General features: G+C 38.0%; 1 protein-coding gene, 1 long non-coding RNA gene and 1 other non-coding gene across 3 annotated transcripts; all 3 read left to right on the top strand.

Annotated features, from left to right (window-relative positions):
• Positions 1-5454: 5454 nt before the first annotated feature.
• LOC141614465 (uncharacterized) lies at positions 5455-6564 on the top strand. Its single transcript, XM_074433209.1, has 2 exons — positions 5455-5837; positions 5958-6564. The coding sequence occupies exons 1-2, from the start codon at positions 5455-5457 to the stop codon at positions 6562-6564; spliced, it is 990 nt and encodes a 329-aa protein (XP_074289310.1).
• A 32114-nt stretch (positions 6565-38678) lies between these two features.
• On the top strand, positions 38679-38785 carry LOC141616470 (small nucleolar RNA R71). The gene has a single exon (XR_012530817.1). It is a non-coding gene; the product is annotated as a small nucleolar RNA R71 (small nucleolar RNA).
• A 13243-nt stretch (positions 38786-52028) lies between these two features.
• LOC141615229 (uncharacterized) lies at positions 52029-54133 on the top strand. Its single transcript, XR_012529730.1, has 2 exons — positions 52029-52105; positions 53697-54133. It is a non-coding gene; the product is annotated as an uncharacterized LOC141615229 (long non-coding RNA).
• Positions 54134-72089: the final 17956 nt, after the last annotated feature.

The following is a 72089-nucleotide window of genomic DNA, read 5'->3' as shown; positions in this document are numbered from 1 at the left end:
TACTGCAAGCATTGGCTAAACTCAATATAGCACATGACTCTACTCCTGACGATGTGGTCAACCTAGTCCTCCAGGACTCAATCAAACTAAGTAACCCAGTTACTTTCTCAGATGAAGATTTGACACTTTTTGGCGTCGCTCACAATCTAGCCTTATAGTCACATGTCTTAAGAAGAATATTGTAACACCCCCTTCTTACCTGGCCAAGGTAATTGAGAGATGTTACCATCTCGGTTTCCCGAGGCGGTAAATCGGAGATACAATAATGAAACATTTATTATAAATAACAAGTTTAGTGATTACAAAACATGAATGAATAAATAAAAGAATACAACTCATGACTACTATCTATGACTATGTCATCCATGCTACACTACTCGACTCCGAGTCCAAGGCGCGGCCCAAATCCCGATCATGTTAACAAGAAAAACCTGTACTCAACCTGCTCCGCATATGATCAAAAATATCATATGGATCGACACAGGCCACCCCGGAAGTAGGTGACAATTACACAGACAGACAAACGTCAGTTTCAATAAAGAAAGTGTGATACAACTCAAAGTGTGTGAGTATGCAACATGACTATGATATGAATGAGACGCTACCAAACAACCACCACACCTGGACTGGGACACGCCCAGGCGTACCCACAACCACCATGGTACCGGGACACGCCCATACATACCGACAACCACACTGGTACCGGGACACGCCCAGACATACCAACAACCACAAACAGGTACCGGGACACGCCCAGACGTACCGGGTCCGGAAGCCAACCGGATCCCCTACCAGACGTCGTGCCTCAACCACACGAGTCCCTCCGTAATTCAAGCCATTAATGTGCACATCCCTCTTGGAGTAGGAAGCTCCAAGAGGCGACTTAAGAGTAAGACGGTCTCCCAACCGTCTTACCTCTCCATGACAACAAGTAATCCACTAAACAATCACAACCATCATATTTTCCAATATACATGACAAATACAATAATGCAAGATACCACACAATATGCTAATTACCGACTCATCAAGTCCTCTTAACCAATATCATGTTATAGTTCAATCCAACCAACATACTTATCTCCTTAATGATACTATTAACCACTAAACATGTTATAATGTAATTACTCTAATTATATGACACTAATTACAACATTAACCACAACATATGCAATGACCACATTAATGAAACCGAGTAGGATTAACCTACCTTTTAGCATTCTTCATAAGAAATCTGAAATCACCAAGCATCCATATCATAAAACCGTCTCATCCCACATAATTCCATAACAACTATCACAAAGCATCCTATAACAACTAATACTACTAATTAACCCTTCATTATTACCCATTAATTACTCCTAATACTAATTAAAACACTTTAGACATCTCGTTTTTACACCTCCCGCCAACCACCCAGTGATGATTGGGCCGCATGTTTGATACACGGAACGATTTATGACAGTCCATAAGTTCATCGTCAAGTGATAGCTCAAACACTCAAGTCAACCCCTGAGTCAACATCTATGCACCGATATAGTCGTTTTGACAGTAATTAGAGTTCATTTGGAGTCCGGGTCAAAAACCGCTTCATTTTCTAAAAACCGTTTAAATGCCGAGTTGGATTATTCCGGAGTGTTCTAGAATTCTATGGATATTTATTCCTAATTAAAATTAATATTTTAAGTAAATATCTACCGTAATATTGTGTTTCATTGAATAAGGAAGTGTAAATCTACCGAAATTCCATAATAAAACGCGGAAATCTTTCTTGCTGAGGAGGAAACCTCTGGGGAAATGACGCAGCAGGTGTTGCGCCTCTTCCAAGGGTCGCAGTAGTTGTTGCGCCTCTTCTACAACTCTCTTTTAGCCTTTTTCAGAATATTTCAGTGATTAGTTTCCAAATCCGTGTCATTCCTAAACTCTTCCATATGTTTATTATAAATAGAGGCCTTCGGCCTCCATATTTGGCACACGAGTGTTCCGCCCCTTATCTCTCTCTCTCTCTCTCTCTCTCTCTCTCTCTCTCTCTCTCTCTCTCTCTCTCTCTATCTCTCTCTCTCTCTCTCTCTTTGTGCATTCTAGAATACGCTATTGCTTTCGAAGCCTACGTGGTTGATCAATCGACAACGCAAGCTCTGATTATTCTGAGTCCCAGTCACGTTGCATAGACCGACCAACTTGACCAACTCCACTTTTAATTAACCTAATTAATCTGCTAAATCCTCTAACGAGGGCACTTTCCACGCATATTCGAGTCGAGCAATCACTAAACGATAACTTTAGTCAATCTCGTTTCGTCAAACATGTAAGTCTGAGGGTGTAAATCCCATTTTATTATCCGTACTTTTATTTTGTATAAATTAATGTAGATCTATATCAAATGCACGTTCGAAAATCGATTTAAAATACATCTTTTAAAATCGTTTTTTTACGAAACAGCAGAGGTCAGACGTCGATAAGAAACGCAACAGCAGTCGCGCCTCTTCGAAGGATCGCAGCCTTGCTGCGCCTCTTCCAGAGGCTGCTTGCTGCTCCTACTCTTCTTCTTCTTCCTCGACTTCCTGCAAATTTTCTCCTTTCTTATTCTTTCTTTTTCCTTCGTTCTTTTCGTTATTTCAGTACATAAATCATGTTTTAACAATTCCTTTTTAAATTACAATGTTTAATTCGTCCTTAATCCCGAGTAATTCAATACTTGCGGGTTTTTGCCGTTTTAATTCAAATCGATTCTTCGGGTTTCGACTTGTTCGTGTCGAGGTTCTGGAATCCTAAGTCGATACATAAGTTTTCTTCCAAGTCTTATTTTGTCCAGCTTCGTCTTCATCTAACCTCAAGTTTCGCTTCTTTTTGTATCTCCGACACGAGTTCATCGTATAATCATAATCATCTAAGCTGCTGTAATTTCTCGTTTTAGTTCGTTTTATGACTTGTCCGGATATATATAATCAGTTAAAACACTTCAATTCGAGTCTAATATCGATAATTAATCTTAAATCTACCAACGAACAATAACAGTGTTGCGGTTCTGACTTCACAGCCAGAACCTAGCTCTAAAACAGACGCATAAGGTGTTGCGCCTCTTCCAGAGGACGCAGCAGATGTTGCGCCTGTTCTGGTTTGGTTTCTGCCTCTGAACTCTTTCTCGCCTTGACGTAGCTCCTAATTACGGTTTAAATCAACTATTATTTGTATTATCACCTCTAATCTGACGTATTTTCATATTTTTAATTCATATTTTGTTCTTTTATTTTTTTTCTTCGAAATCCCATCTTTGAGCGCGCTTTTGACCTAGATCAAATAAACCTTGTAATGTTTGTAATTTTAATTATTGCAATTAATTTATCATTGTTATTATGTTTGATTTAATTGTATGGCATTCACGTGTATTGAATCTAACATTCACTTCGACCAAATTGTTTGCTAAAACACGTGTTAACCGACATAGTCTAATTTCACATGCTAGGATTAATCTATGTTTGTTGCATTGCATGCATTATATCGATGCCATATCGAGTATAAACAATTTCCCTAATCATTAGTAGAAGCCGCTATCAAGACGTGCGGGATTAGGTGTTCGAATTAAAGAACTTCCTAATACGTACCCTTATCCCTTACTCCAGTTATCTCTGGACATCCGTGTCCATTGGCATTATGAGAGTCATTCTAGACATAGAATGCTAAGGGTAACGAATTTCTTTGTGTTCATGTCACTACTTTGTGTCTTGACATGACGCGAAGTATTCGAACGGTTCCAATTTTCCATAAAAATTGGTGGTGACTCCACAAATGCATGCTTGTCAAACCTTTCACCGGCTTCAATGCCTTTCAAATCGGTAACGGCCCATGACGTGCCTCGGCCTTGCGCCGGAGTTCCGTGGGAGAAGTGTCGCCGCCTGGGAACCAACGCGCGGGTGGCCCATGTCCACAGTTTGGCGACTCCGCTGGGGATGATACACTTACGTGTTACCCAGAGTGAAACTTGAACAAGGTTAGGAAATAGTTTATACGAGACAGTTGTCGGTTTTCATTACTCGACCTTCTTAGGTCGTTTAATTTGGTCTTCCTAGGCCCTAAACCAACCCATTCGACCAATCGTCCCGTCCGGACGGTCCAAATTCCTATCTAGGCCTAAAGATGGATAGCGATTCACGTCAACCATACTGTGGTACATACTCATGTTTGTATAGACAGCTTTCACTACTCGAGGAAATGGACTAGGAACCGACCTTACTCATGTTTGGCATAGACCTCTCCACATACCAGGTTTTGATTTCTTGGTATGGCAAGCTACTGTGAGATCCCTGAAAAAATCTCCTTTTTTGAAATAAATAATTAGTATGGAGTTGCCGGTAGGTTTTATAAAAAAAACATACAAAAATAAGTTAACGGAAAAATGCCCCTTTTGATCCCTGATATGGAGACTGATCCGTCACTTCGGTCTGAACCAAAGATTGCGGATTCGGGGGTAAAGGTACGGCCAGGGAAGGTGTTAGGCACCCGGACCGCCCATCAAACTGACGGCCTCTACTATTTACTTGTAATATTATATATTTGACGAAAGTAAGACATAGAAAAGAAAGTTAGTAACAAACTTTATACAATTATTTACAAGGCAAATTAATAGGTTAGTTAATACAATAAAATTGAGAAAATAAATAAAAGAATTAAATAAATGGAGAAAGTAAAGGAAACTTATTTGATATTGGTACCCTCAGGTCTATGTGAATGTTGACTATTAATGAATTTCGACTTTGTCGTAAATTAACGGCTCTTATGCGCTTATATGAAATTGGGATGATTTATTTGTATGTGAGTGATTTGAAGCTGGGATAATATATTTGAGACAGATGATTTATGGGTATAGGATTTATGGCTCGGATCTTGTCTGTCGCTGGTTTTTGTGTGTTTTTGGCTCGTCCGTTTTTCTGTCTTTCGTTAATTGCCACGGACCTGGGTATATATAGCTACATGTTGGAATTTGTGGGGAAATAGAAGTTTGGCAAAGAGAGAATTTTGCTTGTGAAAATCAAACTGCCAGAACACGTGTTGTATTACAAATGATAAAGTGTTGATGGAATTTGCCTATAGTTGTAGCCAGCTAATGGATTAATGTTAGGATTCTTATTTCTCTTCTTATATATTCCAAATTACTAACGCCATTTTGCTAATAATTTCATTATTAGACTCCGCGTACCTATGCGATTCCTAATACATGTTTAGTGCATGCATTATTAACTATGTTATACTTAGTTCTATTAGTATTCACCCTCATTTTATTTTGTGTAAATTATGTTTAGATGTAAATAATGGATGTACGAAACATGATATGTATGTTATGTTTATCTATGGTGAACCGTGTATCGACCTTCGTCAATCTTTATGGAATAATATTTCAGCTTTAATTTCGGGTCTGTCCCCCTTTCTAATTCTTGGCGATTTTAATCAGGTTGAAATGCATTCGGATAAATTAGGTGGTTCACATGCCATTCGCGGTCAACAGGATTTCACCAACTGGCGATTTGACAATTCTTTGCTTGATGTTCCTTTCTTTGGTCCCCTTTTTACTTGGATGAATAATAGATCCGATGATCAACTAATTATGGAACGCCTTGATCGCGCTTATGCTAACACTGAATGGCTACATCTTTTCCCGGAGGCATCTCTCATGTATCTTCCAATTCTTGTTTCGGATCACGCTCCAATTATACTCAAGTTTTTCCATCCTTCAAGGACCTGCAAACGCCCGTATCGTCTTGATAACTGGTGTTTCAGTTCACCAGAGATTGCCCATATCGTTGATTGTGCGTGGGAGCTACCTGTTACTGGTTCTCCTATGTACGTTTTATCTCGCCGCCTTGCGTCTGTTCGCTTTTCTATAATGCAATGGGTGATTCATCATCGCCTGTCCCATGGTATTAACTAGTCGGAGATTCAACGTAAAACACACTGCTCTAGTACGGAGATCGTGGATGTTCATTCAGCAACAAATTTTCAACAAGTTCGTTCTGCACAACTTCACCTTCTGAAAATACAGCATGATTACTGGTTGCAATGGGCTAAGTTGAAGAATGAAGTTCTAGATGGTCTCCCGTCGCGGTTCTTATATTCCTGTGCCAAACAACGCGCTTCTCATCAGCGTATCCTTGCGTTGCTTTCTAGCTCTGGAGAATGGCTTTTTACTCCAACTCAGATTTCGTTGGAAATTACTTCTTTTTTTCAATCTCTTTTGGGGGCAACCCCTCCTCAAGATCCTAGCTCGCCCCGAGGTTTTATTGCCCTTTTGCTTGACTCACTTGATCTTCCAGTGCTCAGCTCAAGCGACTGTTTACTGCTATCTGCTCCTTTCATGGAACATGATATTTTATGTGCTCTCAATGGTATGGATGGTTCCAAATCACCTGGCCCTGATGGCATTACCCCAAAGTTTTTCCAGATGTTTTGGCCCCAGATTGGTCAGTTGGTTACTTTGGCTCTTCTTCGTTTCCTTAACTCTGGTGTTATGTTGAAAGAATGGAACAACACTCATATTATTCTTATCCCTAAAGTTGAGAAAACGGAATAGATCTCTCAGTACCGTCCTATCAGTCTCTGTAATGTTATTTACCGGCTTGCTTTCAAGTGTCTTGTTAATCGCCTCAAGCTTGTTATTTCATCAATTGTTTCGGAATCTTAGCAGGCTTTTGTCCCTTCTCGACTTATGTCAGACAGCTGTGTTATTACTCACGAGATTATGCATTATCTTAATAAGATGAAGAAAGGCTATGTTTCTTATGCTGCTTTGAAGCTTGATATGCATAAGGCTTTCGACCGTGTTTCATGGACTTTCCTTATTGCGGTTTTGAAGAAATTCGGCTTCCCAGTCTTCTGGCAAGATATTATTTGGGAATGTATTTCAACTGTCACATATAATATCATTATTAACGGAGAGCCTTCTAGTACCTTTAAACCTTCTTGTGGCCTGCGGCAAGGTGATCCACTTTCACCTTATTTGTTTATCATGTGTATGGAGATTCTCTCTTGCCAGCTGCGTACAGCAGAGAAGTCTAATGCGTTAAATGGACTTAAGATTTCTCGGTACGCTCCCCCCTATCACACATCTGTTTTATGCTGATGATGCTTTTGTTTGCTGTAAGGCAACTCCATCTGCTTTTGAGAATCTAAGGGATTTGCTTCGGTGCTTTGAGCTTGCGTCTGGTCAAATGATAAATTTGGATAAGTCTTTTATTAAATTCAATCCAAATGCACCTCCTGATTTTAGGTCTCACATGGCGTCCATTCTGAAGATGCGAACATCTGATTGTTTTGGGAATTATTTGGGTGTCCCTGTCGATATTCCTTCTAAGAAGTCTTTGCTGTTTCAACCTTTGGTGGATAGACTTACAAGTCGCATCCTAGCCTGGTCTTCTCTACACCTCAGCCAGCCATGTAAGCTGCTTATTATCAACACTATTATTTTGGGATCAATCCGGTTTCTGATGGCTTCTATTCCTTTTCCCATTGGAATTTGTAAGAAGATTGACTCTTTGATTGCGGCTTTTTGGTGGCGTAAAGATGTTCGTCACAGATCTATTCACTGGCTTTCTAGGGATTGTTTGCAGCTTCCTCGTGCAAATGGAGGCCTTGGTTTGAAATCTGTCGCTTTATTAAGCCAGGCAACTCTTATGAAAAATTACTGGCGCATCCATCATCAGCCATCGGGTTTGTTATCAAGATTTATGGTTCCCAAGTACAAGAAGGATCTTCCTATTCCTTCTTCAAGATCAAAGGTCTCTCATCCTTCGTTTTTCTGGTCTGGTTTATGTCGCGCTTCTAATGCTTTGTCTCCTGGTTTCGCATGGAAGCTTGGGAATGGTTCCTCAGTTGATCTGTTTACCAGCCCTTGGGTGAATGGGGCTACCCCCTCTGTGCGTGCTTCTGCATCTACTGTCATGCATGTTCTATCTCATGTGATTTCTGACTCTAGTGCTTGGAATCATTGTACTGTTTATCGTTGGTTTCAGCCCTCCTTGTGCCAGAACTATTCTCGCTATGGAACCTCCTCATATTGATATTGATAACTTCCTCTATTGGAAATACACGGAAGATGGAGTCTATACAGTTCGCTCAAGATACGATTTCTTGTTATCCCACATGTCTTTTTCCTGCTCTCCCTCGTTTTACTCTTCCTTTCCTTGGAAAGTTCTTTGGGATCTTCGTTGTTCTCCTAAGTTCCCTCTTCTGGTTTGGCGTATAGTACATAATATCCTTCCTACTTTAGAAAATCTATCTGTCAGAGGCCTTCAGGTTAGTACCTCTTGTGTGTTTTGTCACTCTTTTTCAGAGTCTTTAGATCATCTTTTTCGTTCGTTTACTGTTTCTAGACATATGTTTGGCTTTCTTCGCCTCTTGGTATTAATTCGGTTGCTAACCCAGGGGTATGTTTGCAACAATGGCTTGCAGAATTTATTGGTTTTTTCCACAGAGACATTGCAAATGATGATCGGTGCCTCCTTCGTTTTCTTTGTATTATAAAGGCTATTTGGATGGTTCGCAATTCGGTAGTCTTTGACAACTGTAGTCTTGATCCGGTTCAGATTTTACATTTGTCGGACTACCTTTTTGCATCTCATTCCCAGCTGGCAGTGTTTTGGCCTTCCTTTTCTAGATCTTCTACCAAGATTTCAATACCAGCCTTAAACTGTGCTCAGTCTTCTTCTGAAATTACTTACTTTATTCCTGTTCACGGGTCAGCTCTAAGGGATTGCTACACTGTTTCTTCCTTGGATACGATGGCAGGCAATCCAGTTGTTCATAATGTGAGGGCTTCCACGGTGTTTGCAGCCTCGACGAAAGGCCTACTTCTCACCATGTACAGAGCTCACTCAGCTTCGTAAACTTCTGTTTCTTTCAGAGTAACGTCAAAAAAATTATCCTCAGTTCTGGCCTCCACAAAGCCAGTACCAGTCGAATTGCGCCACACGTTGAGCACAATTCGTAGTTTCCTTCGTTTGTACGTTCATTGGTCAGTTAGTCTGGCCACTGGCTAAGTTGTATACTTTCTAGTTATATCTATATTGGTTCATTATTGTCAAAAAAAAAAAAACATTAACTATAAAGAGGTGGTTTGCCTCGTAATTTTTACTAAAATGATTCATTTGCAATTCGATGTCATCTTAAATCATTTATTATTTACGGTTTTGTGCCGTTAACATGTCAACCGACAAGTTATTTTAAAGGTATAATTATTAGAATTAAATAAATGGGCTATAAATATAGTAAGTTGTCGAAGTGGACCGGGTGATAGAATGGTTGTTTTTGTGTATTTCTCGAGTAATAAGCGTAAAGAGCCATAAATTATAACATTGTCAATTTTCATTTAGCCATTTAATTTTAGCCTCATCATCGGGTACCTTTAAGGTTAGTAGACAATTTTGAGGTGTCTACACCTACCCTTTTATGCCAAAACCTTTTAAATGCACTCAGCACACTGTTATAATGTTTGTTTGTAAGTGTACATTGTATGTGTTTTCCAAATCAATCACGTGTCTAAATTCCTCATTTATAAACAAAATAATGTTAAAATTTTTGTGTAAATAAAATTAATTTTCAAACCTTTCAAATCTCGCTTTGTAAACCAAATACTGCCGAATTTTCCGATTTTCAAATTTCAATTTCCTAAAAATCCTTTTCAGAAATTGTTTTTGTAAATTAAATGATGTCCAATTTTCTGTAGATGCAAAATCCATGTCCAATTTTCCAAAACTCCCTTTCGTGAAATTCCATCCAATTTTAAATGAAATCCTATGTAAATTTTCAAAAAAAAAAAAAAAAAACGTAAAAAATCTAAAAAACCAAAAAAACCAAAAAATCAAAAAACATTTTAAATCAAAATATTTTCAAACCATGTAAATGCAAAGGTGTAAATTCAATTAGGCTAAGTCAGAGTCAAAATTCAAACCGACTATGTCCTAGTCGGAGCTCTATCGAGTTATAAACCCGTCTTCCCTTATATTTTGGGTCTTTTCAAATTCAAGTCAAGTCCTAAGGCGTTACCCCGTCATTTTGGACCCCCTACCCCAATTCAGTTAGGATCTAAACATTTTCGACATCTCGAGTCACACGTGCCCGAGTCATACACAACAGACTTAATAGGGCTCACCTTTCAAATCCATTTTATTTCAAGGCCGTGTTTTCAAAACCTTCCTAATGACACGTCCTGAGGCTCAACACACGAGTCTCAATGGGCCTCACATTTGATTCTAACGTCCTAAAATGCAGTCGTCTTCTTTTATACTCGAGCCTAGAATTAACACGTGTCATCAATCCCTTCAATAAGTTCAGCCATCTAAATATTACTCCGTTAAATTGAACACTCGAGTCTAAGGTTAAAGTCAAACACCGTGAGTCCAAACACGAGAAGTCACTCACGACATTTCGTTAATTCACAAGTCAAGAGTCTAGTCATCTCGTCTCGTCCTCATATATTTTCCTTCGTATATCCTTTGTTTGTCGCCTTAGTATACGTGATCCCATGTCAAATCAAGTTGTAACGCGCTTCATTTTCTTCCCGGTAGGAATTCTGCAATTTCCAATGAAAATGTTCAAGAACGTTTATCTGTCATCGTCGAAGGACTAAGTGCTGCAATCATTAAGATTCAGGCCACCATCGAAGACTTGAGCGCTCGTGTTGTCAATATGGAAAACCAAATGGGCATGATGAAACCTTTACCATCTTCTCGTACCCCAAGGCCAGGTCATAGCTTCAACACGACCCATCCATCTAAGAAGGCCAATGAGGACAAGGGAGTCAACCTCTTGGAAACTTCACCCAGAAGGCTGGGACGAGCTTATAGGGAATTCGTTAACCTCGGAACCACATATGAGGTAGCTCTACAAAGACTGGTTTCCCAGGGAAAACTTCATCCAATTGGTCCAACCCCAGACCCTGAAAAGATATCGCCTAGGTGGAAGGCAATTCATATTGTCAGTAAAATCGAGGTAGGGGACACGATACGGAGGAATGTTTTTGTCTAAAGCATATTATTGAGGATATGATCGAGGATGGCAAGCTTCATGTGCCACTTTCCGTCAAGCAATCCAAGAAGATCGACCCTCTTGGGTCTAATATCATTAAACATGACCATAAATCATCTCTAGATTGTTCTCACCCCTTACTCCAGTTATCTCTGGACATCCATGTCCATTGGCATCTCGAGAGTCATTCTAGACATAGAATGCTAAGGGTAACAAATTTCTTAGTATTCATGTCACTACTTTGTGTCTTGACATGACGTGAAGTACTCGAACGGTTCCAATTTTCCATAAAAATTGGTGGCAACTCCACAAATACAGGCTTATTCAACCTTTCACCGGTTTCAATGCCTCTCAAATCGGTAACGGCCCATGACGTGCCTCGGCCTCGCGCCGGAGCTCCGTGGGAGAAGTGCCGCCGCATCGAAACCAACGCGCAGGTGCGCGCGGCGCGGGTGTCCCATGTCCATAATTTAGCGACTCCGCTGGGGGCAATCATTCCTAGATTGTTCTCACCTCCTTGCTCCTCATAATAACGAAGAAATCAGCATCCTCGAAGACGACGATATCCAAAGTGGAATGCTCATGCTTTCCATTGCCTTCAACAATAAATTTTCAAAGTTAGAGGGAGCCATTGATAACCTAAACTCTCGGTTTTCCAACATAGAGAATCAGTTTGCTGAAATGGGTAAGAAGCTTGAGGCCTAACCTCTCAAGATGAAAAGTGTCCAGACAATCACTCAACCTGACAGTCCTAAGGAGAAAGCAACAAGTGAGCAATCTATTCCTAGTTCTTTTCATCCAAGAATCAAAGTAAAAAAAGGCGGCCTCATGGAGCCTTCGTCAAAGAAGCCTAACAACTCTCCAAGGTCATTCACAAAGGCTTCCGATAAGAAGGATACACCTCCTAGGAAATTTATCGACATTGGTAATACATACACCGTTGCCCTTCAGAGACTCATAGAACGACGAATGTTGAAGCCTATCAGTCCTACACTAGATCCAGAAAAGAAGTCTAGGTTCTGGGATAGTAATGCCCATTGCCAGTATCACAGGGGCAAAGGACACAATACTGAGATGTGCTATAAGCTCAAGCATGCGATCCAGGATATGATTGGAAGTGGGAAATTGTCCTTCTCAACCTTTAACCCGCAAGGCAGCTTAGGCAATCCTCTTGGATATACCACTTATCAGGAAACTCTTCTTGACTGTTATCCTTCCAGTGTTCCCATTGATGAGGTCGAAGTGCTCAAATGGATGAATGCTCAAAGTCAGATGCCGAAGCCAGTTGCCAGAAGAATAAATGTTCAAGCATGGGCCGATGATTAGGAGTCTAGATCTGAGATCGAATCAAAGTCCGAGTCCAAGTCCGAGTCCTAGGTTTTATATCCGATAATTATTCTAGTGTCTTTCTTCGTGTCCATTTCCATTTCTAGTGACAACCTGGGGGATGTCCCATGAGTCACATGTCTTCTCGAGTCTATGTTAAATATATTCATTACTCATTTCAATAAAAGTACAATTTTCAATCCACTTATTCTTCTTTTCCTTTACCTTTTCCTGTGACAATAAGAATTGATTTGAGACATTTTAAAATGAACAACAACACATGTCAGTCGATGTGAGTGCACTTAAATGATGTTCCATTCCAAGTTGTAGAGGACCTGAAACTCCGTGTCCATTCTTTCCTTACCTATTCTATGTACGACAATAGAAACCTTGCTAGACCCTAATTTAGGACGAGCTACCTCAAAGAGATTCTAGGACGAACCAGACCGTCCTCCTTGTTAACAATCCATGACGGAAGGCAAACCCATTCCCCACAATAAACAACCTGTTTACTAAAAACCAACCCATTTCACACCAAAGGTGCTAGTCTCACTCAAATCCATGGTACCAAGCAAATCCAAGACGATAAGAGCCATGATCAAAGACAAAGGCTCAATCAAGAGAAATGACCAAGATCAATATCCAAGGCCGCAGTTATACCCGTAATCCGAGACAAAAGAGTCAAAAGAAGAACGCTCAATCAAAAACTCAATGTCAATATCCGAAGTCAAAGTTATCTTCAAAAACCTGAATCAAGAATCTGAGCAAAATCCGAGATATATTCCAGACCAAGAATCTGAGTCTGAATCAAGAATAAGCCTGAAATCAAATGATGAGCAGAATAACGCTAAAGTCTATATAGAATCAAGTTATAGGGTAGAATCAAGACATCGATGAAGATGGTCAGCTAGCACCCTCACTTAGCCTTTCACACATCACACACCCTAAGTCCTTCTCGAGACCGTTACAGGGAGATAGTTTGGAATTTTGAGAATCCTCTCAAGCTTGTCAAGTATACCCATCCCTTAGGGCCACATGGAAGCTTGATCCCACGTCATTTTAACCTACCCTTTATGTGCTCAAGCTACATCAAGCCAGGAGACTCCATTTCCAAGCTACATTACAAGCCATAATCCCATTAAGCCTTAACTCCACAAAATTAAGTTCCAGATATTTGTTCATCAAAGCCTCTTATTTCCAAGCTCCACGGTCCAACTATCCAATCCAGTTTCACCTTGACCCAGACACGGAGTCTTCAGATACTACCTATGACGGGACATACCCATATCATCTTTAGGGTCCACTTTTGAGTGTGCTCACACCACAAGGAAATTTTTATAAACTTAACTTATACCACTTTGGTCTATGATTAGAGGGAGTTATCTCAAATCGATTCTTCGAGTCACCAAAGGAAATTATCCTTGTGATCCATGCACTTTAAGGCCCTAACAAGATAGCTTAGGCACACACTCAGAACTACGATCTGGTTTGATTTCACTTCACGTGAATACGTAGGTAGTCCTCATGATGTGACTCTTATTTACGTATATTTAGTCCCCTAATTGAACCTATTTTTCATACTATTATAACATTTCATGGCCATTATATCCGTCAAATCCTTTCTACTTTGCTTTCCTAGTGCATTTTGTTTGACTTGTAGGAAAGACGACAATGAGGCAGAATTGCCGTCTCCCGTGCACATTTGGAAGGTTGATGACGACCTTAGATGGATTAGTATGAAGAGAAGGCAAGAACGACGACCGACAAAGCAAGAATAAGGAATATCCAAAGACTAAAGGTCGTGAAGCAAGGATCACACTGTGCAACAACCCGAGCGTCTCAGGCACAAGACGAGCGGATCCTCTTCTCATGATCCGAGCGTCCCGTGCAGAAGACTAGCGTCTCCTTCTCTCCTGATCTGAGCGTCTCCTTTACTGGTCCAAGCGGATAATGGGAGCATTAGCGGCGTGATATGCTCATCTCCTCGCAAGACTTGCATTTCCCTACTCAAAACTTAGCATTGTTATTTATTAATCTATACTTACTTAACCTAATGATATACCACTATATATACCCCATTTGTAATAATCAAAGAGAGGGATACTTAGCCTAGATCAAGTATTCCTTAGATTAAATAAATCTCTCTTAGATTAGATTAGGAGTAGAATAGATTAATCTCAATCTTTCCACAAAATTACACATTAATCTTTCCTTAATTATTGTTCAAGCTTTATTATTGGGTAATTGAAGATTATCGGGTTATTATTGGAGGATTGGCAACTCTTCATCAATCAATCAAGTTTTCTTATATTATTCTTTGCTTCATTATTTGGATCAACTTAAGTTTGGTATAATCTCTTTACTCTTTATTGTTTATTTCCTCATTCTCTTATCATGTTTATACTTGTTGTAATGATTGACACCATTAATGACACGTTTCCCATGATAATGAGTAAGTAGTCTTTTAGCTAGGCTTAATGGGAAATTAAGGGAAACAAACATGGGGAATGATTTATGCTTAATCTAATATGTTTTCATGTTTTATTTGCTTGCTTGTTATGATTTCAACTTATGCACATATCATGTTTGATGAAATGCGAGCCTATGAATCCTAGCATTTTTACCCATCATCTATCTTTTCAATGAGACTTGTAAGCTTATACACCAACTCGAGTCTCATTAGATCATGCATATAGTTGAATAGGAAGGACTAAGTCGACTTGTAGGTGTTGTACAATCTAATCGATTTGACTCCGGGACCCAAACCTTCTTAGGGATTGTAAGCTTATACACCAACTCGATCCCATCACAACAATAAATACTTACATCTAATTGAGAACATATTTGTATGATCACCACCATGAATCCCCTATGAACCCATGACATCCTAGCGCTTTTAATCATTTGTTTACATCTCTTGATTTATGGCTTCCATTAGTTTAGAACACAACTACAAACCCTAACAATTGTGACACTAGCATAAATTGAGATAGATAGACTTAGAACCCAAAGCACACCGTCCCATGGATCGACTTAGACTTAACCACTAACTAGTTGTTTGTTGAGAAATATAAATGTGTTTGATTGGGAGACCTGACGACACTCTCCATCAAAAGGGCGCCGTTGCCGGGGACGGTGTTATGTGATTAAGTTCTTACTTGTTTGTCTATTTTTATTTGTGCTTTAACCTTGAGGAACTTGTTCCTCAAGGTTCGTTCTTACCATTTTATTGTAGTTTCCATGTTTGTAGTGGTATCTTTATCTTGGTTATAATGATGACCCAAGACTCGGTACATGGAGTATGTGGTGGATCTTTTGAGTATGACTATGGGTATAGGGAGTTTGAGTAGCAAGCCAACACAAACCTACCTTACAACTCATACAATGAAAATCCTAACTACTACCCCAATTTTTCCCACCAAAATCACCACATCCAATTTCCACAACAACCACCCTCCCAAAACTCACTTTACAACCAATTCCAAATGCCACAATATGACCACTTTCATACCCACCCACAACAAAAAGATGAGCCCAACTTTGACATTCAAAATATGGTTCTCCAAATGATGGGAGACCAACAAAATTTCTTCACACAAATTCTATAAGAGAGCCAAAATAGGAACAATGTTCTCCAAAGCGTTGTTACCCATGGTGAAGAGTTGGCAATTCGAATTGCCAAATTGAAGGCAACCTAAGCAACCACTCCCCACCAATCTTTGAGCATTGACCATGAATGTGAATTTGAGGTAATGACCTTTGATGAAGAAGATGTGAAGTGGGAAGAGCCAATCTTCTTGAGCTCTTGTGAGTATGAAAGTGTGGTATTTGATGAAGAAGACATGAGGTTGAGTAAGCCAAATACTCAGAGCCTTTGTGAGTATGAGGGTGTGACTTTTGATGTGAACATTGAAGTGTTGGAGAAAGAGTTATTGAAGTAAATTGAAGCCCCCATCTATGATTCTTATGAGGATAGCCATGATGACGAGATCGTAAAAGAAGCTTATGTGTTTTATAAGGACTTTTGGAATAAGGAAGAAGAAACTTGTGAGATCACTTTACTTGAGGAGCCTATCCTTGAGAAATTTGAGATACCTTATCATGAAGAAAATGAATGTCTCTTTCCTATCGACCATGAAGACCATTTCGCACCCACCATGGAACCTATGATTGTTGGAGCCGATATGGTGGACCTTCTCCAAAAAGTCAAATCGTCATTGTAGATACCCGTATCCGTCGATATTGGAATTTATAGAGAACCCGACAAACACCCGATGATAATAAGGACACATGTATTCTTTAGTTGTCATTGTCATTATTTGGGCTCGTTTTATGATGTAGAATGAGCGTTGTCGACGAAGTATTTTATTAATTTAAATGATATTTAAATTAATGTTTTTTTAAAGTGAATTCATTTTATTGTTTTATTTTGAATTTATTTTCATAATTTTATTTTATTGAAAATAAAATAGATATTTGATTTGAAAAATCATTCTTTAAGTTACTTGATTTGAAAAATCAATTTATATCGTTTATAAATCGTATTTGAAGAACTCGTTTTTTACGATGGTTTTATACGCGATTTTGAGCTCGTTTACAACTCGATTTGAGCACGATTTTCGAAGCAAACTCGAGCCAACTCCTGACCCATAACCCAACCCATCACTCACCCTCACAACCAGGCCCTAACCCCATGCAAAACCACGTCCAAACCCTCCCAAACTCACGACATAAGCAGCCCACACAGCTAGCCCGTCACCCTTCAACCCGAGTCCATTAAACAACCCCAAACCCGTTTAAAACTCGTCCAACCTGCTTCCTACCAGACCTACATCCATACCCGCATCCTATACTACTTATTAGTACCTTGCCCATTAAGAAACCGAGCCCAAAACCTTGCCAAAACAGCCGTGTACAACAGCTCCAAAACAGAGCATGAACCCGTCCGTGTATGCTCTTATTCTCGTCTCAAATTCGCCTCCCTTCATGCTAAACCTCGCCTACATTCATCCTTACCTTAATCCCCAAGTAACCTAGCATCTAGCCCTAACAAATCCTATCTCTTTATCCATGAAAAGAGCAGTCAAAGTGGAAGACAAACACAAGCAACCCGACGGCTCTTCTTCTCGGCTAACCTACCTTTACTCTACTTTAACTCCCTATAAATACCTCCCCTCTAGTATACTTTCATTCCTCTAAGTTCTACCCACATCATACTGCAAATAACAACCATCAATCATCAAAAAAAACCCTAAACTAAAGCCGTGACAGCCGCTTGAAAACAGGGACACAAATCTTGTTTTCGAGTTTCTGTCGTGGTATTTGGCCTTGATTCTCGTGCACAAATCCTATTAAAACTTCTGGTTTATTTCCATATTCACAAAATTCAGTCTTTCTAGTTTCCAAAACATCTTTCGGATTGAAAAATCGTTGAGAAACGAAGTTGTGGTGAGTGATTGAAAATCGCTGCTCAAGTCTGCCTTTTGAACGTGTTGTTTCGTGATTTCAAAATTCAATTTCAATTGTCTTCGTCGACGACGGCCCGTTGAGATAAAATCTACGATCGATTACAACCCAAGACGGTGTCAACGATACATGTAGGTTGAGGGTGCATCAAATCCTCCTTCTTTCCTTTTTTATTTCGTTATTTTTATTTGTTTTTCTATCGCTTATTTTATATATTATACATCGTCTAACATCGTTAACTATGAAACATTAGTATAGTATGAGTATGAGTTAAAGTGCCATTCCGAATACCCGCGTTGACTTGAGTTGGGAAAGAAATCCGCCAGATTGGTCGGTCGTATCCCCTTCTCTTTTACATATCCTCGTATTTGGAATCGGACAGAATTAAATCAATCTAATTGACGTAGTATGTTATTTGTACCTTTGTTTTAACTTTGATCTTTTCATTCATCGTAATAGTAGGCCACCTTTACACAATTCTATCAACTAATTTAACACCTCAATTTAGTTCGTTAATTCATTAGGCATCTTAGGAGTAAAATAACATTATTGTAAATGAAATTTGCAATCTTCTAATTTTTTAATTGAATTCATCTTCCCATTCACTAATTTTCTCGCTAGCATGGAAGTGCGTGCTTAACACCTTTCCATTTGCACTCGTTGACAAATTAGAATTGTTTTTAACCTAGTTCGTAATTATTTAATTTAATTTATAATTAATTTACCTTTAATTTGTTTTACTTGTTTCTAATTTTGTTTTTATTATTTTTTAAGGTTCAAAATATGTAAATTTAATTTAGTGAATTTTTCCGTAATTTATTTTGCTGATTTCGAAATTAAAATGCAATTAACTTTGTTTCTACAAAAACCGTGCACTGCACGGGTCGACTTCTGATCCGTGCACTGCACGGGTGTGCCAGTTTTGATTTCTTTTCTTCTTTTGTTTCTTTAATTGTTTACTAATCCTATTTTAATAAATATGGATTGGTGAATAATTTTAATGAGTTGGGTTCAATTTAATCAATAAGTTGTACCTTATTTATTTCAAACCTTTGTATTTGTTTAATTTAATTTAATTAGTTTAATTCTAGTCTAATTTGTTTACTAATTAATAAATCGGCTAACATCATTAATCAATCTAACTTAGTTTTAGCCTTTTTGTTTACATTTATTTTATTTGTTAAGTCATAATAGTTTAAGTTGTTTTTGTTAGTTTGTATTGTAATTTTGTATCATGTATATAGGTTTTATTTTAATTGAGTCGAAATAATTTCGATAGTTGTTGTAATTAGATCGAGTTGTAATTTATTTCTCGTTGTGTCGGCATGAAATGCCTGGGTTGTAATAGGATAGATCCCAATGGCTCCCCCATTCCTCCTAAGCCGTGTTTGCGCATCTTTTATTTCAAATCAACCAACATGCTAAAACAACTTTGACAAAGTTAGTATTCATGCATTAAACGACATAGAAATTATTGTCACATGTTAGGGTTTTAAAACGATGTTTGCATATCATATATCGCAGTAGCTACGACCTTGTTTGAAATCCGATACTTGACTTAGTAGAGGCCGTTATTGACGGGCGGGGTTAGGTGTCCTTATGGGCTTCCTAACACGTACCCTCACCCCTTACTCAAGATCTATGGTTTGTGGATCCGTCTAAATACCATTGGATTACGAGAGTCATTCAAATCGAGTGATATAGGGTACAAGTCTTTATCTTTAATCACTCGTAGTCGATTGACTTTATGCTTTTCGATGAAAGGTGTAAAGTTGACTTGAATGGTTCCAAGTTCCCATAAAACTTGGTGGCGACTCTAATTTGTCTTAATTCGATTCAAAGGAACCTCGAGTCAATTATGCCTAGTGTGGATCCCGCGGACGCAGTTCCCGCGGGCGTTGTTCACAGTTTGGCGACTCCGCTGGGGAAAAGAGGACTAGTTACACTTTGTTTCTAGGGTCTTTTCCTCCGAGGTGAAACTTGAAAAGAAAGTATTGGAAAGTAAAACATTACTCGTAGTGCTACGATTCATGCATAAACCCTTAAGGACTTTCCCAGGCCGTCCCAGCGCTTCTTTGTGACGCGTGGGGGGCGACGTCCCACTATGCCTAGTGCTTGCACATTGCTTGCTTCCGCTCCGCCTCGTCGTGGTTCTTGAGGGTGGGGATGCTCTTCTAGGTACTCTACCTAAAGGCCCTTGCTCTATTAGACCCACAAAGGATGGAGGGCATAGACCTTCTTGTAGAAGACTTGCCGAGACTTAGAAATGTCTAGGAACATACATCCTTATAACATGAGAATGACAATGTGCAAGGTGAATTTCCCGAGTCTTTTCAAATTTTCCATATCGATTTCAAAACCGAACTTGTGAACAACTTACTTTCAAAATAGCATGGTTTTAAAAACGCGCAATGCTGCCCAAGTAGGACTAGATTTTTCGGCCCAAAATGAGCTTTTATAGCCGGCATGCTGCCCATTTTAAATATCATTTTCAAATCGATCTCTCGTTTTTTTTCAAATTCAATCCGAAATGTTTCTCGAACCTTAACCAAGCATGAAATGCGTCGAGTCGTGTCCGGGTCCTGGCCGTGTTTGGCTAGGCGTGTTTCGTTCTAAGTATCTAGAACACGACCCTGTTGGGTCACCCGAGCTCACCTATTGGGATTTGAGTCTTGTTGGTCGACCAATTGGTCTAGGATAGTCCACAGAAACGTCCAAGCTAGGCCATTTAGGGCGTTTCACTTAAACCTATGGGCTATGTTAGTCCAATCACGGGTTTAGTCACACCGAGTCCAGTTTAGAATCGAGCTATGACAGCTTGAGTCATGTCGTCTTGTCGAGTCTAAAATGAATCGAGGTCTAAATCCAACCGTGAGTCGAACCTTTTGGTTAGTCGGTCATAAGTCGAGTCTTCGTTTGAGTCAAGTTGGTGTCGTGTCCTTAAGTGTGCAGGGGCTCTTACATTTGAATATTGACTCGGTTCGGGGTTTTCTTGTAGAAAGGCCGCCAAAAACCCGACTTCAAGCAATGGAAGATGCTGTTAACAAACTCACTGAGGCCGTGAACCTAATGATGGCCAGAATGGATGTGATCGAATCCAAGCTGGGTGAAGATTCCTCCACCCCACCTCTGACTGATCTAGAGAAACAGTTCAAATTCATTGAAGACCGTCTGAAACTCTCCCAGGGGAAGAACATCCACTACGAAAATGCTAGGGCCTATGCCCCAGTTCAGGATAAGTTGCCCACAAACATGTACTCACTGATATCCCAAAGTTTAAAGGCACAGAAGATCCAGTCCACCATGTTAAGGCCTATAAGGGGTACTTAGCACTGAAGGGAGTACCTGCTGACATGCTCTCTGAAATTTTCGCTCAATCTCTGGATGAACATCCGAAGGCGTGGTTCTATAATCTGGACCTTAAGAATTTCCCTATCTTCGAAGATATCACGGTGGAGTTTTGTAAGCACTATGCTGACAATGTCGAGATTCGGACCAATATAAGAACGCTAGAGGTTATGACACAGAAAGAAAAGGAAGGCTTTATTGAATTCCTTGCAAAGATGGCGCTTTGAAAGCGTGAAGTTAGCCAAGAAGCTTGTGAAGTTGAAATGGTAGATAAGTTCGTAAAGAATCTACGACCCATTTACCGCAATGCTCTGAAATACCAGAATTTTGGCTCTTTCAAAGAATTGATAAGAATCGGGATAAAGGTAGAAGATGATGTCATAAGGGTAGAGGCTGAAAAACCAAAAGGATACCAAGGGGCCTCGTCATCTAAGACAAAAGCCCCAGCAACGACCCATATCGATGAAGCCATCAATCTCTTAGAAGGGAAATCAAAGAATCCGCGGCACCAAACACCAAGGGCATTCACCGATATCGGATGCACTTATACATACGCTCTCCAAAGGCTCATACCCCAAGGAAAGCTGAAGCCTATTGGTCCGACTCCGGACCCTCCTGCTGATCAACAAGGTAAATGGTATAAACTAAATGCCTACTGTGCCTTTCATCAAGGGAAAGGCCATGATACTGAAAGGTGATATCGACTTAAGCACGAAATTCAAGACATGATTGAGAGTGGAACACTCCCAATCCCAACTGTTAAACCCAATAACATCACCAATCCATTTGGTGATCACACTAATTTTGTTTCTGTCGAAGGCAATGTCGATTATTCCCATCTTATCCGCCCATGTCACTTGAAAGGGGTGTCTATCGGGAAAATATTTGTGGATTGCTTTGAATTCTTGCCAAACCCGAAGAATGAAATTCAAGTCGGGAGTATTGCTTTAGAATGTACTCCTCTCGTTAACGAAGTTAATAAAAGACAATTCGGTTCACCAACCTTTATCACTGGCATATATCCTCAGAGGACTACCTCGGGATGGAGGCAGACCATCAAAGGGATCAAGGACCAGAGCCGAGCATCTAAGCTGACAGCTGAACGAGAGAAAGCTCAGGACCAGATTTGAAAATTATGAGTCGGGATCTGTTTCCTTATCTTAGTCAAGTCGAGTCTAGAACTTTCTTTTCTTGAATTTGAGTCGTTTGTTCCGCGATGACCTAGGATGTGTCCTAGGAATCGTTCCTTTGAGTCTGTTAAGCATTTCTCATTCCAATAAAAAGTTGCAGTTTCGTTTCCAAATTTGTCTTGTTTTCAATCCTCAATCATTCTGAAAGCATGATAAAATGCACAACACACTCAATGGCATCCCTGGGGTAGAAATATGTCCCGTTTCAAAATGGAAGGTACACTAGGATCCCGTGTTTGATTCCTTTACCTATTCCATGTCTGGCGGTAGAAAACCTCCATCAGAACCAGTGCTTATGACAAGCTCTTAGATGATTCTACGACGAACCTAGACTAGCTCCTTGTTTCCCATACCGATGACGGAAGGTAAGCCCATTCCCCAACAAAATCATCCCATCTCGAAGAGAGAAGAGTTCAACCCGTTCTAAGAATGAATTGTTAGTTCTAACCCAATTTAGTTGGTGAAGCCCAGTTTTCAAGGTGTATCCATTTGTGACTAGGAGAATGAGTAGAAGACCATTTTTCAAAAAGAATGAGAGAAGGAAAAAAGATGAAAAAGAAGAAAAAGAAGAAAAAGAAGAAAAAAAAAGAAAAAAAAAGAAAAAAAAAGAAGAAGAAAAGAAAAAGAAATGTCAAATGTTGATCGAAGTTCAAAGGCGAAGCCAAAATGGTCAGGTAGTGCCATCAGCAGTCATCCATACCCCTAAGTCCTTCCCGAGGCATTTACGAGGGAATAGTTAGGGATTCTCAGAATCAGTTAGCTTGTGTTAGTAAACCCAAGCCTTTAGGATCCAGACATGAAAATTTGAACCCACATCGATTTCCAACCCATTTGTACTCGGGTTTCATCATACCTGAGACACCATTTCCAACCACATTTAAGCCATAACCCTTGGCCTTAGCATCACAAAACGAACCTTCAGAATGATGGTTTACCTTGAGAACCTATTTTTACCAAGCTCCACATCCCAAAGAACCACAACCTTTTGTACCAACCCTAGACACAGGATTTAACGGTACTTTACAGGCTAGAATGGGATATGACATGATACCTTAGGTGAAACCTTCGAGTGTGTACACACAATCAAAATGCCAATTTAATGCACCTTGATCGAACTACGTCGGATTTGATTTCGCTCCACGCGAATACGTAGGCAGTCCTTCAGAATAAGGGATTCAATCCACTCATCAACCAAGTTGTCATCTTGTCGGTTTCTTACGGGTCTTAACCAAGTACAAATGAAGCCACCTTTTTTTTCGGTCTTAGCACTCGATGTAGGCTAGGATAAGGATATAGGTTCGGATGAATAGTATCAAGTCTCGGAATGAGCTTTATCTAACGGTTTAGGCAAAGATGCTGAGTCACATAGATGTGGGTTTGTGTTGGGAGCAGAAAAATAGTAAAAGGCCGCTGAAAAGAAAGAAGGCGTGGAAGAAAAAATAGTAAAAGCCCGCTGAAAAGAAAGAAGGCGGTGGCAAGAAATGATGAAAACTCGCGGAAAAGAAAGGAGGCGAGGAGAAGAGTGGCAGAATGTTCCCAACAAGAGTGATGTGTGATGTCCAACTGTTCTCATAAAATTAGTCTGTGTTTAGTGTCTAGGCGAAGCCAACGTTGTTGCTCCGTGAGTTTAATCCACCTTGTCAATGCCAAGTGATCTTGATTCCCATGTGCCCTTGGGATCACGCCCATGCCATACGATATCTCTGTCTCAAGTCCGATGGCCTTGTGATTCCCATTTGCCATCTTTTGGCGCCAGAATGGCCAATTTACATTTCTACCCCCAGCAAGTCAATAATTGAATTAAACCCCGTGCACACTTACGGTTTTATTTTCCTTTTTTGTTTTACGGTAGCGGGCTACGCCCACGTTTGTTTACGGGTCATACAGAGTGTCTGAGTCGTATTTCGTGCTCACCCGTCAAGGTTCGATTTCCAAATTTTTTCAGAATTCAAAATGCCAAATTTTTCAGAATTCCGAAATTTCAAAAACTTTTTACGAATTATGGATAGATGATCCAAGTAGTGGAATCCTTGTGGGTCGATGATCCAATTCTTCGAAATTCAAAAATTCAAAATTCAATTTTTGAAGGGCCGATGACCCAATATTCTAAATGATGACAAATTCAAAATTCGGGTCGATGACCCAATTATTCAAAGTTTTCAAAATTCAATTTTCGGGTCGATGACCCAATCTTTCAAACGATCCAATTTTAAGATCGATGATCCAAATGTGCTTATGTGATGATTATTTACTCGTCCATTTTTTTGTGTTTCAAGTATAGCAGGATATGCTTCAACTGGGGGCTCTAAAGTCTTCGAATTTAGAGCCATCACAAACTGGGGGCTCTGAAGCCGTTGGCTTCAGAGACCATTATCAAGATGTAAAGGAAGGCATCCGCCAAGAATTCAATTCAATACAAAAGTATGAAATGGAAGAATTCCTTAGCTGAAAGTAAATGATGAAAGCGGCGGCAACCTCCTCGGAAAGTCTCGTCCCATTTGGGCACCTGCCAGCAGATGATAAACTTTGGGCAAGTGTCAGCAGTTGCCGAACTACGACGCGGGTTTGATTCCGTCAGAAACGGATACATAGGCGCCTAAGGATAAGGCTCAATTTATCATATATGCAATTTATGGGTCGACGACCAATGATGACAATTTGACGCAACAGAAGGAAGAGTTAATCCCCGACGAAGTTTCAGGTATGATCTCTTCTTATGGATGGCGAGCTTATATACGCAAGTCTAATGGACTATAAACGACCCGCGGAATCCTCAGGTCGAGAGGGACCTGGGGTATACTTTGACTTTCGCCTTGTCCAAGCCTCAGTCAAAGTGGGGGCTCTGTAGATACCCGTATCCGTCGATATTGGAATTTATAGAGAACCCGACAAACACCCGATGATGATAAGGACACATGTATTCTTTAGTTGTCATTGTCATTATTTGGGCTCGTTTTACGATGTAGAATGAGCGTTGTCGACGAAGTATTTTATTAATTTAAATGATATTTAAATTAATGTTTTTTAAAGTGAATTCATTTTATTGTTTTAATTTGAATTTATTTTCATAATTTTATTTTATTGAAAATAAAATAGATATTTGATTTGAAAAATCATTCTTTAAGTTACTTGATTTGAAAAATCAATTTATATCGTTTATAAATCGTATTTGAAGAACTCGTTTTTTACGATGGTTTTATACGCGATTTTGAGCTCGTTTTCAACTCGATTTGAGCACGATTTTCGAAGCAAACTCGAGCCAACTCCTGACCCATAACCTAACCCATCACTCACCCTCACAACCAGTCCCTAACCCCATGAAAAACCATGTCCAAACCCTCCCAAACACACGACATAAGCAGCCCACACAGCTAGCCTGTCACCCTTCAACCGGAGTCCATTAAACAACCCCAAACCCGTTTAAAACTCATCCAACCTGCTTCCTATCAGACCTACATCCATACCCGTATCCTATACCACTTATTAGTACCTTGCCCATTAAGAAACCGAGCCCAAAACTTTGCCAAAACAGCCGTGTACAACAGCTCCAAAACAGAGCATGAACCCGTCCGTGTATGCTCTTATTCTCGTCTCAAATTCGCCTCCCTTCATGCTAAACCTAGCCTACATTCATCCTTACCTTAATCCCCAAGTAACCTAGCATCTAACCCTAACAAATCCTATATCTTTATCCACGAAAAGAGCAGTCAAAGTGGAAGACAAAAACAAGCAACCCGACGGCTCTTCTTCTCGGCTAACCTACCTTTACCCTACTTTAACTCCCTATAAATACCTCCCCTCTGCCATACTTTCATTCCTCTAAGTTCTTCCCACATCATACTGCAAATAACAACCATCAATCATCCAAAAAAACCCTAAACTAAAGTCGTGACAGCCGCTTGAACACAGGGACACAAATCTTGTTTTCGAGTTTCTGTCGTGGTCTTTGGCCTTGATTCTCGTGCACAAATACTATTAAAACTTCTGGTTTATTTCCATATTCACGAAATTCAGTCTTTCTAGTTTCCAAAACATCTTTCGGATTGAAAAATCGTTGAGAAACGAAGTCGTGGTGAGTGATTGAAAATCGCTGCTCAAGTCTGCCTTTTGAACGTGTTGTTTCGTGATTTCAAAATTCAATTTCAATTGTCTTCGTCGACGACGGCCCGTCGAGATAAAATCTACGATCGATTACGACCCAAGACGGTGTCAACGATACATGTAGGTTGAGGGTGCATCAAATCCTCCTTCTTTCCTTTTTTATTTCGTTATTTTTATTTGTTTTTCTATCGCTTATTTTATATATTATACATCGTCTAACATCGTTAACTATGAAACATTAGTATAGTATGAGTATGAGTTAAAGTGCCATTCCGAATACCCGCGTTGACTTGAGTTAGGAAAGAAATCCGCCAGATTGGTCGGTCGTATCCCCTTCTCTTTTACATATCCTCGTATTTGGAATCGGACAGAATTAAATCAATCTAATTGACGTAGTATGTTATTTGTACCTTTGTTTTAACTTTGATCTTTTCATTCATCGTAATATTAGGCCACCTTTACACAATTCTATTAACTAATTTAACACCTCAATTTAGTTCGTTAATTCATTAGGCATCTTAGGAGTAAAATAACATTATTGTAAATGAAATTTGCAATCTTCTAATTTTTTAATTGAATTCATCTTCCCATTCACTAATTTTCTCGCTAGCATGGAAGTGCGTGCTTAACACCTTTCCATTTGCACTCGTTGACAAATTAGAATTGTTTTTAACCTAGTTCGTAATTATTTAATTTAATTTATAATTAATTAACCTTTAATTTGTTTTACTTGTTTCTAATTTTGTTTTTATTATTTTTTAAGGTTCAAAATATGTAAATTTAATTTAGTGAATTTTTCCGTAATTTATTTTGCTGATTTCGAAATTAAAATGCAATTAACTTTGTTTTCTACAAAAACCGTGCACTACACGAGTATGTTCTGACTTCTGATCCGTGCACTGCACGGGTCTGCCAGTTTTGATTTCTTTTCTTCTTTTGTTTCTTTAATTGTTTACTAATCCTATTTTAATAAATATGGATTGGTGAATAATTTTAATGAGTTGGGTTCAATTTAATCAATAAGTTGTATCTAATTTATTTCAAACCTTTGTATTTGTTTAATTTAATTTAATTAGTTTAATTCTAGTCTAATTTGTTTACTAATTAATAAATCGGCTAACATCATTAATCAATCTAACTTAGTTTTAGCCTTTTTGTTTACATTTATTTTATTTGTTAAGTCATAATAGTTTAAGTTGTTTTTGTTAGTTTGTATTGTAATTTTGTATCATGTATATAGGTTTTATTTTAATTGAGTCAAAATAATTTCGATAGTTGTTGTAATTAGATCGAGTTGTAATTTATTTCTCGTTGTGTCGGCATGAAATGTCTGGGTTGTAATAGGATAGATCCCAATGGCTCCCCCATTCCCCCTAAGCCGTGTTTGCGCATCTTTTATTTCAAATCAACCAACATGCTAAAACAACTTTGACAAAGTTAGTATTCATGCATTAAACGACATAGAAATTATTGTCACATGTTAGGGTTTTAAAACGATGTTTGCATATCATATATCGCAGTAGCTACGACCTTGTTTGAAATCTGATACTTGACTTAGTAGAGGCCGTTATTGACGGGCGGGGTTAGGTGTCCTTATGGGCTTCCTAACACGTACCCTCACCCCTTACTCAAGATCTATGGTTTGTGGATCCGTCTAAATACCATTGGATTACGAGAGCCATTCAAATCAAGTGATATAGGGTACAAGTCTTTATCTTTAATCACTCGTAGTCGATTGGCTTTATGCTTTTCGATGAAAGGTGTAAAGTTGACTTGAATGGTTCCAAGTTCCCATAAAACTTGGTGGCGACTCTAATTTGTCTTAATTCGATTCGAAGGAACCTCGAGTCGAATATGCCTAGTGTGGATCCCGCGGACGCAGTTTCCGCGGGCGTTGTCCACAGTCATATAAAGGGTACTTGGTGGAAAAGCTCAAGAAAAAACTTCCAAATGAAGTCACTTGTGGAAATTTGGCATCCACAATTTCAACTCCTAAGGTATCCGATCATCAATGTTATGAGAATTCTCATTCTACTTTGGAAGGATTGACAAATCAAAGTGCTATCATCATTGCCGAACTTAGAGGAGAATGTGGTAAGTGGAAGTCTCTAGATGAAAATGAGCCATACTTCATTCCTCATGTTGACAAGAATCATGGGCTTGTTGGTTTAAGGCATTGCAAATATTCAAATGCTAAGGACAAGGTGAATGAGAGAATAAATGACAAGTTTCCTTGGCCAAGCTTTATTTTGAATTAAGCAAACCATACTTATGCTTATTTGAGGCTTGTTCACAAGCTTTTGATCTTCTTCTAAGAGCCTTGAACTCTATGGACAAAGAACCTCAATAATTTGAACTAGTTTAGTGGAGTCCTATCTCAAACTACTATTTGGAAAATATTCCTTCCCATAATCTTTGCATTATATAATATTGTATATATTTTCGCATCTCTTTCATTTCCTTACATGAGAGTAGTAAGAGAGGGTTTCTTACCCATTTCTTGAGCATATTTTCAGAAAGAGATAAGAAGGAATCACAACAGGGTGCAAGGGAAAGATTTTGAATGAAAAGAACAAGGGATTGAGAAGGACGGCACGAGACGCTTGTCTCGAGGGCAAGACGCTCGTCCTGAGTCTCGCCAAGAGCATAATTCGGCACTGACCTGCAATCCGCTCGGATTCCTCAGGAGACGCTCGTCTCAGAAGAAATCCGCTCGTCTCTCCTCTAAGATGCTCGTCATGGGCATAGTCTTGGAAACAAATCTGCACTGGATAAGAATCCGCTTGGATTCACAGGAATCCGCTCGACTCAGGAGAGACGCTCGTCTCTTCCACGATATGCTCGTTCCAAGCCAGTCTCAAAATTTTCCGGATCCTTGACTAAGAATCCGCGCGTCCTCTCAGCAAGACGCTCAGATTGCTCCATCAAGACGCTTGTCTTCCATACGGGTCGGTCGGATCTGCTCTAATTTCTGTTGAAACCTCATGGAATCCGCCCGAGCCCGACCCTTATCCGCTCAACTTCCACTCGTTTTCCTTTATAAACACCTCCACCATCCCTTATTTTCCTTATCTTATCTACTCAAAATCTCACATCATCATCTCTCAAAAATCCCCATCACAAAAATCAACCATCAAAACCCTAACTTTTCAATTGAAAATGATGAACCTAAAGGGAAAAGGCAAGAAATCATCTGAGGCCGCACCTAAAAAGCGCAAGGTTACTTCTTCATCCACTCCGAGGGAGACAAAGGGGCCATCGCAATGTGATGATACAAGGTATGGAGCAACTCGAATACTTCCCCGAGGTAATCTTCACTTGTAATGAACACCGCCAAAAATTTGTTCATCTGCTAGGTAAGCATTACGAACCCACCCAGTTCATTGATACCAATGTTTTAGAGGTTCTAGGTATAAGGTATCAAACTGAAATGTTCTTCGATGGTTTGGGTCTCGGGAAGCTATTCTATGCCCATGAGGAGACCTACCTTAGCCTTACCCTCGAGTTTTTGTGTAGTCTTCGCATTGTCACAAATACTCGAAGAACTGTTTCTATGGAGTTCCGACTTTGCAACCAAGACCATAGGTTAACCTTGGACCAATTTGCAAAGATTTTTGGTCTTATAGTGCCAAATGACAATACCGATAAGCCCTCCGACTTCAATGTTAACCACATGGTCGGGACTAAATCTTTTCGGTAACTTGTCGTTAGGAGCACCTAGACCAAAACACAATTTATAACTTCACAAACAACTCTACAATTAGTAAAGAGGCAAGTAAAGGTCGGATCCCAAGGGACGGGAATTGAGATGAGATTTCTATTGAAACTAGTGGTGTCTTAGGGGTGTCACAATTTGGGTTGATGTATAAGGTCACTAAACTAAATAGCAATGAAAGTAAATAAGCAAGATGAATTGAAAGGGTTGTAAACAATTGATAAAAAGCACTAGGGTATCATGGGGTCATAGGGGAATCATGGGAATTGATCATACAAACATGTTCTCAAATTATAAGCAAGCAATTATTGTTGTGATGGATTGAGTTGGATTATATCTTACAATCCTACGAAAGTTTGGGTCCCGGAGCCGAATCGATTAGATTGTACAACACCTACAAGTCGACTTAATCTTCCCTACTCAACAACATGCATAGTCTAATGAGACTCGAGTTGGTTTATGTCTTACAAGTCTCATTGAAAAGATAGGTGATGGGTAAAAATGCAAGGATTCATAGGCTCGCATTTCATCAAACATAACATGTGCATGAGTTGAGATCAAAATAAGCAAGCAAATAAACCATGAAAGCATATTAATTTAAGCATGAATCATTCCCCATGTTGGTTTCCTCTAATTACCCATTAACCCTAGCTAGGTCACTACTCACTCATTATCATGTTGATCATGCTAGCAAGGTTATCAATCATACCAACAAAATGAAACATGATGAACAAATGAAAGTAATTAACAATAATTAAAAAGGGATTAAGAGAATTATACCTACTAATGATTCCAATAATAAAGCAAAGAATAAAAGAAGTACTTGATGCTTAATTGAGAGGTTGTCAATCTCCCAATAATAACCCAAATAATCTTCAATTACCCAAAATAAAGGATCAACAAAAGAGAGATTAAGGAAATAGAACTTGTATTAAAACTTGATTAATTGTTGATTACAAAATTAAAGAGGGATTTGATTGATATTAACTACTCTAAGAATTGATAAGAAGAACATGCTCTTCTAATTAGACTAATGGGGTATTTATAGTGGAAATTAGATGGATGCATTAGGGTTAACTCAGGGCTAAACTAGTAATTACACTTTTTAGATTTGAGCAGGGAAACGCCGGTATTTTTCGAACGAAGGGCGTCTTTCTTTGAAGCTTGAAGAAACGGATTTGTGCTGGACTGGAATCCGTGCGTCTTAGGCACGGGACGGCCGGATTCAACGGTCTCTGCCCGGGCGTCTTTGGGAGAAGACGCACGTCTTCTGGTAGCTGCTGCCCGGGTGTCTTTGAAGGAAGACGCACGGATTGTGGTGCTAGGGACGGGCGGATTCAGGACAATCCGCACGGATTGCTCCTCAGTCTTGTTTCTTCTTCTTTTCTTCCCTTTTCTTCATAAAATCCTTGGGGATTTCCTTGGGGATGCAAGGATCTTTCCTCAACATTGCTCATCTACTAAAATATGTACAAAGGCCTTCTAATCTTGTCTCTCCTTGATGCTTGGTCATTGAATTCAATCAATTTAGTCTCATTTTGCCATGAAAATGCAAGGTTTGCACTCCTTTCCTACCAAGGACACAAAACCTCAAAGAATATGCAAAACAAAGAACTAAAGACAATTAATGACCCAAATATGCACTAAAAAGCATGGGAACAAGGCTAATTCGGGGACTAAATATGCGCTAATTATGGTCACATCAAATATCCCCAAACCGAACCTTTGCTCGTCCCGAGTAAAGAGGTGACAAAGACTAGGACCATTATTTAAACTAACCTAATAACATAGCCGATATGAGATAATTAGCGGGTCTCACTCCGCCCCTTCAACTCAAAACAAGACAACCATGAGGTAGGATGCCTTCTTGCAAGGCAAGGTGGGTCTTGCCAAAATGGCGACACATCCAAACATTAAGCACACAAAATCAAATAATGGATGCATCTACAAAAGGAATAGCCACTTCCTTATCAAGTGGCGGAGGCAACTAAAAGAGAACAAATTTAAGAGCATATAATCCTCCATAAATAATAGTTCAACAAATCACTAAGGCTAAGAGGATGGCACTAAATCACCTCCAAATGGTGTTAAACTAGACTACTTTCGTCCTCAATTTCCAAATGCTTTCGTCAAGAGCGATCGGATGGTGTGGAATGATGATCCCTATGATGCTAGTAGCATATTACATGACAAGTCTCGAGTTCTCTACAAAAGTAAAGGTCATGGATCGTCCCAAGCTCGACAAAGTGGCTTGACAAAAAGGCTTTTTGGGAATGAAATGCTCAAATCGTTATAAACAAAGGGTGGATATGACTAGTATTCAAAAATTGACCTCATTCAACTTTCACATTTCAAAAATTAGAGATGGGGTTTGTCCCTTCCGTGCTAATGTCCTTTGCTTTCGCCAATCGCTTATTAGGCAACCGGTTAACCTCTAGACAATAGCTTTTCGGGGTGATAGTCACTCTGTCTCTGGGCGGTTGAATTCACAACCGTGTGGGGGCCCAATTCAATGGATCCCTCTCCAAAGCACATCGAAGTGGTACGCCTCCATCAAAACAACTAAAATTCTCAATATTTCAACATTTCATAACATTTGAGGTTTCCTTGGCAATAAATTACTTCCACATAACAAAATTTTCGAAATAAGCACTTCAAACTTATTGATAGAAAGTATTTTTGGGTTGCCTTACCACAAGGTCAATCAAGGTCACCTAGACAAGTTAACCAAGTCCACATCGCATCACGGGGTTGGAATAGGTGACTCACATGCAAACCCTTAACTAGGCTTTGGGTCATGGGTCAAAAGACACTAGTATGACACAATCTAGGGTGTTTTATAACCATTCTAGTAGGCAAAGTCTTAAGTTGAAAAAGTATTTGTAATGGCTTAGTTGCTTTTGTCAAAGTTCTCAATTAGGCACTTTTCAAAATATTTCATCTAAATGCAACTATATGCCATGATGCAACTATTATATACATCCTAATGCAAGTGATTCTACCAACTAATATGTCATATAATCTAAATGCAAGTCCTAAGTTCACATTTTTATACCGCATCAATCAAAATAAAGCCACATAGTCATTAACATAAAGAGGAAAAAGGAGATTGGAAAGATCATACCATGCGGTCTTCATGATGCTCATGTCTCGGATGTGGCGTAGTCAATGAATGTGAACAAGGATAGAACAAACACAATATATACAACAATATATACATGACTACACTACAAAAGAAATGAACATGTTTTTGGGTTTTCAATTTTCAAATTTTTATGATTTTTCGAAATTTTTCAATTTTTTTGGATTTTTGAATAAAAGTTAAGTTAGAATTCCCCATCCCCAAACTAATATGGGCATTGTCCTCAATGGCCAAAATGATGGGAAATTATGTAAACATGATGCATGATTTCTACATTAAATGCAAGCTACACTAATCTATACTACATGATGCATGGTTTTTGTTTATGGCGGAGAGGATAATTTAGATTACCTCCCATTGTGTATGCATTGACTTCCCCAAACCGATTTAGACATTATTGCTAATGTCCTAAGGTTGGGTGTAGTTCATGCACACACTATGCAATGCATGAAACTAATTTTGTCATTTTGGATTTTTAAAGGTGGGAACAATAAAATGAGAACACCTCAATGGGGCCGAGGTGTTAGTCCTCTATGGTGTTAGGACTACTCCAACAATGATCAAGATAAATAAATAAAACAAAGAGAGAAATAGACAAACCTCAAGAGGGTAGGAGCCTCCAAAGCTTGTTAATCTTCCATCATATCATCACTATCATCATCTTCCTCACTAGAAGTGGTCTCATCACCACTTTCTTCTTCACTTTCTTGTTCACCTTGCTCATCATCCTCTTCTCCTTCTTTACTAGCTTCTTCATCAATGTTATCATCAACCTCTTCATTACCGACAACCTCATTATCACCCGGAACAACCTTAGATGCACTCGGAAAGAAGACTTCCCTATCCGCCCAACTAGGCAAAGGACATGAAGGGTCAAGTAGTCCTTGCCTAGCTAAGTGAAGAAGGGGTGGATATTGGGCTAAGTAAGCATCTTTCCGATCCTCGAAAGCTTGCTTGTGCATCTCTTGCATAAGAAGAGTCAAATAATCATTTCTTGCTTCAACACCTTCGGGCTTGAACTCTTGGTACTCGAAAGGATAGGGTGGTGTGACAATGGAAGAAGAGGGTATTTCAATTTCACCCTTTTATTGTCGGATAATGTACTCTGCCTCTTTTGAAAGGGGAAGTAGATAGTTGGTCCGGTGGACACTTAAACGACAAATTTTCGAAGGCAAAGTAAAAGATCTAGCCTCACTAGTGAGCCATCCATACTTGGTGTCAAGAGGGTTATGGGTAACCCACTTGTACTTGTATATCATAGTATTAATATCAATGAGATGACCACCCTCTTTTGCCTCATACTTGCTATCCTTGTTGAAGTTTGGATCAAAGTATTTAGCTAGAATAGTGACTAGGCCTCTATTCACAATAACGGTAGTTCCTTTCTTCCCACAATCAACATTTAGCCATCTATCCACCAAAAGCCTTAGAGAGTTGAAAGGCTTGGTGAATTCCCTTCCAAAGTTCAAAGCCGACTCAAGAAGAACAAAATCGAGTTTGGTTAAATGGTTGGTGTCTTTTCTTGCAATGATGGTGTTCCCTATGACCTTATGTCACACTCTAATGCCCGGATGGTGGACCAATAGAGCGCGACTAGCATGAAAGTCCTCAAATTTCCTTCCGGAAATCGCCTCCCAAAGAGGGTCGGGGTCATACTTGCCAACATTCTTAAAATAACTTGGTGAATCACTAAGACCCAAAGCTTTACCCATTTCCTCAAAGGAGATGCGCCTACTAACATTAGCTAGGCGAAACTCGATGGTCTCCATAGTCTGAACCTTATTAACTTTCAAAGAACTCAAAAATTCTAAGGTAAGGGAGGGGTATGTCAATTCTTTTGATTCAAACAATTTCTCCAACCCCATGGCTTTAAAGAAGGCTCTAGTTTGATCAAGGACACCCAACATATCTAAGGCATCTTCACAAATAAACTTGGTGGATAGAAATGATTTTCTAGTAAACTTGGCAAAAGTGTCCCTATGGGATTTGGAAATGAAAATTACCTCCGGATAATTCGAAAGTTGAGCAATTTCCGGAGTAGTAGATGTTGTTGTTACCATGGGAGGTTGTTCTTGTTGCATTTCCAAGTTTGGGCTAGCTACCACCATAGCCAATGCTTTCTTTGCTTGAAGACTCTTTTGTCTTGATGAGAGTGCCTTTGCCTTTGGTGCCTTTGCTTTTGTTGCTTTTGTTGCTCCCTTTGTCCTTGCCATTGATGAATAAACCAAGAAAAGAGTGAAAATCTTCAATTTCTAGTGTACCCAAATCGATTTAAAGATGAAAGGCTTCGCCTTTATGAATTCAAAAATCGACTCAAAGGTTGAAGATTTTGTGCTTGGTTTTGATTTTTGTTGAAAGAGGAGTGATTGATTTGTTGTTAAAAGGATGTTTTGATTTGATTTTGGTGAATGTTGTTGAGCAATCTTGTTTTTGTGATGGAGAGGATGAGGGTTTTGGAGTTATGGGGTTTATGGGTAGTGTTATGAATGAAGGAATGAAGAAATGAATGTGGGAGGGGGTTTATAAAACCCGAAAAATTTGAAATGTAGGGGCAAGACGGGCGGTTTTTGCTCGGGACGCCCGGATTCGGCATGTTCTGGGTTGGGAAATTCTCGCCTAACGACGGGCGGATTTGAACAAAGATGGGCGGATTTGAAAATGCGGGACGGGCGTCTTTTAGAGAAGACGGGCGGATTCCTTTCCAGGGATTTTTCTTGTTTTCCTCAGCCAAAAAGACGGGCGTCTTTCCTTTAGGACGGGCGTCTTTCTGAAGACGAGCGGATTTCAATGAAGGACGCTCGGATTCGTTGACAGTCAGAAATTTCAAAAATTCAGCTCATGATTGAAGGGCGTCTTCTGCCCAATATGCCCGGATTGCCTGAAGACGGGCGAATTCTCCTGAAACCGCTCGGGTTCGACCCCTTTTACCCGGATTCAGTTCCATCCGTGTATTTTGCATATCCCTCGTCATTTTTCATTCTTCTTCATATCTCGTGTTCTTCATTGTGAGGGCACTACTAAGGCATGGATAGCCTAGGCAATTGTCATCCCCACACTAAGCTAAAGCACTACACATCAATTGAAATTATTAGTCCCTCCCTAACTTCTCTCAAACATGATAATTATCTTGATCAAAGTATAAAAATCCAAAAATAACAAGAATGCAATATAAGAATTGAAATGCGAGTTAGGGAGTTAGAAATATTTACAAATGGTGGTTTAGGAAGGACTCCACCAAACTCTCATTCTTGATGAGATGTCAAGGGGGCATGTTCAAGGTGTTGTTGATGTTGCTCAACACCTTGAAAAAGTCATCAAACGCTTGTTCATTGTCATGATAAAGGTGTTCAATAGACCTTGGCCCTTGTTGTCGGTCTTGATCGATGGCATTACCAATGTAGGGAATAAAAATCCCTTCAAATTCGTTGTCCCAAAGACCACAAACTTCATTAAGTTGATCATTGAAAATCTCTTGATTTGATGAAGACAACTTTCCCATTTCCTTTTCTTGGCCAATAAGGCCATCTTCTTCATTGCTTGACTTTGGTGAGCTTTGCAAGCTCTCTTTGTCACAATTTACTTGCTCTTTGAATGGAGCATCTTCAATTTTCTTCTTCCATTGGAGTTCCGACTTCTTCCTATCATCCTTCCGACTATAATGATCGATCATAAAACATGGTTCATGTAAACGGGGAGCTCTCATAGTATTGTCAAGATTGAAAGTTATACTCTCATCTCGCACTTCTAGAGTGAGCTCACCATGTTTTACATCAATCACCGCACCCGCGGTGTGTAAGAAAGGTCTTCCTAGAATGATTGGAATGTTGGAATCTTCTTCCATATCAACAATGACAAAGTCCACCGGGATGAAAAACTTCCCAATTCGTACGGGAACATCTTCCCATATCCCTAATGGTGTCTTCGTCGATCTATCGGCCATTTGGAGTGTGATATTGGTGAATTTAAGCTCTCCCATCCCCAACCTTTTACTCACCGAGTACGGCATAACACTCACACTAGCCCCTAGATCACACAAGGCTTTGTTGATCGTGGTGTTGCCAATGGTACACGGTATTGAGAAGCTTCCCGGATCCTTGAGTTTTGGAGGTGAACTCCCTTGAAGTATTGCACTACTCACCTTAGTGAAGGCGATAGTCTCAAGCTTCCGGATCGACTTCTTCTTTGTGAGGATGTCTTTCATGTATTTCGCATAGGCCGGCACGTGATTGATTAATTCCGTGAAAGGAATTGAGACTTCCAAATTCTTCACAATTTCCATAAACTTTCCAAGTTGGTCATCAAATTTGGGCTAGGCTTGACGACTTGGAAAAGGAAGTCTAATCACAATCGGCTCCTTCTCCTTGACCTTGTCTTCATTTTTCTTTGGAATTTCTTCTTTTGATGGTTCTCCATCTTTGGAGTTTTGCACAATTTCTTCCTTATCACTAGCTTTCACAACTTCATCCTCAACTTGCTTCTTTGGTGCTTCATACCTTGTACCACTTCTCAAGTGAATGGCACAAACCGTTTCATGTCTAGGGGGATTACTTTGAGGTGGTAATTGCCTCTTTTGTCTTTGTGAGCTTGAAGATGCTAGTTGAGTCAATTGGGTTTCCAACATTTTGGTGTGAGCTAGAATGTTGTTGATGGTGGTTTCCTTTGCTTGACTATCTTTTTGCATTTGAGTGAAAAATTCTTGTTGATTCTTTTGCATTTGGAGGACCGCTTTTTGAACATCAAAACCTTGGTCATTTTGTTGATTGTATGGATTTTGATTTTGGTAACCTTGGTTTTGGTTGTAAAAGGGTCTTTGATTTTGGTTTCTCATGGGAGGTGGGGTGTATGTTGTTTGAGGGTTTTGAACATTTTGGCTTTTGCATGAGAGATTTGGGTGGAATTTGTTGTTTTCATTGTAATAGTTGGAATAAGGGGTACCACTCTTGTATGCTTGGAAAGCATTCACTTGTTCATTTGTTCCCCTACATTCACTTTGGTCATGTCCCAAAGTTCCACAATTCTCACATATCCCACTTGGGATTGATTGAGATGCTGTCATGGCATTAACATGATGCTTTGGTGATTTTGAGGCTTCTTCAAGTCTAGCCATAGCTTTTTCAAACTTCAAATTGATTGTGTCAATGTGAGCACTAAGTTGAGCACCCAATTGAGTAACGGAGTCCACTTCATGCTTTCCTCCTCTAGTAGCCTTGCGAGGTCTACTATATTGTGAGTTATGGACCGCCATTTCCTCAATTTTGTTCCAAGTTTGATTGTCATCAACTTCGGTGAACATTCCATTTGATCCCATGTTGAGAATGTTCCTTGAATCTTCATATAGACCGTTCCAAAATTGTTGTACCAAGAACCACTCGCTAAGTCCATGGTGAGGACAAGAGCGACAAATTCCCTTGAACCGCTCCCAAGCTTCATACAAAGATTCTTCATCCCTTTGCTTAAAACCCGTAATTTGAGCTCTTAGCATGTTAGTCTTTTCCGGTGGGTAGAATTTTTTGTAGAAAGCTAGAGCCAACTTCTTCCAAGAATCAATTCCGAGAGTGGCCTTATCAAGGCCCTTCAACCATTGTTTCGCAGTGCCAATTAGAGAAAAAGGAAATAAGACCCATCGAATTTGGTCTTGAGTTACACCGGTTTGAGAAATCGCATCACAATAGTCACAAAAGGTCTCCATATGAGAATGAGGGTCTTCACTAGGCATCCCTCCAAATTGGCTCCTTTCAACTAATTGGATAAAGGCGGATTTGGCAATAAAATTTCCGGTCAAATGTTGTGGTGTGGGAGTACCATTGGGTAGGTTCTCCTCGGTGGGTACGGAATGTGATGAAAACTTAGGCATTGTGGGTTGATTTTGTGTTGTATTTTGTGTTGGGTTCTCCTCACCTTCTCTTGCAAAAGGGTTGATGAAATCAATAGTTGGTTGAATATCTACAACCTCACTAATACCTCTCAAATTCCTCCTAGCAAGTCTTCTATTGGTTGTCAAAGTTCTTTCAATTTCACGATCAAAAGGTAACAAATCACCTTGTGACCTTCTAGACATGCAAAATATCAAACAACTCGAAAATAATTAGAACAAACCTTGAGGAGTTTTACTTCTCCAAGGCAAAAAAAGACACAACTAATAACAATATAAGGAAATCTAAATCAAGTTAACACCGTCCCCGGCAACGGCGCCATTTTTGGTCGGGACTAAATCTTTTTGGTAACTTGTCGTTAGGAGCACCTAGACCAAAACACAATTTATAACTTCACAAACAACTCTACAATTAGTAAAGAGGCAAGTAAAGGTCGGATCCCAAGGGACGGGAATTGAGATGAGATTTCTATTGAAACTAGTGGTGTCTTAGGGGTGTCACAATTTGGGTTGATGTAGAAGGTCACTAAACTAAATAGCAATGAAAGTAAATTAGCAAGATGAATTGAAAGGGTTGTAAACAATTGATAAAAAGCACTAGGGTATCATGGGGTCATAGGGGAATCATGGGAATTGATCATACAAACATGTTCTCAAATTATAAGCAAGCAATTATTGTTGTGATGGATTGAGTTGGGTTATATCTTACAATCCTAGGAAAGTTTGGGTCCCGGAGCCAAATCGATTAGATTGTACAACACCTACAAGTCGACTTAATCTTCCCTACTCAACAACATGCATGGTCGAATGAGACTCAAGTTGGTTTCTGTCTTACAAGTCTCATTGAAAAGATAGGTGATGGGTAGAAAATGCAAGGATTCATAGGCTCGCATTTCATCAAACATAACATGTGCATGAGTTGAGATCAAAACAAGCAAGCAAATAAACCATGAAAGCATATTAATTTAAGCATGAATCATTCCCAATGTTGGTTTCCCCTAATTACCCATTAACCCTAGCTAGGTCACTACTCACTCATTATCATGTTGATCATGCTAGCAAGGTTGTCAATCATACCAACAAAATGAAACATGATGAACAAATGAAAGTAATTAACAATAATTAAAAAGGGATTAAGAGAATTATACCTACTAATGATTCCAATAATAAAGCAAAGAATAAAAGAAGTACATGATGCTTGATTGAGAGGTTGTCAATCTCCCAATAATAACCCAAATAATCTTCAATTACCCAAAATAAAGGATGAACAAAAGAGAGATTAAGGAAATAAAACTTGTATTAAAACTTGATTAATTGTTGATTACAAAACTAAAGAGGGATTTGATTGATATTAACTACTCTAAGAATTGATAAGAAGAACATGCTCTTCTAATTAGACTAATGGGGTATTTATAGTGGAAATTAAGTGGATGCATTAGGGTTAACTAAGGGCTAAACTAGTAATTTCACTTTTTAGATTTGAGCAGGGGAAACGCCGGTATTTTTCAAAGGAAGGGCGTTTTTCTTTGAAGCTTGAAGAAACGGATTTGTGCTGGACTGGAATCCGTGCGTCTTAGGCACGGGACGGCCGGATTCAACGGTCTCTGCCCGGGTGTCTTTGGGAGAAGACGCACGTCTTCTGGTAGCTGCTGCCCGGGCGTCTTTGAAGGAAGATGCACGGATTGTGGTGCTGGGGATGGGCGGATTCAGGACAATCCGCACGGATTGCTCCTCAGTCTTGTTTCTTCTTCTTTTCTTCCCTTTTCTTCATAAAATCCTTGGGGATTTCCTTGGGGATGCAAGGATCTTTCCTCAACATTGCTCATCTACTAAAATATGTACAAAGGCTTTCTAATCTTGTCTCTCCTTGATGCTTGGTCATTGAATTCAATCAATTTAGTCTCATTTTGCCATGAAAATGCAAGGTTTGCACTCCTTTCCTACCAAGGACACAAAACCTCAAAGAATATGCAAAACAAAGAACTAAAGACAACAAATGACCCAAATATGCACTAAAAAGCATGGGAACAAGGCTAATTCGGGGACTAAATATGCGCTAATTATGGTCAAATCACCACATTTGGAGAGCTATATCCGGGAGGGACCTCATTCACTTGAAGCAATGCTATACCTTTGCAATTCAACATCCGGTGACTCGGATCACCGAGCGCTTCATAGCCGGCACTATCAATGGGAGGTTTGAACAAGATAGGTGCACTCTCCTTGATTTGACCTTCTTAGAGTCTTATTTGAATGTTCAAGGGGCAACGCCTTATAATTTTAACACGCCCCTTGAGACGCTTACAAGATTCTTTGATTACGCTCAAGGCAGTTTTAACATTAAGACATTTGTGATGGGAGGCCTAGTCACAATGTTGGCAAATGATCTTTGCCCCGGGTTTAACTTTCATGGGGCCTATGAGAAGCTCGAAGGGAGCACTTTGATTGACGAAGAAGTTGTCTTCAACCACCACCGGTGGTGCACCTACACTCAAACTGGGAGTGTGGAGTGGTTTACAAAGGGATGCTCTTCTATTGTCCTCATGGGGTGGAACGTACCACCTACCGAGCCTCGGTTGAGTCGGTACTCACCTACACCGAGCTACCTCCTCGATATTGAGATTTACCCCAACCCACCACAAAGAGAGGAAGCACCTCGTCAACCTCGTGGGATGCCAGTACGGGATAATGCAACACCGTCATATGTACCCATTCCACCCTACCCCACTCAACATGTACCGTTCACTCCTCAAGTTCCCAATGCTCCAGACATGAATGATTTGATGAAACTTATGCAATGGGTCGATCTTGAAGTGCACGATGGGAGGGTTGACAACTACTTGGCCCTTTATCCTCAATACTACCAAATGGCTCAATAAGGATATATCGACCCTAGAGGCCCTCGCCCATCTTGGGCTCAACCGCACCTTTTGTTCCCTAATCAAGGGAACCAAGACGGGAACATTCGCGGCCAAGGTGGAGGGTTCTACGTCCAAGGAGGAGGGTATGACCAAGGAGGTTCTAGCGGGTATAGATACCGCGATGAAGATGATGATGATGATGACGAGTGAGATGGCAAGAGGTGTCTACCACACCACCTCTAATTGTAAGATATTATTTTTCTCTTCCTTTCTCTCTTGTATAGTTGTATTGCATTTTCAATTATCTTGTATTTGTATTATATCATTCACATTAGTTAGTTCACATAGTATAATTTGCATCGTAATATATCTCACATGAATCATGTAGATAGTTGCATATAAACTTGCATTCATGCATAGTTACTAATGACCAAACCTATTCATTTCTACACTAGAAATAGTGTTTAAATCGGTTTGGGGAGGTTTGATCATAGGTGACTTAAGCATTTAGCATGCATAATCTAGTGTAGTTTAGATTGCATTCATTTGTTATATATATCATATAAAATTGCATTTAGAGCATGCATTCATTCATATCATATCATTGCATTTGTACTTCAATTTCCATAAAATCAAAAATCCAAAAACATGTATTTCTTTTTCATTCCTACTTCTACATGTAAATTGAGGACAATGTCCAAAATAAAGTGGGGGATGGGAATTTATATTCCAAAAATACAAAAAAATTAGAAAAGTTTTGAAAAATACAAAAATATGTTCTTTAATTTAATAAAATATAAAAATCATAAAATTTGAAAATTGCAAAAAAGCCAAAACATGTTCATTTCCTTTATAGTGTAGTCTTGTATATATATATATATATATATATATATATATATATATATATATATATATATATATATATATATATATATATATATATATATATATATATTGTGTTTGTATATATTGTGTTTGTCTATCCTTTTTCACATTGATCGACCACGCCACATCCGAGACATGAGAATATAGAAGACCGCATGGTATGATCTTTCCAAATCTCCCTCCTCCTTTTTTTTGGTTAATAACAATGTGGCTATCTTTTGATTGATGCGGTATAAATAATGTGATTATAGGATTGCATTTAGATTATATGGCATTCTAGTTAGTAGAAGCATATGCATTAGGTTGTATATATGATAGTTGTATCATGTTTGCATGGATAGAAATTTTGTGAAAGCATCTATTTGGGAAGCTTGACAAGTGTATATACACTACTACAAATGAGCACTTGGGCCACGGCTAAATTCGTGGCGCAAGTACTAAATTTCCGTGGCTAAATCATTTTGCCACGGGAATACCTTCCGTGGCGCAAGTGGCCGTGGCAAAGGGATAGCCACGGGAAAAACAAGAACGTGGCTATTATTGAATTTTTGGCCACGGATTCTCTTGTGGCTAATAACTCCCGTGGCCAAAGAAATTTCCCGTGGCGAAAAAATAATTCCCGTGGCAAATAATATATATGAAAATTAAATAAATAAAACGTAAAATAATTTATTTATTTTTCACAATGGGTATTTTATCATATACGGAACCGTGACAATCTAGGTAATTGTTTCGCTAGTTAACTTGATTCATTTGAACGTTATTTCGTTTCACGAGTCATGCATTTGTGAGCACCGGAGAGGCTTCCCAGGAGGTCACCCATCCCAACACTACTCTCACCTGAGCACGCTTAACCGTAGAGTTATTTTGATGTACCACCAAAATTGAATGTTACCTTTGTTGATATAATTAGCACTTTGAATCCTTTTAAGTTTATTTTTTTTCTTTCAAATCTTACCTTTAGTACTATTTAATTACATAAATGTTACATGTTTTACAATTTTTGCGGGAAAAGCATTATTTTGGCCGAAACAATTAAATTTTCGACATTAACCTCCTGATTAATGATTTTGACATCATTTTTTTTTGCCCAAGTCAGTAAACCATTTTCTCCAAAAAGTAAAATTAGTTGTGTTTTCCTAACATTTTTTTATTTCTTTTGTTTATCGACATACTTATTTTCATTTCTCATGTACTCATTTTTTCGTATATTTTTCTTCGCAAATTCTATTGTATAACCGTTGTACCTGCGATATGAAAAATGAGACCATTTTTTGGTAAAATAATGACCGCTTTTTATAATTAAAGGTCTTTTTTCCCCAAAGTGATCACTATTAACCAAAAAATAGTCACTTTTTTACCCAAAAACCACGAAAAAGTTTATTGTACAAAAGAATCACTTATTTTCCTAAACTGATTTCTCTTTGTTATAATTTATCGTTTCTTTTCTTAAAATTTTCACATTATCACATGTGACTTTAAATTATTATAATTTATATATTTTTCCGTGTGATGCGCTCATTTTCAATGAAAAAAAATTTCCCAATTTTTTTCTCAGCAAGTTAAATTTTACGTAAATTTTTCACGGTACCCTCGAATTTTGACAGATTACATATGGTACCCTTTTTTAAAAGTTTTTACATATGGTACCCCTGTATTTACGTTTTTCAGTCTCAGAATACCCTTTGACAAACTTCCGTCATAACGCCGCTACTCATATGCCTTGTGACGCCTTTTTTTTTGTTATCTAATACACTATCAATTCATCATCTAATAATACCTAAATCCTTATTTTGTCTAATAAACTAACATTTAGTACCTAAATAATATAACAATAACAACATAACATACACAATTACTCAACAAATTACTTATAGGAGTAACGACGTTATGACGAAATTTTCCCAAAGAGTATTCTGGGAATGAAAAAGGTAAACACAAGGGCAACATATGTAGAAACTTAAAATAAGGGGTACCATGCGTAATCTGGCAAAGTTCGAGGGTACCATGGAACATTTCCGTAAATTTTATATCAACTTCAAATTTTTCTATAAATATCCTACAAATAAAGTTGGAAATAAAATTTTGAATGAAATATTTTAACAATATATTAATTTTGGATTTTCAAAGATAGATGGTAACTAAATTTTTTATTCAATTTGATATGCTATATCTTTAAATGTGATACGATCATTTAAGATTGTTATTCAAGATTATAAAGTTTAATTTAAAAAAAAAAAAAGAAATTCACGACTTTAATAAACAGAGTATATATTAAAACAATTTTTTTAAATTATCAATATTTTGAAAAACCTACAAAACATAAATGTGATCTGTAAAAAATCAAAAAATTAGACGATAAACTTTTCTTTGCTTGCTTATAAGTTTATAAAATTTTAAAATTTCTTATTAAAGTAAATAAAATAATAAAAAATATTAATTAAATTAATCAAAGTGTTTCTAAATTTTTATATTCAAATGTATTTTCATATTACTATATTTGATTAAATTTCATTCAGATTTAAGTCGGAAAATATACTCGCCACGGGTGTTTGTTTGTTCGTGGCTAAAAAAATATTTAGCACGGAACAATTCGTGACTAAATAAAATTTCGCCACGGGTGTGACATAGGCCGTGGCTAAAATGATTATTTGCCACGGGTGTAGCCTAATTCGTGGCGGAAGTGACTTTTTGCCACGGGAAAAGTTATCCCGTGGCATAAATTTTTTTCCAAAATAATGAATAAGTTTTTCCCGTGGCTAAGCAAAATTTAGCCACGAATTATGAGTTCCCGTGGCATAATTCGTGGCACAAGTGATGATTTGTTGTAGTGATAGGCCTTTGTAGATACTTTTTCTTCTTGAGACTTTGCTCATTAGAATACTTGTAAAACACCCTAGGATGTGTCATGCTAGTATCCTTTGACCCATGGATTAAAGCCTAGTCAAGAGTACCTTGTGGTGTGATAACTCCTTGGCTACCATTTATTCCAAGGTGACTCTTGAAGCCATGCAACCATCTTCCATATTCTACCACATTTTTGTCAACAAAAAGGAATGGACACAAAATTGTTCAAATTTGAGTTCAAGCAATGAAAAGAAATGAAAAAGTTTGCAATTTGCATCAAAAGAAAAGAGGAGTACAAAAATAAGGACTTATATGCTTCAAATATAAGGCACCCTCACTACAAATGGGGTAGCTTTGAAAATGTTCAAAAGAAATGCAAAAAGTTGAAAGTTGTCAAGTATCGAAATGCCAAACATCAAAAGAAATGGCAAAGAAAGTGTTCTCAAAATGTCAAATGCCACAAATTGGGGGGGGAAAACAACAAAAGCAAACTCCCATATGAAACTCAAAATACAAATGATCCCTTTTATCCATCAAATCAATTTTTGTGAATGGTAGAAAGGGGTCGACCCTTTTTCTTGTCTAGGCAAGAAGGAGAATTCCGCGATCCTCCAGTGTTTCTAACACCATAGGGAGTCTACTCTTGACGAAAGCATTTAACAATTGAGGACAAAGGTACCCTAGCTTGACACAACTTGGAGGTGATTTATTGGTATCCTTCTGGGCTTAGTAGTTTGAAGAAACTGTATCTATGATGGAGTGTATACCCTTAGATTGCTTCCCTTCTAGATAATTTCTGCCACTTAGATGAGAAAAGAGCCTATTCATTTTTGTAGATGCATCCACTCCTTGTTTTGTGTGCTTTAAATGCTTGGATGTATCACCATTTTGGCAAGACCCACCTTGCCTTGCAAGAAGGCACCTTACCTCATGGATGTCTTGTTGTGAGTTGAAGGGGCGGAGTGAGATCCGCTAATTGTCTTAGATCGGTTATATTATTAGGATAGCTTAAATAAAGGTCTAGTTCTAGTCACCTCTTTACTCGGGAGAAGTAAAGGTTTGGTTTGGGGATGTTTGATGTGACTCTTATTTGCGTACATTTAGTCCCCTAATTGAACCTATTTTGCATACTATTATAACATTTCATGGCCATTATATCCGTCAAATCCTTTGTACTTTGCTTTCTTAGTGTATTTTGTTTGACTTGTAGGAAAGAGGACAATGAGGCGGAATTGCCGTCTCCCGTGCACATTTGGAAGGTTGATGACGACCTTAGATGGATTAGTATGAAGAGAAGGCAAGAACGACGACCGACAAATCAAGAATAAGGAATATGCAAAGACTAAAGGTCGTGAAGCAAGGATCACACTATGCAATAACCCGAGCGTCTTAGGCACAAGACGAGCGGATCCTCTTCTCATGATTTGAGCGTCCCGTGCAGAAGACGAGCGTCTCTTTCCCTCCTGATCCGAGCATCTCCTTTCCTGGTCCGAGCGGATCGTGGGAGCATTAGCGGCGTGATATGCTCATCTCCTCGCAAGACTTGCATTTCCCTACTCAAAAATTAGCATTGTTATTTACTAATCTATCCTTACTTAACCTAATGATGTACCACTATATATACCTCATTTGTAATAATAAAAAGGAGGGATACTTAGGCTAGATCAAGTCTTCCTTAGATTAAATCAATCTCTCTTAGATTAGATTAGGAGTAGAATAGATTAATCTCAATCATTCCACAAAATTACACATTAATTTGTCCTTAATTATTGTTCAAGCTTTATTATTGGGTAATTGAAGATTATTGGGTTATTATTGGAGGATTGACAACTCTTCATCAATCAATTAAGTTTTCTTCTATTATTCTTTGCTTCATTATTTGGATCATCTTAAGTTTGGTATAATCTCTTTACTCTTTATTGTTTATTTCCTCATTTTCTTATCATGTTTATACTTGTTGTAATGATTGACACCATTAATGACATGTTTCCCATGATAATGAGTAAGTAGTCTTTTAGCTAGGCTTAATGGGAAATTAAGGGAAACAAACATGGGGAATGATTCATGCTTAATCTAATATGTTTTCATGTTTTATTTGCTTACTTGTTATGATTTCAACTTATGCACATATCATGTTTGATGAAATGCGAGCCTATGAATACTTATATTTTTACCCATCACCTATCTTTTCAATGAGGCTTGTAATCTTATACACCAACTCAAGTCTTATTATACCATGCATATAGTTGAATAGGAAGGACTAAGTCGACTTGTAGGTGTTGTACAATCTAATCGATTCGGCTCCGGGACCCAAACCTTCTTAGGGATTTTAAGCTTATACACCTGATGCATGTCCTAAATATGACGTTTTACACCTCATTTTACACGCATTTCAGAGCTCATTTGTTTAGTTTATGCTACTATTTGCCCTATTTCGTCTACTTTCGTATTTTTATGTAATATTGCAGATTTATGCGGAAATGAGTAGATTTTGAGCTAAATCCGTCCCCGAGTACCTTGCACTGCATTTGACGTAAAGTACTTACTCAAGGAACGATCTTGGTGCGCATTTTGAGGCCCGAAAGACAAATCCACGAGAATTTAGAAGTCAAGTATCAGCTAAAGCAGTCGATCGACCGCTACCTATGGTCGATCGACCATACCACGACTTTCAGGAACTACTGTTCAGCATGGACCAGTCGATCGACCGGCTTCAGTGGTCGATCGACCACACCGCTACTTTGACGTGAATTAAAAGATCGAGGAATAGCAAGCCCATAGTAGTTAGGTTTTGGAAATAAGAACTACGTTGTATTCTATATAACGTATGCTAGGTTTTGAGAACAAGAAATTCAGTTTTTCATTGAGCTTTCATCCAGTTTTAATTTATCATTAATTAGGGGTTTGTTTTCGGAGTGGAATCAATCAATACAATTTCTTTCGTTCGTGCTTTTCTTCCTGCAATTCTTCTACTGGTATTCCTCTGTTCATTATTCCAGTTTTATTGCTTTATTTCGTTCGTAGCTAGAATTAATAGATTAGTTTCTCGAAGCCATAATTATCGTTTTATGCTAATCTTTTGTTCCGTTAATTTAAGCATGAATTCAGTAGTCTATTTCGTTAATCTTGTTGTTGTTTTTACCAATATCATGAGTAGCTAAATACCTCGTCTAGGATATAGGGAATCTGTAGATTAGGCGGCAGTAGAATAGTACGACCTGAGTCGCGCCACGGTCGATCGACCGCACACCCTGGTCGATCGACTGGCCACGTGAGGTTTTGCTTCGTTTTAATTGCTTTAAATTCTATATTTGACGAATCGAGTGCACGCGACTAGTTGAATGCTTAGTAATTGACTGACCCACTAGATCAAAAGATAGGGAAGGTTGTTAGACCACCAATTAAAATGACTAAACTATGCTGAGATCGAAAGATAGGTAAAGTTTAGGTTTTTAGTCACTTTTCATGACGAGAGTCAGTACTAGTGATATTAGGGACCCGTAGCGAGATCGAAAGACGCTGCTTGTTAAGAGTGGACCGAGAGGACCTCTTGTTTTCCCGCCTCATGTGTTTGTTTCAGGCCTACTTAGTATGCTGCTGCCGAAACTACAGTGAACCGACCATCTTAGTACCCTTTTTATATTTGATTTTATACATTTCTTTAGTTTAGTGCCCTTTAGTTATAGACCAATTCAATCAAACCCCCACATCATTGTTACCTTGGACTGAACTTAGATAACTAATAATTACATCTGCCTCTCTGTGGTTCAACCCTGACTGCCACTAGCTTCTGTTAGTAGTATTTAGGTTATAAATATTATTTTTGGTGCATAACGACAGGCATCAACACCAACTCGATCCCATCACAACAATAAATGTTTGCATCTAATTGAGAACATGTATGTATGATCACCATCATGAATCCCCTATGAACCCATGACATCCTAGCGCTTTTAATCATTTGTTTACATCTCTTGATTTATTGTTTGCTTTACTTTATTGCTTGCATTATTCTAGAACATAACTCGAAACCCAAATCAATTGTGACACTAGCATAAATTGAGATAAATAGACTTAGAACCCAAAGCACACCGTCCCATGGATCGACCTCGACTTAACCACTAACTAGTTGTTTGTTGAGAATATATATGTGTTTGATTGGGAGACCCGACGACAACTCCCACATCACCTCAACGGCACAACCGTCCCAACCATAAACTTTCAACCTCGAACATCCTTTTCCATTTCATAACCATCCTCGCCACAATTTTCATTTTCTACCTCTTTACTGGGGGCTCCTTCTCATCGCCCAGTCTCCTTTTTTACCAAAATCCAGGGTCATCTTCTCATACTAAGGGCTTCTCTTCCGAGATGACACCCTTCCTTTATTCCTCTTTTATTTTGAGTCGAGCTAGTACTCAGTCCGGACGATGACAAAGGTCTGAGATCGATTCTCCAAGTTATCGTGCCTCAAGAGAGGTCTCTTTTACAGTAGACAGTGGTGAAAGACATCCCAGTAGACAGTTGATCCATGGCTTATGCCTTGCCTTTATATGTCCCCATCATTCTCGCAGATCTTTTACCTTTAGAACTGATATGAGTTGTCGCCCACACTTGGTTAGGGGTTACGCGTACTTAAGCAAAGTCTGTCAAAATTCATCCTTGTGTCGCGTCAAATCTAAGTCCGCGTTGCGTCAGTCTGTCGTCTTGCGTCCGTATAAGGTCTACGTCACGTCACTTATGCGTCTAGAGCCCATTGGATATGCATAACGCATTACAAACAACAAATTTCGTATTTGAAGTTTTAAGCAATTTTATAAAGAAAAGAGCTTTCAAAACCTGTATGTTTCCTTTCGCATTCAAGGTCCATGTGCTAATTGTTTCCTTATGTGCTATTTGCCTATTAGATTGCGTTCTTGTGTGGCAACTAACCATGCAGGTCCATGTGCTAATTGAGCATGATTATACTTATTGTGTTGATATGGTTGTATGGTTGTGTTGGTTGGACTTGTTTGGTTTGTTCATGGTTTGGTTGACAATGGAAGATGTTGGAGGATTATTGGTTACGATTTTGGAGACGGAAAGCGGTTGGGAAAACTTCTTCCTCTCAAGTCACCCTTAGAGATTCCCACTTCAAGGGGGATGTGCACATTTAGTACTTGGGTTATGGAGGGACTCGTGTGGTGAGGCACGACGTCTGGCAGAGGACTCGAGTCGCACTCGGACCCGGTACCACGGACGTGTTCCGAGTACCTTGTGTTAATAGTGACGTCGTGGGCGTGTCCCGATCACCGGTTTGTGGAGGTGTATGTTGGAGGATGACTTTCATGTGTTTTCATATCTTGTTGGTATGTTAGTTATTGCCTTTGCATTGTCATATGAGTAAGTAGGATTAGTCACTGCATTCATTGAGCATTAATATCGCTAAGCTAACACTTGGGTTTTGAAATATCTTTGGTGAACCGTATGGTGATTTTCGCCCATATGAGGAGCAGTGTTGACAGGTTAGCATGCTAGATACGAGGACTTGGGGAGCGGTCTTCATTAGTTGTCACCATTCTTGTTTATCTTAGTTTTTGACATTTAAACTTCATTCGCTTCGATTTGGTTGTACTATTTGGGATGGTCTTTATATCCCTTAAACTTGTAACCGTCTAACTAACTATAACTTATCTATTTATATTATGCTAAGTACTTCTTTACTTGATTGTTCGCACTACAAACTTGGGAAACCAACTCTTGTAATGCCTCCATGTGTTGGGAATGCCTAGACGAAAGGATCCCAACTTGTGGGGGTGTTACAAAGTGGTATCAGAGCAACGGTTTTGGATCCTAAACCAACGAACTACGGTGAGTCAATCTAAAATGAACCCGGTTTGAATCATAGAGTGTAATACCCCGTATTTTAGAGGATGGTCAAAGGTTTGGTCAACATCGTTTTATTAAAATGTGATTTATGGAAATGGAAATTTTATATTAATTATTATTAATTATTGAGACGTGTAATTATGAGATGGGAAATAATAATTAAATAATACATAATAATATATGACGGAGGATGTATACATATGACGCATACTAGTATAAATATATATGGTGATGGTATTATATGATTAATAAGGTAACAAGTATTTAATACGGTATTAATATGAGATAATAATAATAATAATAATATTACCTAATAAGATAAGGAAAGTTCCTCCACCTACCTATTAGTATAAATAGGACCCTCTGGCTATTCTTTTGTCACTTGTATTCACATAAATCTCAATTAAATGTGAGAGAGAGAAATAAAAAGGAAAAGGGAACTTTATATCTATCTTACAACCGTCTTAAGGTAACCGTCTCATAAACTATTTCTTATAATTAAATTATTAAAATAATATGTTGACTCGACTCAAGATCCAACCTCGACCTTTGACCCAACTTAATCTGACCCGTTGACTTAGGATAACCGTTGACCGTGACTTATTATTCAATTGCTGAAATTGTTGTTTGATGAACCATATCTAAGACACCAAAATAATAATAAAACCCCGAATCCTTGACCTTTGCGACTCAACCAGGTTCTGGGCAGGTTGGGGCGTCGTGTGGGGGATGCGTTGGTGGAGTTGTCGGCGGAGATAGGGGTGGCAGTCGGTGGTGGTGAGGCGTTTTGCAGGATGGGTTATTACAGGTTGATGTCATTGTTGTTAAGCGATTTACAGGGGATTGGGAACCCATATGAGAGTCGACTGACCCAGGGATAGTGGTGGTTGTCTAGGGTGGTTATGGGTAGGTCTAGGGTGGTGATAAGTAGTGGTAGCGGTGGCTAGTGGAGGCATTGTCGTTGTATCTGCTGTTGTTGTCGGTTTACTGTTGTTATTGTTGCTGGGCTGCTGCTGTTGTGTTTCTGGCTTGTGGTTGTCGTGTGGTGGTTTGAGGCTGGCGATGGTGCCGACATGGTGGCAGGGGGCGAAGGAAGAAGTAATATTGTCGTGTTGTTGTTGTTGCTTGTTGATAAACCGCGACAAATACAGAGGGACCATTGAACAATAACCCAATTTGGTTGAACCATGACCTGGGTTAGGATAGGACCGGTGGCTGTGGGTGGTTAAGGGTCAGGATTGGTGGTAGTTGTGGTGGTTAGTGGCGGTAATGGTTGTTGTCCTGGGTTGTTGTCGGTCTGTTTTCCAGGTAGGAACACGTGTGTGGACAGTGGTTTGATTGTGTGACGGGTTTTACGAGTCGTAATGTTATTTAATTATCGTGAGTGTCATAATTATTATTATTATTATTACATTGCTTGGTGACGGGTTTTGACTCGGGAAGGTTGGTGTCGGGTCATGTGGAAAAATGGGTTGAAGGCTTGGGCCGTGTATGGTTGGTGTGGGATTGTTTTGTATTCGGGTTTAATTTATTTGGTCATTGAGTTGGGAATTTAATCAAGTTTAGTTAAGATGAGTCGGGATAATTTGTTAATGAGTTATTAACCCGGATTTAATTAATTAAATAGTTTATATATTAAATTATTATTAGAATGTAATTATTGTTTATTATTATTATTTATTTATTTAGGTGTCGACCTTATGAGACGGTAATATTATTACTACTTGGTTCGCGTGCTTGTTATTCGGATTTGTTGAAGGGAGGTTTTGGCATTATTATTTCGCTTGCTTGACTCGGATTTTCTATTGAGGAAGGATAGCTACTCAATCACTTTAATGATTACTTGGATAATGTTGTATAATTGTTTAATTGAATTGTGTTGGATGAATTATGATTGTTGAATTGTTGGATTAGGATTAATTGTTTAAAGACTACCTCAGCTCGTGACTGAGATGATTTTATTGATTATTGGATTCCTCAGTTTCGGGTCTGAGAAGGTAATTGTTTGCATTTTCATATCATGAGCTTTTGCATTTGATACCTCAGAACTGGTTCTGCAGGACCCGTTTCTGGGATGATGAGACTACCTTAACTTCGGTTGGGATGATGAGACTAACCCGGCCAGGGATTGGCGGGATGAACGGGAGCGTCGGAGGATTGATCATGAGCATACATTGCATTTTCATTTAATATTGTTCTTGTATTTCATTTATTGTTGTTGTTTGGCTATTCCTACTCAACCTTGGGTTGACGTGTATTCGGTAAACACCTGTGATAAACCAATATTGGGGAGCAATTTGATTGGCAGGTTAAAGATTGGGACGAGTGGACTAACGAGTCAGAGATAGAGACCTTCACGAGTTTTATAGAAGATGTAATAAAGACTTCGTGACATATATTTTCCGCTGCGAGTTTTGTAATTTAATTTAAGATCGTATTTTATTTATGTTGTAATAAGATCATTTGATAATTTAATTAATAAAGTACTTTGGATTGCTATACTTTGTAACTACTGCCTTAGGAAACTGAGATGGTAACACACCTATTTAGTTAAGAATGTCTAGTAAAGACTCTTGATTAAATGAGGGTGTTACATAGAGAGCTTGAGCCAGGTTCTTTCTTGGTTAGGTGTTGAGATCGTCACATCTAAGCACCGCCTTTTTAACTTTTGAAACTTTTCTTCAAATTTGAGTTGTCATTTTATTCATTTTAAAAATTTTACATTCGGGGACGAACTTTATTTTTAAGGAGGGTGGAATGTAATACCACTCAATTTCAATTTGTTTTTATTTTCTAAACTCGAACTTCGGGACGAAGTTCTTTTAAGAGGAGAAGATTGTAATATCCCAAATAATTTAATATTTTATTTGATTAGTTTATTTTACTCTCTAATATTACAGTTTGGTTTTAAGGAAAATATTTTTTTAAAATAGATTTACTCGTGTAGTAGAGTTTAATCCTTTCGTTGTGTGTGTGTGTGTATATATATAGATGTTCTATTTTTTTGGTCTCTTCATGGCCGCCTAACTCAAGCTTTTCTTTTGTTAATTCACAATTTGTGATCAAACCCTCCTCTGGCATCTTTTCTTTAAGATAATAATCACATCATACTCCATTATGACCATTATCATCAAAGTCCAAACAATAACTTTGGAAATGGATATTTTATATTAATTATTATTAATTATTGAGACGTGTAATTATGACACGGGAAATAATAATTAAATAATACATAATAATATATGACGGAGGATGTATACATATGACGCATACTAGTATAAATATATATGGTGACGGTATTATATGATAAATAAGGTAACAAGTATTTTATACGGTATTAATACGAGATAATAATAATAATATTACCTAATAAGATAAGGAAAGTTCCTCCACCTACCTATTAGTATAAATAGGACCCTCTGGCTATTCTTTTGTCAATTGTATTCACATAAATCTCAATTAAAAGTGAGAGAGAGAAATAAAAAGGAAAAGGGAACTTTATATATATCTTACAACCGTCTTAAGGTAATCGTCTCATAAACTCTTTCTTATAATTAAATTATTAAAATAATATGTTGACTCGACTCAAGACCCGACCTCTACCTTTGACCCGACTTAATCTGACCCGTTGACTTAGGATAACCGTTGACCGTGACTTATTATTCAATTGCTGAAATTGTTGTTTGTTGAACCACATCTAAGACACCAAAAATATAATAAAACCCCGAATCCTTGACCTTTGCGACTCAACAAGGTTCTGGGCAGGTTGGGGCGTCGTGTGGGGGATGCGTTGGTGGAGTTATCGGCGGAGATAGGGGTGGCAGTCGGTGGTGGCGAGGCGTTTTGCAAGATGGGTTATTACAGGTTGATGTCATTGTTGTTAAGCGATTTATAGGGGATTGGGAACCCACATGAGAGTCGACTGACCCAGAGATGGTGGTGGTTGTCTAGGATTGTTATGGGTAGGTCTAGGGTGGCGATAAGTGGTGGTAGCGGTGGCTAGTGGAGGCATTGTCATTGTATCTGCTGTTGTTGTCGGTTTACTGTTGTTATTGTTGCTGGGCTGCTCGGTTGTGTTTCTGCCTTGTGGTTGTCGTGTGGTGGTTTGAGGCTGGCGATGGTGCCGACATGGTGGCAGGGGGCGAAGGAGGAAGTAATAATGTCGTGTTGTTGTTGTTGCTTGTTGATAAACCGCGACAAATACAGAGGGACCATTGAACAATAACCCAATTTGGTTGAACAATGACCTGGGTTAGGATAGGACCGGTGGCTGTGGGTGGTTAAGGGTCAGGATTGGTGGTAGTTGTGGTGGTTAGTGGCGGTAATGGTTGTTGTACTGGGTTGTTTTCGGTCTGTTTTCCAGGTAGGAACACGTGTGTGGACAGTGGTTTGATTGTGTGACGGGTTTTACGAGTCGTAATGTTATTTAATTATCGTGAGTGTCATAATTATTATTATTATTTCATTGCTTGGTGACGGGTTTTGACTCGGGAGTGTTGGTGTCGGGTCATGTGGAAAAATGGGTTGAAGGCTTGGGCCGTGTATGGGTTGTGTGGGATTGTTTTGTATTCGGGTTTAATTTATTTGGTCATTGAGTTGGGAATTTAATCAAGTTTAGTTAAGATGAGTCGGGATAATTTGTTAATGAGTTATTAGCCCAAATTTAATTAATTAAATAGTTTATATATTGAATTATTATTAGAATGTAATTATTGTTTATTATTATTATTTATTTATTTATTTAGGTGTCGACCTTGTGAGACGGTAATATTATTACTACTTGGTTCGCGTGCTTGTTATTCGGATTTGTTGAAGGGAGGTTTTGGCATTATTATTTCGCTTGCTTGACTCGGATTTGCTATTAAGGTAGGATAGCAACTCAATCACTTTAATGATTACTTGGATAATGTTGTATAATTGTTTAATTGAGTTGTGTTGGATGAATTATGATTGTTGAATTGTTGGATTATGATTAATTGTTTAAAGACTACCTCAGCTCGTGACTAAGATGATTTTATTGATTATTGGATTCCTCAGTTTCGGGTCTGAGAAGGTAATTGTTTGCATTTTCATATCATGAGCATTTGATACCTCAGAACTGGTTCTACAGGACCCGTTTCTTGGATGATGAGACTACCTTAACTTCGGCTGGGATGATGAGACTAACCCGGCCAGGGATTGGCGAGATGAACGGGAGCGTCGGGAGATTGATCATGAGCATACATTGCATTTTCATTTAATATTGTTCTTGTATTTCATTTATTGTTGTTGTTTGGCTATTCCTACTCAACCTTGGGTTGACGTGTATTCGGTAAACACCTGTGATGAACCAATATTGGGGAGCAGTTTGATTGGCAGGTTAAAGATTGGGACGAGTGGACTAACGAGTCAGAGATAGAGACCTTCACGAGTTTTATAGAAGATGTAATAAAGACTTAATGACATATATTTTCCGCTGCGAGTTTTGTAATTTAATTTAAGATCGTATTTTATTTATGTTGTAATAAGATCATTTGATAATTTAATTAATAAAGTACTTTGGATTGCTATACTTTGTAACTACTGCCTTAGGAAACTGAGATGGTAACACACCTATTTAGTTAAGAATGTCTAGTAAAGACTCTTGATTAAATGAGGATGTTACATAGAGAGCTTTGAGCCAGGTTCTTTCTTGGTTAGGTGTTGAGATCGTCGCATCTAAGCACCGCCTTTTTAACTTTTGAAACTTTTCTTCAAATTTGAGTTGTCATTTTATTCATTTTGAAAATTTTACATTCGGGGACGAACTTTATTTTTAAGGAGGGTGGAATGTAATACCACTCAATTTCAATTTGTTTTTATTTTCTAAACTCGAACTTCGGGACGAAGTTCTTTTAAGAGGAGAAGATTGTAATATCCCAAATAATTTTATTTGATTAGTTTATTTTACTCTCTAATATTACAGTTTGGTTTTAAGGAAAATATTTTTTTAAAGTAGATTTACTCGTGTAGTAGAGTTTAATCCTTTCGTTGTATATATATATATATATATATATATATATATATATATATATATATATATATATATATATATATATATATATATATATATATATATATATATATATATATATAGATGTTCTATTTTTTTGGTCTCTTCATGGCCGCCTAACTCAAGCTTTTCTTTTGTTAATTCACAATTTGTGATCAAACCCTCCTCTGGCATCTTTTCTCTAAGATAATAATCACATCATACTCCATTATGACCATTATCATCAAAGTCCAAACACTAACTTTGCCAATTAATATTGAGTACTCAGCTACTCGTTTTAATTCTCCATGTCCATGTGTAGCTTTCTCCATCTAATTGTCTCATTCATCTTCTCTAATTTCTTAAGGATAAGGTAACATGATTTTACCGATCCTATTATCAATATTATTGTTCGAGGTTTTATGATTATGTGCAAATTAGTGACGATATGTTGTACTTGTAAGTTATGTGTTGAATCTTGGTTAACTTTTATTATGAAGATTGGTGTTATTATTAATATTAGTAGTTATATATTTTTATTTTTATATACTTTATTGTTGGTGACATGGGTTATGAATCATCCGTATTGAGGTTTTAATGAGTATAGGAATTTGTTGGCAAAATTTATTACGAAGGAAAGGTTTAAGTAGTTGGTATCATGGATTGGTTAATGGCATGTCAGGGGATTTCAGTTAGTGAGACTTAGCATCAGGTTGAATTTTTGGTTATTGTTTTCAAGCACTAAGAATTAAGAATGAAGCTAGTTCAGAGGTAGTATAATTTTGATTATTGGATTTGTATTTGACACGAGGTTACAAGAATTGAGAATGCTAATGTGAGTTGGTTGTGCTGTGATTATTTCTTATTGGACTTGCTTATAGTATTGTGTTTAAATTGTCGTTTTCTCTGTCCTTACTCGTGGATGAGTAGCTTAGAGTCTTGTACTCTAAGTGTCCTGCACGGTTCTTTGAACCTTTAACAATATCGATATTGAAATTGAGATGGAAATTTGGTTACTGGTATTGAGTTATGAGTTATGGGGCCTTTGAGCCGAGTTATGTTTACGGTCCAGTTCGACCATGGTTATTGAGTTATTTGAGCTTGAAATTGATATTGAGATGGAAATATTATTTCGCGGTCTTATCCGCCAGTTCACTCACCCCTTGTTCTTGTCTTAGGTTCGACGATGAGAATACGATATCTGGTTACTATGGAGTATTATATTATGAGACGGAGTAATGAGTGAGATGGAGTAATTAGTTTAGGCTTGGTTAATTATTGGAATTAGAGAGTGGATCATACTATGGAGTAAGTTTGAGTTTGAGTTGACTTATCGGGGAGTGTTTTTATTATTTTCTCTGTTTATTTTTATTTTACGTGTCTATGTTTCCACGCCAAGACCAAAAACTAATATGCTTATATTGAGATATTATCTATTACTCAGCTTTTCGGCTGACGTGTTTTCTCCCTTCTGGGCTACTCGTCATGGGGGTAGTTCCTTTTTGTCTTCTGGTTTTATTTCAGGTTACTTCCGCTGCAGTTCAAAAGGATTTTATTTCAAGTGAAAATTTTATTTAAAGACTTTGTAAAAGTTTTGGTTCATTTTGTATATTTTATTTTAAGAGACATTTTGTAAGAAAAACTTTGTATATTAATTATAATATCTCTGTATTTCGGCGCGTTTTATATGTAAAAGTTAGTTTCAATTTAGCCGAAAATCAGGGGTGTTACAATTGGTATCAGAGTGAACGATCCTCGGGACTAAACAAATGAACCCAATGAACTTAGGATGAGTCTAAATAAAATGAACCCCGGGTAGAAACTGTTAGGAGCCCCTAATGCGGTTAAGAAGCGCGCCTTAATTCGTATTCTGGCCCTCTCAGTTTTAAAGCGGTCACCTAGGGAAAAGATAAGAGAGTGGGTAGTTAGTAGTTGGATATCTATGAGTCAGTTGTATGTTATTTACTAACTTTGTTGCAGGGTGAAAGATATTGCAAGGTAAGTAAAATGGATGAGATGTAAAATGGTTGAGAATTGTATGAGATGTTTTTTTTAACATATGAGGGATGATGGATGTAATTGTGATGATTGCATGAATTAGAAATCATGTCTAGTGATATGCGGTACATGTTCCCCGAAACCATGCTTCTTACAATGTTTTTGCAATGATTAGATAGAATATAGATTTGATATAAGGAATAAGAGTAATATAAGGAATGCTAAAGTTAGATGCGTAGCCATGTGTAGAGTGTGAAGACCGAGTTACGATAATTTGGGTATAGGAGGATACTTGTAAGGACTTGTGATTTGGTAAAGGATGACCTAGAGCTGAACTCATTTTGTCTGATTTTAACATGATTATTTTATCATTTCTGGAACCATGTTATTTTAGGATAGAAGTGACGATATGGGATCATAAATGGGGAGTATGAACCACGGACTTGAATTGTGACCTAGGAAGGGTGACAATTTGACCAAGACCTTGGTGATAGGATAACCTTAGTTCAATTCAATTAATCACATGAGTTTATTTTGGAAGAATTAGTGTACCCTATAACTTTTCATAGTATGGAGACTTATACCCTTTCTTTTACTTTTATAGACAATATGGCACCAAAGAGACCTAGAGCTTCTACCATGACCAATGAGGAGATTGAGAGGATGCAGGACTTGAATGCTACATTATTATAGATTGTAAAGGGAAAGAAAGATTAAATGAATCCTTCTAAGGTGGGAGCATCAGTGGCTCGATATAAGCCAGCAAAGTATGAGGGAGTTGCGGAACCATCCTTCCTAGGAGAGTGGTGTAGGGAGTTCGATAATATTTTTGAGTTGATAGCTTATCCAGAGGAAATGCAAGTTGACCAGGCTGTGTTTTATTTGAGAGGGAAAGCTGGGAGGTGGTGGACCAAGAATAAAGCGACTATAAGAGAGGCATTTCAGTTGAGTGAGGAACCATATGTACCATGGAAGAATTTCAAAAACATTTTGAGAGATACCTTTATACCTGAACACATTAGGAGTAAGATGAGAGCTCAGTTTGATTCTTTTAAGATGACCGATGAAATGACAATGGAGGATTATCATATCAACTTCATGGAGTTAGCTGAGTATGTGGCATATTTGAATTATAATGATGAAGTGTTGGCAATGAGATTCGAGAAGGGGATGACTTTGGCTATTAAGAAGAAACTTACTGCTGGTGTACCTACCACTGTTGAGGAGGTATACCAGAGAACAGGTCATGCTGAGAGGATTAAGGAGATGGTAATGGAGGAGAAGAAAGAAAAGGGAGAAAAGAAGAGGAAGTCAGAGGTTGTGAGTGAGGGAGCTGGGGGAAGTAAGAAGGCAAACACTAACCAATTTAGAGCTTACACTGGTAGTGGCGTAGCATTTGGGGGTAGTGTTAGTCATGGTGAGAGTCGTAGTGCCTTTAGTGAGCCTAGTGGTATTCAATGCTTTAGATGTGGGAAGATGGGCCATAAATCCTTTACTTGTAGAGTGGTTATGGATAGTCCGAGTGGAGAGCATAGGAGCCAGGGAGGAGGTTTCCGTATACTTACACCTAGTCAGGGGAGCAACCAGCAGTTCGGAGGTTGGAGTAACCAAAGGAGTTACAACAATTACACTAACCAGAACTGTTACAACTACTATACCAATCAGAATTCTAGGAATGGGTCTTACCAGAGGCAGGGAAATGGTGGGAATCACCAGAGTGCAGGCAAGAGCGTAGCTGGATCCAATGGGACAAGGCAGGGAGGAGCTAAGACTAATGACGTTGTTTGATTAAGTGTGTAGGTTACGGGGACATAACCCTTTCTTTTAGGAGGATAGGATATAATACCTCGTTATTTCTGGTTATTTATCGTTATTTTATTTGTTATTTATGATACAATTTGATATTATTATTCATTTTGAGTATAATAATAATAATAATACATTGAGTATACATTTAAATACATTTTGATCCTTGGCGAGTTTGTTGGTTTATGTTGGGAATTGTATTGCTGGAGGCTCGTTGAGTATGTTTGGGAGAACTTCGGGACGAAGTTCTTTTTAAGGAGGGAAGATTGTAATACCCCGTATTTTAGAGGATGGTCAAAGGTTTGGTCAACATCGTTTTATTAAAATGTGATTTATGGAAATGGATATTTTATATTAATTATTATTAATTATTGAGACGTGTAATTATGACACGGGAAATAATGATTAAATAATACATAATAATATATGACGGAGGATGTATACATATGACGCATACTAGTATAAATATATATGGTGACGGTATTATATGATAAATAAGGTAACAAGTATTTTATACGGTATTAATACGAGATAATAATAATAATATTACCTAATAAGATAAGGAAAGTTCCTCCACCTACCTATTAGTATAAATAGGACCCTCTGGCTATTCTTTTGTCACTTGTATTCGCATAAATCTCAATTAAAAGTGTGAGAGAGAAATAAAAAGGAAAAGGGAACTTTATATCTATCTTACAACCGTCTTAAGGTAACCGTCTCATAAACTCTTTCTTATAATTAAATTATTAAAATAATATGTTGACTCGACTCAAGACCGGACCTCGAACTTTGACCCGACTTAATCTGACCCGTTAACTTAGGATAACCGTTGACCGTGACTTATTATTCAATTGCTGAAATTGTTGTTTGTTGAACCACATCTAAGACACCAAAAATATAATAAAACCCCGAATCCTTGACCTTTGCGACTCAACCAGGTTCTAGGCAGGTTGGGGCGTCGTGTGGGGGATGCGTTGGTGGAGTTGTCGGCGGAGATAGGGGTGACAGTCGGTGGTGGCGAGGCGTTTTGCAGGATGGGTTATTACAGGTTGATGTCATTGTTGTTAAGCGATTTACAAGGGATTGGGAACCCACATGAGAGTCGACTGACCCAGGGATGGCGGTGGTTGTCTAGGGCGGTTATGGGTAGGTCTAGGGTGGCGATGAGTGGTGGTAGCGGTGGTAGCGGTGGCTAGTGGAGGCATTGTCGTTGTATCTGCTATTGTTGTCGGTTTACTGTTGTTATTGTTGTCGGGCTGCTGCTGCTGTGTTTCTGCCTTGTGGTTGTCGTGTGGTGATTTGAGGCTGGCGGTGGTGCTGACATGGTGGCAGGGGGCGTAGGAGGAAGTAATAATGCCGTGTTGTTGTTGTTGCTTGTTGATAAACCGCGACAAATACAAAAGGACCATTGACCCATAACCCAATTCGGTTGAACCATGACCTGGGTTAGGATAGGACCGGTGGCTGTGGGTGGTTAGGGGTCAGGATTGGTGGTAGTTGTGGTGGTTGGTGGCGATAATGGTTATTGTACTGGGTTGTTGTCGGTCTGTTTTCCAGGTAGGAACACGTGTGTGGACAGTGGTTTGATTGTGTGACGGGTTTTACGAGTCGTAATGTTATTTAATTATCGTGAGTGTCGTAATTATTATTATTATTACATTGCTTGGTGACGGGTTTTAACTCGGGAGTGTTGGTGTCGGGTCATGTGGAAAAATGGGTTGAAGGCTTGGGCCGTGTATGGTTGGTGTGGGATTGTTTTGTAGTCGGGTTTAATTTATTTGGTCATTGAGTTGGGAATTTAATCAAGTTTAGTTAAGATGAGTCAGGATAATTAGTTAATGAGTTATTAACCCGGATTTATTAATTAATTAGTTTATATATTGAATTATTATTAGAATGTAATTATTGTTTATTATTATTATTATTTATTTATTTAGGTGTTGACCTTGTGAGACGGTAATATTATTACTACTTGGTTCGCGTGCTTGTTATTCGGATTTGTTGAAGGAAGGTTTTGGTATTATTATTTCGCTTGCTTTACTCGGATATGCTATTGAGGTAGGATAGCTACTCAATCACTTTAATGATTACTTGGATAATGTTATATGATTGTTAAATTGAATTGTGTTGGGCGAATTATGATTGTTGAATTGTTGGATGGGGATTAATTGTTTAAAGACTACCTCAGCTCGTGACTGAGATGATTTTATTGATTATTGGATTCCTCAGCTTCGGGTCTGAGAAGGTAATTGTTTGCATTTTCATATCATGAGCATTTGCATTGGATACCTTAGAACTGGTTCTGCAGGACCTGTTTCTGGAATGATGAGACTACCTCAACTTCGGTTGGGATGATGAGACTACCCCGGCCAGGGATTGGCGGGATTAACGGGAGCGTCGGAGGATTGATCATGAGCATACATTGCATTTGCATTTAATATTGTTCTTGTATTCATTTATTGTTGTTGTTTGGCTATTCCTACTCAACCTTGGGTTGACGTGTATTCGGTAAACACCTGTGATGAACCAATATTGGGGAGCAGTTTGATTGGCAGGTTAAAGATTGGGACGAGTGGACTGACGAGTCAGAGATAGAGACCTTCACGAGTTTTATAGAAGATGTAATAAAGACTTAGTTACATATATTTTCCGCTGCGAGTTTTGTAATTTAATTTAAGATCGTATTTTATTTATGTTGTAATAAGATCATTTGATAATTTAATTAATAAAGTACTTTGGATTGCTATACTTTGTAACTACTGTTTCAGGAAACTGAGATTGTAACACACCTATTTAGTTAAGAATGTCTAGTAAATACTCTTTATTAAATGGGGGTGTTACATAGAGAGCTTGTGACAAGCTTGGGAGACGTCCCAAGGTTGTGCCATTGTCCTCTTAACTTAAGTCGGTCACTACGCGTGTGTAATGGGATGTATTTGGTGCTTGTGATTTTTGCATATTCCTTGCTTGGTGTTGTGGATTTATTACATGCTTAGTTCTATCTTATATGATAACATGGTTGATGGTAGTAAAAAAAAATTGAGAAGGGTGTGTTGGATGTATGGATGTAAGCATACATGCTAGTGTCGTCATATCGGAATTTTATGTTGTGTCTGTGCCTCTACTTTCCTCTGTACTTGCATTTAGGAACATGTAAATAGGGATTATTGTTAGAAATCTATATCTCATAATACAACATATTCTTATATGTTACAATTTAATTTAATCATAAAATTAATTTAGATCTTATGCATGCAAACATGAATAAAGATAAAGAAGAAATCGTCATTCTTACAATAGAAATTTCGAATTATTGGGCACAAATGAGTTCTCCTACTCACTTGTTCTTGAGCTCTCCTAATATGGATGAACAAAGATTCAAGGGTAGAATCTCTCGCAAAGATGAATACCCAAAGTAACCCCTTAATAAGATTAAGTTTATTAGTACTAGAACAATATTAATCTAAATAAAATTGACCCAAAATATGTTGAATTTGGTCTCTTATCTTCGGTTAAGAGAAGGGAGAAGAAGTAAAATCTCTCTAAAAACTCTATATTTTTAGATGTTAGAATGAATGAATTACACTAGTTTTCAAGTAGTGTATATTAGGTAAATAATAGAGCAAAAGACCATTGGCCTTGCACTAGGAAAACCGGGTAGGGGGGTGGTATTAGCCAATGCATGATCAAGTTGCTCTTCACAAAAATAACTAGGTTTGCATGGCTATGTATTAGGTTAATGATTATGCTTTCCACTTAAAATAATCAACACAATATTTTGCCTAATACACCCTAAATTTCGGTACATATAGTGTAAAATGGGAAATCCATTTTACACATTATTTTGTCAATTTGTCACATGTAACATGTTCCATGACATTATGAATATAAAATGTATTTTTAACAATTAAAAATCAACATATTAATAAAATATGTCACTTATAAAGTTAACCTAGTAATTCATAATTACTTGTACCGAAATGAGTTCCCGAGTCATAAATTTCAACATTCTGTATTTATAATAATCAATTCATTCTGTTTCAATTGTTTCCATAAACAATAATTTCATCTAAGTAATAAAACAATTCGATTACTTAGACCGTATCTTATTTAATCAAATTATAACGAGATACGTAAATATTACTTCCAAAATCGTCCGTCAATTTTAAGTAATTTAATTAACCCGTATCGTCATACGATCAATTAAATAATCAATTAAGAGTGTTACCCTTTAGGTATGACCTAAGGGGATCAACTGATCACCACCGTCGCACGACAGTAATGTCAAACTCTAGTCAGCCAATCATTACCGATATGTGTGGTGGTTGTGGTAAAATATTACTTCCCAATTATATCCTTTAAAATGAGATTTAAACATGTGATCATCATGATCGACAGTTGTGATCGCATTATTGTCGGAGGACACATATTCCAACAATCTCCCACTTGTCCTCGACAAGTGTGCGTCACCAATTCTCTTGTCCTATTACTATCTCCCACTCAATGCAAGGTGTCTTTCAGGTCGTACTTGCAAGTGATCATATCGAGAGTGGTTTCCTCGATTTGGAGAACAACTGATTGACCGGAATCATCCACCATGGATACCTTCCGAGCGTGGCCACGCATTTCCAGTTCATTACTCCTCGAGTGGCCCTGAGATATTGTTAGAACCCTGACTAGAGGTGGACAATTCCTATTGCACTCATTCCCTTCGACTAGCCACAGCCATCATAACCCAAAATATGCCCATTTGACCCCATTTACGAAGGTCGTAGTAACACAAATCAAAGTTAATCTGAAACTGTGCCATCTTAGGCGAACAGTCTTTAGTCAAAGAATCGACTCATTAGAATACTATAGTAGCTCTCGCCACGACTAGGCTACATAAATTTGCCAGAACTCTATAAGCGGTCATTAGCCCGACAAAGTGTTCCTAACAGTCTGCCTATGTGATCGACTAGTCATCTCACATGACTCCATGGCACTTGAACTTGCCATCAATCGCATCACACTCTAGTCACTTCGAGACGTCACTTCATGTAAGTAACTATGGGCGAATACAATGCTAATCCGTGTTCACTTTAACGGGGTTCTGTTTGGATGTAACAAAGTATAAGGTGAGTTAATAATAACTCAAACGATGAATGTCGACATCACATTCGGGTAGTCAATACCATATTACAACCTTGTGATGTATATCGTAAGTGTGTAAACACTAGTCGATTGCAATAGAAGTTTAACATACCATGTGTCCATGTGTTCAAACTTCTTGTATTGCATTTTCCTTTATATTCATGTTATCTCTTATAGCATGAACCTTACCAAGTACACATATAGGTTCCCAACCTTGGTTTGGGTTTTTTATCTTGAAAGAACTTTCTTGTTGTTTATCACATAACCAACGAATTTGTGATGGATGATATAACTTGCACTGGTAAAGTGTTCTCCCAACTCGCATTGCACTAGGTATACGATTTTGTAGGGTCTTGCAGCAATTGTCAAGATGATTAGCCTAGCACTTCTCATAAGTCCTAGTATATTAGAAAATATTAGTTTTGATTAACTTCTTACTTTAACTAAGTATCTTTCCAAACTTCTTATTTCTCCTTTTAGCTTGGATAGCTTAGGATTTTCATAAATCCTTACGTGTGATCGAACTTCAATATGTGCAACCTCTTGTCACATAACAGAGTGTTCTGTCCATTACTGGAATCGCTCATTAGTTCTCCTCGAGAATTCATGACGATTCTTCTATGGCTTGCCAATGATTCATCATGCTCTTATGCATATGATTCATTACTGGACATGTGCATGATTATTCTAATGGCGGAAACATTAGTAATTAATAACCATGTGATCAACCATTCTTAGGTTCAATGAACGACCATGACTGCTAATGGCAATTCCATTTTCATGACATGAATAACCTATGTTTCTCGTTGATTCGATGTGTATATCTCAATACTTATCCAACATCTCATGATGTGTTTGGATTCATCATAGTCCATTTTCATCCAGAATTGAAAACTCAAATACTTCTTTGTGAAAGATAGTATTAGCTCGTCATTCTCAATGAGTAATGAGTTATAAATTTTTACAAGATGATTGCTCCCACTAAATTCCATGTCTTCACATGATAATTTCCAACTCCCACTTAATTCCACATGTTTCGCAATTGACTACTCAATCGAAACATTTCAAGAAATATATTTTGCTTTGCCAAGTTATTAAGATAAAACCATATATGTTCCCAGCATATCCTTTCAAAATACCTATTTAGAAAAGGTTTCAATCTTAAACTTATGGAAAGAGATTTTAATCTCTAACTCATTCATTTTATAATAATGCGCAGCAATGTCATTATTTAAATGTGAATTTCATTTAATATACGTCCTTCTCAAAATACCCTTTTCTGAAAGGAGGTTTAACCATTTCATTTTCATAATGAGGTTAAGTAATGACACTAGCGTGGTTAATACTTAACTTAGCTCTTGTGGATATCGGCATATCATTCTTTGCAACGTTTAGTCATAAATCTCATTTATTTTCTAGGATGCAACTTTGTTTCATTTAGGCTCTTAAGTAAATATCAATATTGAAACTATTGGTCAAAAGTCGCTCATAAACTAGCCAAATCTCTTGTTAAGACTTTACATTAGTCATTATTCTTCCAAAACTTTCTTTTGGTCTCCTCGTGTAGTTATCTTGAGAACATATTCTTTTGATTACTTCACTTGGTCTCTTTTGTCATGTAGATTTCATCTATTCGAGACCATAGATCTCATCTATTCGTGTAAACTTCTATATAGGTATACAAATGATTCTTTCTTGCGTAGATCTCATTTACACAAGTATACAAATTTCCTTTGTGTTCTTTGTGTCTTCATTTTTCTCCCACTCTATCTTTAGAATAAATACACTAGAGATTCAAAGATAGCTTATGAGACACAAATAATGATTTTGAAGTATAAGGAGGACTATCTCATAGGTTGACTAATTGTTTTAGATTTGATAAGTGTACTTGGTGATTGACATTCCTTTAAGAGAGTTCATCAACACAACATCACTTTATAATTGATCATACACAAGCCTTAAGCTTGTGGACATATAATGAATCCCATCATTATAGTTGTCTATTAGATCACTTTAAGTGGATGATCATATGTTTCTATGAGCAAGCATATAAAGACGAATTTTTAGAACAAGGAAAAATACGATAAAACGGGTGACTTGGGTTGCAAACCAAGCCACCATAATCCAAAATACAACAATTTTTTAGAAAGGATCAAACATTTCCATGTCGAACACGGAAATCAAAAGGTTCTAAAAATCTGAAATATAAATTAAAATAAGACAATAAAAAGCCAAGCTTCATGGAAGCTACTCCTAGCTTCTTGATGATTTCTCAAGCTTGCTTTTCCTTTCCCTTGTCCTTTCTTGGTGGAGGCCCTATTTACAATAAAAAGGAGATACATTATCACAACTTTGTATCACAATACCATAGTTGAATTAGAAACATAAAAGAAAGGATAGTCATTTACCTACTGGAGTGATCTTTTCAGCTTTGATGTCACCAAGATACTTGGAACAATTTCTTTTCCAATGTCCAACACCATTACAATAACGGCATTTATCAAGAGGACCCTTCTTGATCTTGGAAGTGCTAGCTTCAAAAGTCTTAGCCTTGGTGAAAGTGGGAGCTTGCTTCTTACCCTTCTTCCCATTCTTCTTGAATTTCCCCTTGCTCTTAGTGCTTATGTTAAGCACATCCTTAGGTGGGTTAACATTTAACCCCATGTCTCTCTCGGCTTGCACAAGTAACTTGTGCAACTCTTCAAGAGACACGTCCTTGTCTTGCATGTTAAAATTCACCCGGAATTGGACATACGCTTTGACTTTGGATAAAGAGTGTAGAATCCTATCTACAATGAGCTCTTTGGGGATTTCAACTTTTTGAATCTTCAAAGTCTCGACTAGCTCCATCAATTTGAGCACGTGAGGGCTAAGCTTTTGGCCCTCCTTAAAGTCGAGATCAAAGAATGACGCGGCCGCCTCATATTGGACGATCCTCGGAGTTTGTGAAAACATTGTCACAAGCTTGGAATAGATTTTATTACCGGTGCCCATTTTTAAGGCTCTCCTTTGGAGATCCGCCTCCATCGCAAAAATCAACACATTTTTCATTGCGGCGGAATCCTTGTGGTAAGCCTCATATGCTTCCCTAGTGGCGGCACTCGACCTAGCATTAGGTTCGGGTGGAGAGGCCTCGGTGAGGTAACGAAGCTTGTCGTCACCTTGGGCGGCTAATTTGAGTTAGGCATCCCAATCGGAGAAATTTGACCCATTCTTTTCAAGTTTACAACGATCCATGAAGAATCGGAGCCATGAAGCATTAGTGAGAGGTGTGGCGTTGGTGTTTGGAGCGGCCATTTGTTATGAGAAATAAAAGCGGTCTACAAAACGAAAATAGAAGGAATAAAACATATGTCGTTTTCAAAATAAAAATAACACTTGTAAAAATTTAATTTAAACAAGTTTTATTGCATTTATCTAGTGACCTCTACCCAACTTGATAAATGATTCGAAGACCCAAATTCATATCAACTTAGGGCACGGTGTGCCGAAATACCCTTTATTAGCATAACTTGGTGGATTAACCTTTTAATCGATTCTACTTTTAGAACTCTTGGTCGATAAAATTACATTAATATTTATCTCTAGCCCGAAACACATCCGGAAATCGTCGTGAATACTTTCGTTGAGTTCAACCCAAATTTCGAATAAATGTGTCCATGATCCAAATTTATATTAACTTAGGGCACGGTGTGCCGAAATACCCTTTATTAACATAAACTCGGTGGATAGATATTTATCACCCACTTCCCCTACGTAACAAGATTTGTACCCCGGTGTGGCCGAGTGCACTCCCTCACGAAATAGGTTTTCATGGTTTCTACTTTTTGGTAAGGCTATGTCTCAATTGTTTATTTTTAGCGAGAGGTCATGTCAATTTATTATCTATCACATTTTAAGTGAACTAAAGCGGTGAACTACGATAATTGTAATTGACACGGTCGATAAACTCGATTAAAATGATAATGCATGTTTTAGTTATGGTGAGTTAGCGATGCATGCGACATATAAATAAAATGCAAAGCATAAATTAAATCCTAGTATGGCCTTCCTAAAAATAGTAAATCTAATAAACTTATACAAATTCGGAAACCAACTCCATTGGTTCCTTGAACTTCGGTTTTGGCACGCATCTCGAGGTAACACCGTCTTTAATGGATCGCCTTCTTGAGTGGCACCGTCTTCAAGGATCTCCGGAATAAATAAATTACATAACAAATTACATAATTTCCTATTATACATTTGTAATAAAAATAGAATAAATCTATTAAATTAGAAAACGGTGATACGAGATCACAATAAATTACAACCGAATCGATATTCCCATACATTTCGGGTAATATCAATTAAAAACTAAGGCCATACTAAGTAAAATTACATAATTCAAAAAATTACATAAAATAAAATTATGACAATCATAAATAAAATGCAACATTATAATATGTATGAACATGCCCAATTTTATGCTAAATCGCCTTTAAGGAGCCAATATCGTATATTAAACGGTTTTTACGGATTTGCGTGATTCAATCTTTTAAAATCAGAATAAATTACATAAAATCACATTTATGTATTAGTTAATTACCCTAACCATCTTAGGACTCAAAATTAGTCTCCACTAACATATTGACTATAATTAACTTATATTTCTTAATATTGTTCATAAAAGGACTTAAAATTACAATAAAAAGCCATAAACTTCAAATAAATCATAAAAATTTCAAATAAATTCAAAATTTGAAATTTAAACTCATGAACATTCTGGAAAAATACCATGACACTCATAATGTTCAAAAACTTAGGTTAAAAATTTCGAAAATTATCAAGGAAAAACAATGTTGCGGTTTATCGAATTTATCAATAATAACCATAAAAAATATGAGAAAAATTATATTTATTAACTTTTCACTTTTAGATCTGAAATATATGATAAAATGAAACATGTGACGTTTTTCCTTAGTCATTAAGTATGTTTTAGCAATTTTCACTAATTAAAGTCACTATTTATGTTATTTTTCATCAAAAATTCATAAATCATGCTTAAAAACTTCATTATAGCCAATTATTTTACACACATCTTGTAAAATTGTATGTGATAACATACTAAATTTCTATGACCATATTCTAAATATTACTCATATTAACCTATTTTCCATTTAAATTCGATTTTATCATGAAAAATCCATATTTCGAGCATAAGAACTCATAAAATTATGAAACTTTACAGGTCATAAAAATATAATATATGTGAAAACATACCCAAAAACCACTGGAAAAAACGAAGTTTAGCCAATTTTAGTCCAAAAATGACATTTTTTTTATCATAAAATCACATTTTAATGCCATTATTATATAAAATGAACAATAAAAATCCATAAATTAACCAAAATATCCTAAATACATTTTAGGACCAGAAACTTTAACATGCATAATTGATTTCGTGATATATCATAATAAACACAAATTTATAAGTTTTATTTGTTAATCGTATAACTCGGAAAAACTA

Source organism: Silene latifolia, chromosome 11 (assembly GCF_048544455.1).
Source record: "Silene latifolia isolate original U9 population chromosome 11, ASM4854445v1, whole genome shotgun sequence".
NCBI lineage: Eukaryota > Viridiplantae > Streptophyta > Magnoliopsida > Caryophyllales > Caryophyllaceae > Silene > Silene latifolia.
This window is presented reverse-complemented; position numbering and strand designations above follow the sequence as displayed.

Excerpts from the sequence above, each read along its gene's own strand:
- LOC141614465 (XM_074433209.1), top strand. The coding sequence starts at position 5,455 with ATGCATTCGGATAAATTAGGTGGTTCACATGCCATTCGCGGTCAACAG. Across the intron at positions 5,838-5,957 it reads CCTGTTACTGGTTCTCCTAT|TACGGAGATCGTGGATGTTC; the intron begins GTACGTTTTATC and ends ACACTGCTCTAG.